Below are 62,560 nucleotides of genomic sequence, written 5' to 3'. Positions count from 1 at the left end.
ATTCACTCGCTGGAGGGCTTCAGACTCTGCACAGCAACAGCAAGGCAAATACAGATCAAAAACATTAGAATACCATAAATGGTGTGGGACAGACATATGCAGGCATGGTTGTGAGGAGAACTATCACTTTAAATGAAATTCTAACGTCTAAACAAATGTATAAATCCCTGAGTTCTTATATTTGGCCCAGATCATATTCCCTTTGCAGCTGGTGGAGTCAAATGCTTCAGAGACCTCTAACCTCCCCCTCAAATTTTACAATGTCAGCGAAAAATTAGATTCTTTCTTCTGAAACCTGACTCCTGAGAGCACTGATATCAATAGTCTTAAAAATAGGCCCATCAGCTGGGGTCATCAGAGATGTGTTTGTATTAGAATTGCTAAGCCAAGAGATTTTCATACCAAATCAGGCTCCAGTGCGTATCCCCAGCATAGGTGAGTTCATTTTTGAGAACCTCATGGACTTTATGTACACTGGAGAGACAGACAACTCTTTTCAACTCTTCAACACAAACATGAATCAGAATGATGGATATTTTCAAGCACCCTGTACCATCCCTCCCACTGAAAACAGCATTCAGTGTCATCTGACACAGGCATCTGAAATGTCAGCTCTTGAAAATGCTCTGTCAGCCTTGGGCTCTTCAAGCTGGAGAGGAGGCAGCCAGCAGATGTAAGATAAGGTCTGTAAAATCTAGATAGGACAATGAGATGGATGGTTGAACTTCCCTGTACCAGAAGTAGGGGCATCAGGTGAAGTTAGCTGGTGGCCAAACACAGAGGGAAAGGATCCTTCAAACCAGCCATTGTTATCTACTCAGATCATCACCACCAATGAGTGGCTACTGAAGGTTTCCATTCATTCAAAAATCTGTCACACAAATGCACGGGGGCAGAACCAGGCAGAGACTCCTGATCCTGCATACAACAAAGACATCAAGATAAGGATGAGCCTGAGCCAGGGGCACCTGAGGAATGGGGAAGTGTTCAGGGAAAGCCTCAGCACATCTGCCTGTCTCATCATTCCTGCGCTTTTCAGCCTCAGACCCCATCGAGGCTGAGCCACTGCCAGGACAGTGCTCTGGGCTGGCCATTGGGTCCTGGCATGTCTGTCACAAGAAGCCAACAGGCAGCAGACAGGCAGGGATGTCCCCCTTGCCAGGAGGCCATGGAGAGCCTGGAGGCCAGGTGCTGCTGCTCTGGAGCCAGGACAGCCCTCTGTTTGCACAGGCAGCAGAAACTATCACTGGGTAGGGCTGCCCACACAAGTATCTCCAGCACAGGGCAGGACTTACAGAGTATAGATTTGTCCTTTAATGTCAGAAACAAAGCAAAACTAACCTTGTTGGTCGCTGGGTCAAAGAAGAGCTCATTTTTAGTTTAATAAATATAGACAAAGCCTGGGCTTGTATCAAGGATCTACACTCTTATCACCTATTCTAATAGGATGCTTCCAAAGAAGGAAGTCTGCTGCTCCTGTAGGTTCCCAAACAGTGCATTTCCATAAGATCCTTATGTGTCTGCAATAGACCTGCAGGAAATGTACTGCTGTGAGTAGGGAATAATGAAAAATCTGAGTTATAGCTCATAATACATCATCTAACTAACCCCCTTCCAGAAAGCTTGGGAGGAAAGATCAGAGCTGAGTAGACTGCTCACTATTTACCACTATCAGAGACTGATTCAAATCCAATTACATATTATTGGACTTGGAATTGTTGTAACTCCAAAGCTGCTTCCTCATGGAAGAGCCAGAAAGCTTTAGGAAAATACCCACATGTGCAAACCTAAAGCCTGGCAAAGTCTGACAGTAAAGTTGTGTGAGTGAGGGATGCTGAGGAGTGCCTGAAGCAGAACAGTGTTCCAGGAAAGGGCAGAGGAAACAGAGAATCTCACAGAATCCCCACTTGGCCACATTCACCAGCCCATGAGTGCAGCTGCCCAGCCAGGCTCTTAAACTATTGGTGTCATGCCCTCATGGCCACTATAGAGTGGGAAGACAACTCTGTCAGCATCATGGGAAGATCACTCCTTCCTGGTGCCTGGGCCCCCTCAGTGATGGTGAGTGTGTGGAGCTGGGTAACAGGAATCACGTGTGATTTGTGATCCTGCTCGATATTGCAATTGCTCTGCCGTGTTTGCATTGTGACTCCAGCACATTGCTGTATCACCGTGCTGAATCAAAGTCACATGCAACATCAAACATCTTCAAATAAGTAAATTTAATATTAAACATTAAAAACCCTTCACATATGGAATATCCAAAAGGACCAAACCTGGTCCCTGTCATAATTTCCTAGGAGGTGCTCACCTATGAAGTTGTTGTGGGACGTAGGTGAGAGTGTGCTGCTTCTCACAGCAGATAGAAAGGAATTAGGCTCTGGTATGACTTACTTTTACAGAAGAGCTAATGACATTGCTGAATCTGTATGGGAGGCCAATCCTCTGGAAACTTAAGTCAGCAGGGAAGAGTGAAAAAGAACTAAAAAGAACTTGATGAAAGCCAAGAATTCCAAAGTGCTGTACTCCAAAGGATGCCATGACAAATGCTGGTCACATCGTTCATTTTGTTTATCTTCAAGAGACCTTAAAGCAGCTGAGAAAGGTCACAGCCCCTTTTTAAACTGCATTCGGATTGGCAAATCTTAATAATTTCATCCTGCTCCCACTTCCTAATATACTACCTTGCTTGTACAAGAGGTAGGGAAGGCAGTTAAGTAAATTGTCCAATTGTCCTAGCACACCTAGTTAGATAGTTATTTTTGTCTTTGAAAAAGAACATGCTCTTTCCAATTAGCCTGCAAAGAAGGATTTTCACAGTAACTCAAGATGAAATCATGGCCTCAAGTGAGAAGGTGTGAACAAGTTGCAGATTTGCAGGAGGATGGGGGCGGGCAGGGAGGGCGAGATAGACAATGCAGGTTTTTTTTGCGGATCTCAATAAGAAAGGTCCAGCAAAAACTGGCTTAATAAAACAGCCAGTTGAATAGTGTTGTGAATGGTATTCTCCGGTTTAGTACTCCCTCTAAAACCATGTGCTGTTCCCCCTGTCCCTCCCCTGCAGCGCACTGGAGAGGGGAACTGGAGGCACAAAAGGCAAAGATCAGAGACTGAGATAAGGACAATTTGCTGGAAATAGCAGTGAGATAAGAAAATGAACAGTAACAGCAATGATACTAATGACAGAGGGTACAAGAAAAGATATGATTCACACAGAAAACAACCCCTGACAATATCGGATGGCTCCCTAGGCCCTGGCCACCTTCCCTCTACTGGAAGGGACCCCTTCTGTTTAGAAGAGACTCCCTTCCCCCCCCCAGCAATGATGTGAGGTGGTATAGAATAACCAGATTCTGAGTAAATATCTTCAGATGCTGAGAACCCCAGCTCCAGATGGGCCCAGGATGGATTTTCCCAAGGTGCACCACACAGATCCAATTGGTTTCCTCTTTTAAAGTCATTCATGCTACTGCAATTATCTTTAAAAACATGATTCTATTCATAAAGGATGTGCACATCAGAGATTCTTTTTGCACTTTTAGATACAGGCAAGACTATGCAGGTGATGCATAACCATTACAGAGAGGGAGATGCCTGCAGGGATGATGTGGCTGAGTGTGCCCTGCAGCTAAGAGATTTGTGAGGCAGAGCACAGCCCTAAGGTGATGCTGGATGGGCAGCACAGCTCAGCTTGGGCCTGGGCAGATTCAGGTTAACTGTGATGCAGATCACTGATTTCTCCACATACAGTGGTCTCCTGGTCAGGATTGAGACATTCTACCCCTTGATACAGACAGAATTTACCTTTCTCATAGATATTTTAAGGTAGAGCTTGTTAATAACGTATGGAATTCTTAAGTCCACAGTGGAAGGACCAAAAGAGTAGGTATTTCCAACTCCTTGAATACATTTGTCTTACACAAGGCTCCAAAGACAAATAGTGTCTAATAAGAGTCATATGACCCATGACCCCAAATCAAATCCCTGGCACAGATCTAAGGCGAAAGTCTCACTGAAAATTAATTGTAACTGACGACTATGAAAATCAACAAATTCACACATCTTTGCAGCAGTTTGGCATAAATCAGTTTTGTAATGTGATAAAACCAACACTATTATAGAACTATTATACCCCTAAACCTAATATTAATGTGAAGGAAAGTGTGTAAGAACACAAAAAAATCCAGAAACAGCAAATCCAGCTCTGGAAAGCAGCCAGTGAGCCAGGACATCCAAAAAAAGGCATGGGAAAGATATATCCCAAGTGTCCCTAGTAAAATACATCAGTACATGGGATGTATGGTCATGTCTCCAAAGCTGCAGAAGGACCCATCCAGCCTACAACATCCATTATCCCAGTTTCTAATCCCATTTCTAATTCCAGATCTAATTCTTAGATCTCTCCAGAAGAGTAAAATGCCCACCAACATTTCCCACCTCTTGCTGTACCCTCATTATTTGATTTTGTGGTATATTACCCAAACTTCTGAATTTACTTGCCAGACTATTATTCAGTGGATGCAAAATCTTAATGGAAACTTATTTCATATACACTGAACGACAAGAAGGTCACTGGGAGTCCTCAGCAGAAGAAACAATACCTGATGAAGCTTTATGTGATGAAATTATCATTTTAGTGAATAGGACAAGAGCAGTGTCTGTTGTTGAGTGATTCACCTTAGTGAATCTCTTGGTTCTTTTGATCCTGTGTTCCATCTTGTCAAATAAGAAGGAGTGGGAGAAGGTGCTCCAGGCACTGGGGCAGAGACTTCCTTGCAGCCTGTGGAGAGGACCACTGTAGAGAAGACACCCACATGCAGCTCAAGGATGCAACACTGGAGGAGGTAGAAATTTCCTGGAGGAATTGCAGCCCGTGGAGAGCCCATCTTGGAGTAAGGGAAAAGTAAGAAGAGGAAGAAGCAACAGGGAGAAACTGTTATGGAATCACTTCTACTTCCCATTCCCTACCTGACTGGACTGCTCGGAGATGGAGACAGAGGAGTCAGGAATGAAGAAGTGGAGTCTGGGAAGTCTTGGGGAAAGGGTGTTGTTTTAATTTTTGTTTCACAAACTGTGTTTATTTTAATTGGCAAAAATTAAATAAATTTTCCTCGAATGGAGTCTGTTTTGCACATGACAGGAACTGGTAGGCAGCCTCCCTGTCTTCATCTTGAGCCATGAGCATTTTCATCCTACTGTCTCCCTATCCCCTGTCAAGGAGGGGACCCCAAGGTCAACACCCCATCATAATGACCTTTCTCTGTGGTATGCTGTGACAAGGGGCAAGAGGCACAAACTGAAACATTGGAAATCTCATTTAAATATTATAAAAAATAAGTTAGCAGTGAGGGTATTCAAGCACTGGAACAGATTGCTGAGATAGCAAAACCTGGTACAAAGTCCGTATTCCTACTTTCTTCACCATAACCTGTAGTTGCAACTGTGAGAAAGTTTAAGTTAGGAACTTCTTGCCCAATAATTGCCATAAATTCAGTTATGGCTTGCCTGTTTAATGATTTTATTATTACAAGAGGAAAACCACTTAAATAAGATTTTAATAAAACAGAGCATGATAAACCAAAATGTTAACCATAAAATTGATAAACCATGTAATTTTTCCAATCTGTGAGTTTCACTCCTCTAGATCCAAGGTGAATTAAACAACATTAGAAACAATGCAAAGTGCTGACTAGATTAAAAGTATTTTATTAATAACATATATTCTTTGCACTTTGAAATTGAATGAATTTTCAATTGTTGTTTTATTTTCTCCTTCACCTTGGGGTTATTTTCTTTAATTATTGCAACATAAGGAGAAAAAATAGAGAAGACAGTTTTTTATTTTTTTAATTAATTTCTTTTTTCTCTCTGTAGCTTTTAAAAAAATTAGGAAACACTCAGAAGTTACAGAACACTTAGTGAAGTGAAGGAAAATTTCTGCTGGAAGAGATTGCTTCTATGATTAAATAGATAAGGGGATGAGGGGGGAAAAGGAATGAAGTTCAGTAAGGATTTTGATGTTGTATACTCCAGAAATCTTTTTGAGAAGTATTTATTGGATAGCTGGACTATTAGGTTTGTTAAAGACTGAGTTCAAGGGATAGTGATGAATGTCTTGGCATTCAGTTAGCTGTCAGTACCCAGTGCAGCAGTTCAACACTCTGCCCCACATCGTTCAAACATTTTCATCAGCACCTTGGATAATGATGATTCCTTGATTCAAAGAGTGTCTTCTTGGTAAGTCGGAAAGACAGAAGTGAGCACAAGCCAGCAGTGCACTCTTATCATGAAGGAAACAAAGCATATATTGGGCTGCACAAGGAAGGGTGTGACCATCCGTTTGAAGGAAGTTACTATTTTCCCTTAATTCAAAGGGAAAGTAGTGTAGCAGTGGTAGGCTACCAAATTGGTCAGCACACATGGCCTACAAGGATTTTAGTGGGGCAAAGAGTCTGGGGAGGGGGTCAAGCCTGTAACTTCCTGGCAGGCCATCAAGAAAGTGAGGAAGACAAACTCTTGGTAGTGTTACATGATAAAGCACAAGGAGCAGCTTGGAAGCTTTGAGCTTCATATTGTTATTCAGTAAGTCGAGAGTGTACCATGAAAACAAATATTTGAGGGATGTGAAATTATTTCATTACTTGAAAACATGACTAGGGACCTGTGGCGATCCCATATCACCAACTCTTCTATGGTCTTATGAAGTTATTGTTCTTTTTCTACTGTAGACAGATAAATAAAACCTGCAAAGGAGAAAGATGAGTAGAAGACTGAGGTCAATAACTTGTCCAGTAGTGTGAAGTCCACCTCTACAGTCACGGGAGAGGTAGAACCCTCACTTCTCTGTATTTATGAATCTTTTTTGCATCCATGAGTGAAAAACTTTTATGCAATCCTTTCCAAAATTTGAGAATGGCAGAAAGTAGCTTAAGCACAAGTTGTCATATCCCATCCCAGTTAAAAACATTCTCTATAAAGTCTGAAGTTTAATGGGATCATAAGATGTCACAAAGACGGAAAAATATTCAGAAAATTCACAGAACATGAAGAGGCAAGGCAATGTATGAGAACTCAGAGCCCTAGAATGGCTTTTGGACCTGATGTTGCACTCACTGCAGGAAAATATATATATGAGGTGCTATTTCCTGAGCAAGGCAGGTAAAAACCAGGCACTGTAGGAAGTGGTCCTCTATTGTCAGGCTTCTAGGTTGGGAAGAAACAGAAAAACAAGTCATCTGTCATTCCTTCTTGAATCTGTTGCCTTCCCAGATGATTCTTGTTGCTCTAGGAGGTGAAACAAAATGCAAGATATCAAACTGACAGAGAGGATGATATACTACAAGTGTGGTCTTTGAACCAGTGTACTGGAATCCATGTCATCTTCTTTAATTGACATGTGCAGAGAACCCAGGAGGGAAGCTGAATTATAAAGAATCATTTTGCAGCTGCAACTAGGCACTTAAACACAGTAACAACTGTAAAAAAGGATATTGTATGGGAGGTTTCTTGTGGCTATATCACTTTTAGCAGGAAAGCTTTACGTTTCCACACAACTCAGAAGTCATTATGTCAACAGTAAGAGACAACTTTACCAAAAAACTGCAGATTCATCTTGGAGTTAATTTCATGTGACACATAAAGAACAGTCAAGTTTATTCTTTGTTAAGGTATTATGTAATGCATTAGAAGAGGAGGGGGAAACTGTCTCCTTTCTTTCTCTCCCTTTACCCTGTTTTGTATGCCAGAGGATGATGTTTTCTTCAGTGACAGTTCTACAAATACACAATATTGTTTTTCAAACAGAAATTATAAGATCTCTACATTTATTTTTCAGAAAGACATTGGCAGTCTCTTAAAAGAATAATTGATATCAGATGTTTCAGTTAAACATGCAGTGTTATAAACATACAAATGTTCTTTATAGCAATGAGTTGAGAAGACTGGTCATCCTCTCTGACCTTTCTTACAGTGCTCCAACTTCCTGAAGTTTGAGGGAAAATATGAGTCTTCAGAATATGGCAGAGAGTCACACCTCGTCCCAGCTCCATAGAAGGACTCTGAATAGCAGATCCTACCTAATTCTTTGCAAAGGAAATGAAAAGCCTCCCAGGAGTTCTCTATACTTCTGTGGCATTTATGTTTGTGCTTGGGAAGGCTGGAGGAGGACAGCTTAGGATCCAAATCCCATCCTTGCATTTGGTAACTGCAGCCACTGTCCGAGGTTTCTAAAACAGCAGGAGGTTGGCAGGTTAAAACTGCCAATAAACCTAAAAGATGAAGAATGCAAAATGCATCCTTAGGAATTCCTGTTTGTGTGACCGCACTGAAATTTCTGCTGGACATACATCTGAGCAAACCAGCACAATCAAACATGGAGAATGGCAAAATAATACCTTTCAAATTGAATTTTAAATCACAGCCAATCAGCAATACTTCAGAAGGGGGTAAAATATGTAATTTAACATGAATCAAGGGGGAGAATGTGTCTTGTCTGATCTTTTGAAAGTACCCAGCAAAAAGCTAAGGAATTGTAAATAGGTGCAGTAACACAAGCATGATAGGGACATCCATAGAATTAGACTATACTAGATTGTTCCTATTCTTTATTCCCAGAATATTTCAGAAGAGGTTCCCTCCAAAGCTCTCATAATAGTAATCCTCACTACTGCTGAGTTCTGAGACACACAAATCTTATATGTCAAAGAGCAATTAACAGGAGAAGAGAAGCCAACGATTCCAAGATCCAGTGTCGTGCTCTATTTGCTGAACAGCACTTCCTCCTTCCTAGATTCCTAGTCATAATATTTATAGGAGATTTATTCACATAGCTAGGAAGACCTCAAATATTTCTAAATATATCCTCAAGCACAAATGGCAATCATGCACTCAGTCAGGTTTGCCAAACAATGCTTTGCCAAAAATTTTTTGACCTAAGAAAGAGGAGGAGGGAATTGAATGTGCAAACCAGAACCTATAAAAGTGCTGGTAGGACAAGCCTGTTCTGTCTCTGTGGAAGGATTAAAGGTAAGAATAGGGACAGTTGGGTGCTGGCAGAATCCCACAGCATTCCTGCTGCCTGTGGAACTGCTGTCCTCAAAGAACTGTCTGCCTCAATAGACATGTTCCTTCTCTGTTGAAGTCACTAGCATGTTTTTGCTCTGTGACTTGTTCTTGGGAGTCTGTGCAATGATAAGAAAGAAGTTGTCACTTCTGTTTTTCAGTATTGACCAGCTTCCAGGCTGAGAGTCAACTGGTGACACAAGAGGTAAGACTGATTTACTTACTCCATAGGAACAGACTCCAGGTTTGCTTTTTTTATGCATTTCTAAGGCCACTTCCCATACCCCTTTACATCTGTGCCCACTAAAGCAGTGCAATTCTACCTGAGCTGTGCTGTCTAAAAGAGCAAATTTCCTTTCATAACCATGTTGGACGCATTTGTTTGGTACTTGCTGGGAAATAATTGACCTCTTACACACAGACTCTTAAAAGAAGATTGTCTGTAAACAGAAGACCAGGAAAGAAAAAGTGAATAAACTGCACATGTATAGTTAAGATTGTGTCAAATCCCTCCAAATGTTTTTTATTAAGAAGTTTTCCTCTTTCAATACAAGTTCATATTAAAGGATGAGCTTGAACTGGAAAAGGCAGAACAATTCCACAAGACAAAACTGATTTCTCTACAGAGGAAAAAGGTTTGCATAGACAACTCAGACCTCTGCTTCTGCTTACTCCACATCTTTTTCCTCATGATACTTCACCTCTATAGTTAGCACAAATTTCATGGGCTAAAATGGGCAAGAGAGAAAGAATATAAGAGGGCTTTTATAGTTTTGATAAGATGACTTCTCTTGCTATCTCTTCTGCTCCTTCTTGGTATTTCTGCTACATCTTTGGTTAGCACTGAATCTGCCAATCAATCCAATTTTCTGTATAGCCTACTAAAACACTATGAGATCTAATGAACTGAACATGTAAACTGGAATAAGGGAAAAAAACTTAACCTCAGCTAAAGACACCTAACTTCTCTAAGATTAAAGTAAATTAAAAGACATCTAGGGTAAAAAGCAGGTAAAGCAGAAAGGAAGACCACAATAATAGGCAGAGAAGAACACTACAAAGCCTAAAGTCATTGCTAAAAACAAATTTCTCCCTTCACTCAGCACTGTCTCTCCACTTCAGTGACGTGCCTTGCTGCACGCAGTAAACCACAGCCATGTCTTCGGATTCTGAGATGGCCATCTTTGGGGAGGCGGCTCCTTACCTCCGAAAGTCAGAGAAGGAGAGAATTGCCGCCCAGAACAAACCTTTTGATGCCAAGACATCTGTCTTTGTGGTACATGCAAAGGAGTCCTATGTGAAGAGCACAGTCACAGGCAGGGAATCGGGCAAAGTCACTGTCAAGACTGAAGCGGGAGAGGTGGGTAAAATGCAAGATTTACAAAGAGCAGTTCATTCCCACTGGCTCTTAGCTGACATGCATGTACCTTTGTGCCTTCTGACAGACTCTGACTGTGAAGGAAGATCAAATCTTCTCCATGAACCCTCCCAAGTATGATAAAATCGAGGACATGGCCATGATGACCCACCTCCACGAACCCGCTGTGCTGTACAACCTCAAAGAGCGTTACGCAGCCTGGATGATCTACGTAAGTGGCAGCAGCAGCTTCCTTTGGGCAGCGGCAGGAAGTGCTGGGCCAGGCTCAGGGGAAGCCAACGTGCTGTGTCCCTTCCTTGCAGACCTACTCGGGTCTCTTCTGCGTCACCGTCAACCCCTACAAGTGGCTGCCGGTGTACAACCCGGAGGTGGTGTTGGCCTACCGAGGCAAGAAGCGCCAGGAGGCCCCTCCACACATCTTCTCCATCTCTGACAACGCCTATCAGTTCATGCTGACTGGTGAGTAGCTCTCATCATAAGCATCACATCAAAACTCTTCTGGTTTGTCTTGATAAAACTCTGACATCAAAAATGAAATAGGATTATATGTTGCTGCTAGTTTTGATTGCACCTTTTCCATTCCTTTCTTTCTCTGTGCTATTGAGGTCCAAAGTGTTACCCATGATCAGGATTCCTTTGTCATGGGTCTTTACTCTCCCTTTCTCTAAAAGACTGCTCTAAAAGCAGTCTGTGTAGCAGAAAATTAAAACAATTTACTGTACGCAGGAGAAGGAAAAGACCATAGAGTGGAACAGAGAAGCAGCATATGGCTCCTCAAGGGTCTTCAGTGGCAAAGCATTATAGAATCACAGAATGTTTTGTGCTGGAAGGGATCTTTGAAAATGTCATGGGCCTTCCCTATGACCTTTGAAGGGACATTTTCCAGTAGATTGGGTTGCTCAAAGCTCTGTCCAAGCTGACCTTGAACACTTTTAGTCATGGCATATTGGCTACATCTCCGGGCAACCTGTGGCTGTGACTCACCACCATCATCATAAAATCCACATTATTGAGCCCAAAACTGTTGCCCCTGACTTGGTAAAAAGTCCTTATCTGTCTTTCCATCACTCATTAACCATTTGGATATGGAGCCTTTGACTGTAACTCCTCCTTGCATGAAGCCTTCCAGCTAATTCCTTATCCATCTAGCAGTCCCCCCATCAAATCCATACCTCTCTAAGTTTGGGTCATAAGTGGTGTGAATATGTTTTGAGGTAAGAGTGCAAGTGCAAATTGCTTTGCAAGGAATTGAAGTGGAAAAAAAGACTGAGGAGTAAACAAAGAGGAAAATGCAGGTTTTTTCTTACCATAACTTACATTCATTTTCAGTATTTTTGTGTTCTTCATTTACAATGTCTGTTTCTGCCTCGTTCACAGATCGGGAGAACCAGTCCATCCTGATCACGTACGTACAGCCCCTGCGCGGGTCCCTGCGGGGCTGCCCGGTGCCAGGGGACCTCCTGCCTGACCACGCACCCTCTGCTTCTCTCTTGGCTCTGACAGCGGAGAATCCGGTGCCGGGAAGACTGTGAACACAAAGCGTGTCATCCAGTACTTTGCAACAATTGCAGCCAGTGGGGACAAGAAGAAGGAGGAGCAGACATCAGGCAAAATGCAGGTGAGGTCCCAGGGGTAGAAACCTGCAACTATCCAGTTTCCTGATGAGCTAGGTCATGACAAGAAGACTTCTGTTTTAGGGGACACTTGAGGATCAAATCATCAGTGCCAACCCACTGCTGGAGGCCTTTGGAAATGCCAAGACCGTGAGGAATGACAACTCCTCACGCTTTGTAAGTCATTACTTGGGACAACTGTCAACACCAGTTTGAATATCCCTGCTGTCTGGATTGGTAAAAGAGGTCTTGATTTACTTTCCTGCTGCTTTCAGGGTAAATTCATCAGAATCCACTTTGGTGCCACAGGCAAGCTGGCTTCTGCTGACATTGAAACATGTAAGACACCCTTCTGGCCTGATCCCCCTTCCCTCCAGCCTTCCCCACTTCTTGTGCTTGACTCTGTCCTACCATCCTTGCCAGATCTGCTGGAGAAGTCCAGAGTCACTTTCCAGCTCAAGGCGGAAAGAAGCTACCACATCTTTTATCAGATCATGTCCAACAAGAAGCCGGAGCTAATTGGTAGGAAGGAGCACTAACTCCTCCAGGCAGAGGTCATGGAACAACACTGAATTCCTTCCCATGCCAATTGCATTTAACCTATCTCGGCTTTGTCCTTCTTTTCAGAGATGTTACTGATCACCACCAACCCCTATGACTATCAGTACGTGAGTCAAGGTGAAATCACAGTTCCCAGCATTAACGACCAGGAAGAGCTGATGGCCACGGATGTAAGTAGCAGAAGTTTTCTTAGGTGAAGTTTCATTTCTCTGACCTTTAACAGCTGGGGTACTTACCTTAATGACTCATTTGTTAGAGCGCCATTGACATCCTGGGCTTCACTCCAGATGAGAAAACAGCCATCTACAAGCTGACAGGGGCTGTCATGCACTATGGGAACCTGAAGTTCAAGCAGAAGCAGCGTGAGGAGCAGGCAGAGCCTGATGGCACAGAAGGTACCAGCATAACCCATCCCAGAGCACAGAGGATACCGAACACTCACTAAGTTAAAGGCAGCATGTCAGGGTCAGAATCATTGACTCAGCCTGTGCATTTCCCCAGTGCCAGTATTGCAGAATAGCAGTGGGTCCTAGCCAGAGGACTTCTCTGGAGGAACACAACTCAGAATACTTTGAATAATTCAAATTGTAAGGTCCAGTGTTTCCCAAAGAATGCTGCCATTAACATGTGTCTCTTTTTTATCTTTATTAATGTTTTAATTTTTACTGGAATTACGCTTTAATATATTTTTTAAAGGAGCAGCATTGTCTACTGGTACCTTAACAACTGATTGTTTTGGTGTTTAGTTGCCGACAAGGCTGCCTACCTGATGGGTCTGAACTCAGCAGACCTGCTCAAGGCCCTCTGCTACCCCCGAGTCAAAGTGGGGAATGAATACGTGACCAAGGGCCAGACTGTGCAGCAGGTAACAAAACCTCCTGTTTTCTGGATAGGTTCTCTGCACTTTCTCTTTTGTCCTGCATGATAACTACACACTTTCTGTTTTACATTTCAGGTATACAATGCAGTGGGTGCCCTGGCAAAGGCTGTGTTTGAAAAGATGTTCCTGTGGATGGTTATTCGCATCAACCAACAGCTGGATACGAAGCAGCCCAGGCAGTACTTCATTGGTGTCCTGGACATTGCTGGCTTTGAGATCTTTGACGTAAGAAACCGGCGTTTATTAGCATGCTTGTTAAAGTCACACTGTTATGTGACAAAATACTTTAGAAGGAATGCTGCTGGGGTTTTTTTCTTTTTTTTTCTTTTTTTTTCTTTTTTTTTTTTTAATAAATGGTTTGATCCTTTATAGTGTATCTAATTCTGATTCCCACAGGGTTTAAACCAGAAATAGGTCTTTGTTTCGCACACATGCCAATGGAAATCCCTAAGTACAGATTTTTTGCTGAAGGCTTGGCACATGCTTTGAAATGAACATTTGTGAATGTTGGATATAGTTTTGTGCTCTGGACTCTCCTGTAACTGAAATAGCGCAGTCTAGTAGATAACAAAGCTGACAAAGTCTGAGTTATTAAAATTACCTAAGCTAGTCATAAATATGGAAAAGTTCAGGTTGACAAAAGAGACACACTGACAGAAGTTCCAAACTCCTGGATGAATAAAGAAGGAGTTGTTACAGATCCTCCTGTGTTTGGTACAAATAGCCAGCACCATTCTTTATCCCTAACTTACTTAATTTACATTAATAATAATAATCTTGATTTGTAATTGTGCAGTTCAACAGCCTGGAGCAGCTGTGCATCAACTTCACCAATGAGAAACTGCAACAGTTCTTCAACCACCACATGTTCGTGCTGGAGCAGGAGGAGTACAAGAAGGAGGGAATTGAATGGGAGTTCATTGACTTTGGCATGGACCTGGCTGCCTGCATTGAGCTCATTGAGAAGGTATTTCTATAATTCACAATGTCAGGTATTTTCAGAAATGCATTAATTTTGTATAGATTTATAAATGCAACTTGAAATGGTAAATACGATACTGCAAATACATTGGTTTGTATTATTTTAAAATTTGCTGAGCAGAAGAATCCCTGAGAGCAGTAATATTGTCTCAGGAAGTTATTTCATCTCTGAATCTTTCTGCCTTTTCACCTTGTCCTTCCTCCTTCCTTGTGCTTCTCCCAGCCCATGGGCATCTTCTCCATCCTGGAAGAGGAGTGCATGTTCCCCAAGGCAACTGACACCTCTTTCAAGAACAAGCTCTATGACCAGCACCTGGGCAAGTCCAACAACTTCCAGAAGCCCAAGCCTGCCAAAGGCAAGGCTGAGGCCCACTTCTCCCTGGTGCACTATGCTGGCACAGTGGACTACAACATCTCTGGCTGGCTGGACAAGAACAAGGACCCTCTGAATGAAACTGTTGTGGGGCTGTATCAGAAATCATCCTTGAAGACCCTAGCCTTACTCTTTGCCTCTGCTGGAGGAGAGGCAGGTCAGTTCTCTGAAACTCATATTTCCATGTTTACTTAAAGACTCTACTAGAGCCATGAATATCAGCTATTGTTCTTTTCTATGTTCCATTCTTATAATGACTGGTATATATGAAAAAACTTCGTCTTTACAAGCTGTAAAATCATCTTTTTTCTTCTTTTTTTTTTTGGTGTTCTTCAGAGGCTAGTGGTGGTGGTGGCAAGAAGGGAGGCAAGAAGAAGGGTTCTTCTTTCCAGACTGTCTCAGCTCTTTTCAGGGTGAGTACAGAAGTCATTCTCTCTACTTCTTTCCTGGGTTGTTGAGGTATTTTTGTTTGTTTTGAGTTGAAGATTGTAAAATCTCACTCTAGCTGCAACAAAGCCATTTAACTGCAGCTGTTAACGTTTTTCTGCATCAAGAATAATTCCTTGGTTATTCATAAAAGAGCTGACAGCAAGTTAGCTGAGGCCAGCTGAGGAAGATATATCTTGGTGTAACCTTTCTTCAAATGCTGGAAAAAGCACTTAGGTCAGTGCACCAAGGTAAAAACAGTACGAATATGGTTATTACAAAGAAACATATTTTACTCAAAATTATGCTTTTTTGTGCCATGAACAACTGGTTACCATACTCCATAGGTGTTCCGGCTGAGTGGATATATCCCTCAGTCTCATAAAAACACATTGCAAAATTTCATGATTTTCTCTCCTGATCAAGAGCAAAAGACAGAAGAAAACTCACATTGAGATGGCTATAGTTGGGAATCACAAATCTATTAATGTTTTCCAAGATTTTTCTCAAATCTGGAAGTGTAACTGTTTGTTAATTAAAAATCTTTACTTATGAACCCACAGGAGAACCTCAACAAGCTGATGACCAACCTGCGGAGCACTCACCCACATTTTGTGCGCTGTATCATCCCCAATGAATCTAAAACACCTGGTAAGAATGCCAAGCAGAGATAAAAAGTAGTGTGACGCAGCCATTATTCTCTCTGTTCTATCATGAATTATCAAATAATTGTCTTATTGCTTAGGTGCCATGGAGCATGAACTGGTGCTACACCAGCTGCGCTGTAACGGCGTGCTGGAAGGGATCAGGATTTGCAGGAAGGGATTCCCCAGCAGAATCCTCTATGCTGATTTCAAACAGAGGTCAGTTTCCTTTCTGTTTTCCATTCTGTCTTTCATGCAGACATTTTACATCTTAACTATTTTAACACTTGGGGACATTTTTAACACCGGCTCTTTATACCTGGAAGAAAAGGGAATGTTGGGGTGCATAATAAAAGGCAACATATACGGCTAGCAAAAGAAAAATTGGTGAGAAATGAAGAGTGTCAGGTGTCCTCACTGACTGCTGGAGCATCTGAGTATGGAGGCACAGCAGAGCTGCAGAAGCCAGTGATTACAATACCAATAAATGCAGTTTGGGATTGGTGCAGCAGGTTCTCAGGTAAAAATTACAAGCTAAGAGTTCCTTGGCCATTGCATGAGCTTCAAGTTTCAGGGGAAGAGGCTTTTCTCCTATACAGAGACTATAGGAGAGTGGCGATGTTCCTCTCAAGCAATTTTTTACAGCATAGTTTAAGTAAAAGGATTTGGGTTGAACAGACTGGAGATCAGTGTCCTCTTCATCATGACTGGTCCCCTAGAGACCAGAAGAGTTTCCTTAAATTTGTTAGCAGGTTAAGACTTCATCAGAAGGCTATCTCTAAACAGGGGATGAAATTCCAACTTCCTCCACCTAATTCTGCTGCAAACGTTGCTCTTGGTTTCAGTAAACAGAATAATCTCATGACTTGACATTGTCTTCATTCCTATTTCCTCTAATTCCACAGGTACAAGGTGCTTAATGCCAGTGCCATCCCTGAGGGACAGTTCATTGATAGCAAGAAGGCTTCTGAGAAGCTCCTTGGGTCAATCGATGTGGACCACACCCAGTACAAATTTGGACACACCAAGGTACAAACTTCTCCATTCACTGAGTCCCTGGGCTTTGCTCTACCTGACAGTGATGTGCTGCAACATTCCCTCTCTCAAGGTGTTCTTCAAAGCTGGGCTGCTGGGACTTCTGGAGGAGATGAGGGATGAGAAGCTGGCACAGCTCATCACCCGCACCCAGGCCAGGTGCAGGGGTTACCTGATGAGGGTGGAGTACCGGAGAATGGTGGAGAGGAGGTACAAATTCCTCTTCTTCAGTTAAAGTCACTCTGCTCATGGGAAAGTGTTGACAACTTGTCAGATTGTGAATATTCATTGTATGTTTTAATTATGCCTCAGGGAATCCATCTTCTGCATCCAGTACAATGTTCGTGCATTCATGAATGTCAAACACTGGCCATGGATGAAGCTGTTCTTCAAGATCAAGCCCTTGCTGAAGAGTGCAGAGTCTGAGAAGGAAATGGCCAACATGAAGGGGGAGTTTGAGAAAACCAAGGAAGAGCTTGCAAAGTCTGAGGCAAAGCGGAAGGAGCTGGAGGAGAAAATGGCATCTCTAATGCAGGAAAAAAATGACCTGCAGCTCCAAGTGCAGGCTGTGAGTATCATTAGTGTATTTCTTCCAGCTGCTCTTACAGCACATAACTCTCATGTTACACAATAAATTGTCTGAGAAAATATTTTAATATGAATAATGGAAGGCATAATTCAGACCACTCAGTGTCAACATTATAACATGAGGTTCGAGCTTGGGAATGAGTTTTGAAGCATGTATGCCCATAGGTCTCTTTCTCCATGCTCACAATATAGCATCCAGTGTAGTCACTGGAGATTTAATATTTACAGTTAACTGAGTCTGTAGAACAATTCATTCAACAACTTACTCTGGTTTCAATCAGTTGCCCAAATAAAAATCCTCTATGCCATTTTTTATGACACATGTTATGTCACCTGTCTTTCTGTAACCACTATTCCGGCAAAAAACAAAACCCTCTGCATTCTGTCACAGCCCTATATGTGCCTCCTAAATCCATTGGGAGATCAAAGGACTGGTTAATATTTAAACATTACCTTGTATCTTTAGATATTTGCTTCACAGATTCAGAATAAAGTCCAGTTCAAACTGAAACCTCTAATGGCACCTAGATTATATACAATTTATCTGGCCCAAAGAAATTTAATTCAAAGTCAATCTTGCCAAGAAAATCTTGTACAAAGATAAAGAAAAAAAAAATCTACCCAGGCATATACAGAACTTAACTTTCAGAGAAAGTAATCAAAACTCTTGAGAATAAAAGTATTACTGGATATTATCATCTTATCTATAAAAAAAACAAGAGGGAATACTTGATGAGAGTAAAAAATATTACATAGAATAAAAAGCTACTCTGATTTAAAAGAGGCTGTGAAAAAAAAATCGCTTCCTAAAAGAAAACAAAATAGAATAACTGCATGTTTCTTTTCCTCAGTGGGAAATACAATTTCTCTATTCAGCTTTTGCGAGCAGTTGTGATTAGCAAACAAAACTACGTTTCTCTAATAGGAAGCTGATGCCTTGGCTGATGCTGAGGAAAGGTGTGACCAGCTCATCAAAACCAAAATCCAGCTGGAAGCCAAAATTAAGGAGGTGACTGAAAGGGCTGAGGATGAAGAGGAAATTAATGCTGAGCTGACAGCCAAGAAGAGGAAACTGGAAGATGAATGTTCAGAGCTGAAGAAAGATATTGATGACCTTGAGCTAACACTGGCCAAGGTGGAGAAGGAAAAACACGCCACTGAAAACAAGGTATGAGGTAGAACCTGTCACTCGCACTCCAGAAAAGAGCCCTGTGCTATTACAGGACTCCTATATCTACTTCCTTTATTTACACTTCCTCCCTTCTTCTCAAAGGTGAAAAACCTGACTGAGGAGATGGCAGCCCTGGACGAGACCATCGCCAAGCTGACAAAAGAGAAGAAAGCCCTCCAAGAGGCCCATCAGCAAACCCTGGATGACCTGCAGGCAGAAGAAGACAAAGTCAATACACTGACCAAGGCCAAGACCAAGCTGGAGCAGCAAGTGGACGATGTAAGCACACAGACATAGAGCAGGAACAGCACAGGTATGGAGTCCGACCTGGCTGGGAGAGCACTGATGGTCTTGTTGTGTTTAGCTGGAAGGGTCCCTGGAGCAAGAGAAGAAGCTGCGCATGGACCTGGAGAGAGCTAAGAGGAAACTGGAAGGAGACCTGAAGCTGGCCCAGGACAGCATCATGGATTTGGAGAATGATAAGCAGCAGCTGGAGGAGAAACTGAAGAAGTAAGTGTGGCTGTGGGACACCTGAGTGCTGGGCTGGAGCACTTGTGTTTTTTCTTTGAGCTCTAACACGGTTCACTTTGCCCAAAGGAAAGACTTTGAAATCAGCCAGATCCAGAGCAAAACTGAGGATGAACAAGCCCTGGGCATGCAACTTCAGAAGAAGATCAAGGAGCTGCAGGCAAGTCTCTGTTCCTTCCCCTCCCTTGCTCAGGCTCAGCTCAGGCAGGAGGAGGGCACGGGTGTGAAGGGTCCCTGCTGTTCTCCAGGCCCGTATTGAGGAGCTGGAGGAGGAGATTGAGGCAGAGCGAACCTCTCGCGCTAAAGCAGAGAAGCATCGGGCTGACCTGTCGAGGGAGCTGGAGGAGATCAGCGAGCGCCTGGAAGAAGCAGGAGGGGCGACAGCAGCTCAGATCGATATGAACAAGAAGCGTGAGGCAGAATTCCAGAAGATGCGCCGTGACCTGGAAGAGGCCACGCTGCAGCACGAAGCCACGGCTGCCGCCCTGCGCAAGAAGCACGCGGACAGCACCGCGGAGCTGGGGGAGCAGATCGACAACCTGCAACGCGTGAAGCAGAAGCTGGAGAAGGAGAAGAGTGAGCTGAAGATGGAGATTGATGACTTGGCCAGCAACATGGAGTCTGTCTCCAAGGCCAAGGTATGCAGATGCAGGAGAACATGCTCACAGGGCCGAGGTGTGACACAAAAGCTGCCTCTTCCAGACACATTCCCACAATCAAAATCCCCACTGTGACGATCAGGCAGAGTGCAGACCATCATCTCTTCTCCCTTCCTGTGTCTGTTCTCTAGGCCAACCTGGAGAAGATGTGCCGCACACTGGAAGATCAGCTGAGTGAGATTAAAACAAAGGAGGAGCAGAATCAGCGCATGATCAACGACCTCAATACGCAAAGAGCTCGCCTGCAGACAGAGTCAGGTGAGACACACACATCTACACATGCAGATCAAAAATGTCTCAGAGTTAATGCAAAAATCATTCTTCTGGGTACATGGTCTGTCCAACACACTTTGTGTCACATCTACTGTCAAGTCCTTGAAATGGGTTCATAAATTTCATCATGGACTGAGAACTATCTGGTTTTACATCTCCAAATGTTTGCAGTATCACCATCAATGGCATTAAAACTGTTGTGAATCTGCAAATTTTCTCAGGTGAATATTCACGCCAGGTGGAGGAGAAGGATGCTTTGATTTCTCAGCTGTCAAGGGGCAAACAGGCTTTCACCCAACAGATTGAGGAACTCAAGAGGCATTTAGAGGAAGAGATAAAGGTGAGAAGGCTTTTTCCTAAATATTTGAAATCACTTAATCAACAAGATGAATGGCAGAAAAATAACCACTTATATAACGGAGTGCAAGTTTTGCCACCGTAACATTGCTTCTCTTTCCATGCAGTCTATCCATTAATTCTTTGCAGATTGACAGATCTTTCTCATCACAGGTCTTTGTAAGATCTTCTCATGAAGGAGATTTCCCAGGATGTTTCCATTCATTTTCATACTGCTGTTTTTTCCTAAGGCCAAGAACGCCCTGGCCCACGCCCTGCAGTCCGCTCGCCACGACTGTGACTTGCTCCGGGAACAATATGAGGAGGAGCAGGAGGCCAAGGGGGAGCTGCAGCGCGCCATGTCCAAGGCCAACAGCGAAGTGGCCCAGTGGAGAACCAAATACGAGACGGACGCGATTCAGCGCACGGAGGAGCTCGAGGAGGCCAAGTATGTAGAGAACAGGAAGGGTGGCAGAGACTAAGAATGGAAATTTGAGGAGAACCCTGTGACATTGTCAGGAAGAAGTCAGTGTCCTCCTTTGGGTGGGGTCATAAAGACACAAAATATGACAGAAAGCAGGTACGCATTGGGGAATAGCGGAAAGGTCCAGAAGAGCAGAGAGATGCGAGCAGAGAGGGAACTGCAGGTGGAATGCTCCGGAATTCAGACATGGAAATAGATTGGCTGTCTGGGAGGTCTTGCACTTCTCTGTGAATGGGGGTCACACACTACCAAAAGGCTAAGTTTGCTCTTCTGAAAAACATGCTGCTTCACAGCACATGCTCCCATTTGCTTACTTATGCTTACCACTTTACAGGAAGAAGCTGGCACAACGCCTTCAGGATGCAGAGGAACATGTTGAGGCTGTCAATGCCAAATGTGCCTCCCTGGAAAAGACAAAGCAGAGGCTGCAGAATGAAGTGGAGGACCTGATGATTGACGTGGAGAGATCCAATGCTGCCTGCGCTGCTCTGGATAAGAAGCAGAAGAACTTTGACAAGGTCTTTTGGCCTCCAGCACCAGGACTCCTGGCCAGAGCATTCCCCCATCACTGCCACATCCCTACTCACACTTGGTTTCTCTTCAGATCCTGGCAGAATGGAAGCAGAAGTATGAGGAAACGCAGGCTGAGCTGGAGGCCTCGCAGAAGGAGTCGCGCTCTCTCAGCACGGAGCTGTTCAAGATGAAGAATGCCTATGAGGAGTCCTTGGACCACCTGGAAACAATGAAGCGGGAGAACAAGAACCTGCAGCGTAAGTCCCTGGCCCTCTGCTCCTCACTGGGCTTTCTCACTAGCTTGTCTATCTGCCACACTTAACAGGTCTGGGCCTGCAGGGATAAGAACGTGCCTGGCACCTTCATGCGCCAGAGCCTTTCGCCATTCAGCTCTGTGTCTGACCATGCCGCTTTTCACCCTTCCTTGCAGAGGAGATTTCCGACCTCACGGAGCAGATTGCTGAGGGAGGAAAGGCAATTCATGAGCTGGAGAAAGTCAAGAAGCAGGTTGAGCAGGAGAAATCTGAAATCCAGGCAGCTCTGGAGGAGGCTGAGGTATGTTGACCATAATCAGTGGTGTCTGCAGTAAATAAATGAGGAAATAGGCCTCAAAAGGCCTGGGGTCCCCTGTATTCTGGCTGGGGAGTGCAGAGAGCTGAGATCTCTGGAAATATTCTGTCATTCTCTAGAATGCAAGGAGAGGGTTTATCAATGTTATCAATGTTTGTGTCCACTTGGCCAGGCCTCCCTGGAACATGAGGAGGGGAAGATCCTGCGCCTGCAGCTGGAGCTCAACCAAGTGAAGTCTGAGATCGACAGGAAGATAGCAGAGAAAGATGAGGAGATTGAACAGATGAAGAGAAACCACCTCAGAATTGTGGACTCCATGCAGAGCACGCTGGATGCTGAGATCAGGAGCAGGAATGAAGCCCTGAGGCTGAAGAAGAAGATGGAGGGAGACCTGAATGAAATGGAGATCCAGCTGAGCCATGCCAACCGCATGGCTGCAGAGGCACAAAGGAACCTGAGAAATACACAGGGAGTGCTCAAGGTATGGCACAATAAAGATGTGCTGATTTCTGACGCAGCTAAAATTTTTCCTGTGTTTTAATTCTTTCAGTTCTATATTGATTGGAAAATAGGAAGTAGGAAAATAGAAAATGCACTCCTCCCAGTCTGTCTTATCTCTCTTTCCAGGACACTCAGATCCATCTGGATGATGCTCTCAGGGCACAGGATGACCTGAAGGAGCAGGTGGCCATGGTGGAGCGCAGGGCAAACCTGCTGCAGGCTGAAGTTGAGGAGCTGCGGGCAGCCCTGGAGCAGACGGAGCGGTCGAGGAAATTGGCTGAGCAGGAGCTTCTGGATGCCACTGAACGTGCACAGCTCCTCCATACCCAGGTAAGTCTATAATCATCCTTAGTATTTATACTATTGCTCCATTCATGTAAATGAAGACTGGCTGAACTGTAACAGTATTCTGTTAAATGTAGTGGCTTTCACAGTAAATAAGAAGTAATAGGTGATAGATAATATTAAGACTGTCTTTTCAGATGTAGATAAAATATGAATTTCACTAGACTACAGTACAGATACCTCAATATTAATAAATTCAAAGAAGTGCATGAGGTTCTTACTCTTCTACTTGAGTTCAACACCTTTCACATTTCCATTTGAGACTTAAAGGCAAATGTAGGCTGACCATGAACAAAACAGGACCACACTAACTCTGTCACGAATGTAATTTAACAACGTGATTATAAGTATTCTATAGAACTATCTCAATGTTTTATGCTCACAAGATGGTAAGGAAAGGATTTTTTTTTCATTTTTCTGTCTAAATTCCTTCTTTGTTTGCTGAAAAACTGAGAAAAGACTTCATGGATTATGCTTGTGAAATACCAAAACACATCATACCTGAGAAATTAACAGCTACCATAGTAGTTCTCTTAAAATCTGATGGCACAATCTATATTAAAAAAAACACTTATGCTGTACTTGATATGATACTACAAGCTAACAAAAACACAATCATGTTTATCCATTTCAACAGAACACCAGCTTGATCAACACCAAGAAGAAGCTGGAAACAGACATTGCCCAAATCCAGGGTGAAATGGAGGATACCATCCAGGAAGCCCGCAATGCTGAGGAGAAGGCCAAGAAGGCCATCACAGATGTGAGTTGGACATTCCTGGCATTGCTGATGGTGAATGTCCTGTCCCCCAAATATCTGCAGCCCCAAAATGGCTTTGCCCCTTTGCTCTGATCAGGCGGCCATGATGGCAGAAGAGCTGAAGAAGGAGCAGGACACCAGTGCCCACCTGGAGAGGATGAAGAAGAACCTGGACCAGACGGTGAAGGACCTGCAGCACCGTCTGGAAGAGGCCGAGCAGCTGGCACTGAAGGGAGGGAAGAAGCAGATCCAGAAGCTGGAGGCCAGGGTGTGTAGGGCTGGGGCTGGGGGTGAGTGAGGCTGTCCTTGGAGAGACATTGGCAGGGAAGCTGCAGGGATGGGCTTGTCCTTGCAGGTGCGGGAGCTGGAAGGGGAGGTTGATGCTGAGCAGAAGCGCAGCGCTGAAGCCGTGAAGGGCGTGCGCAAGTACGAGCGGAGGGTGAAGGAACTGACCTACCAGGTAAGGCAGGAGCTCTCCTGCTCTGGCAGGGTTTGCTCACAGCAAGCCACATTTTGCACACACCATCCCCAAGGTCGATTGTTAATCCTGTGTGATGTAGGACCAAGAATTGACTCTCTTTCCCCTTTGCCAACCACTTTAGTCTGAGGAAGACAGGAAGAATGTCCTCAGGCTGCAGGATCTGGTGGACAAGCTGCAAATGAAAGTGAAATCCTACAAGAGACAAGCTGAGGAGGCTGTAAGTACCAGTTTGTTCAAACCAGACTTTCTTCTGGTGGAGGTAGAATTCTGTATTGATGTTTTCCTTTGTACAGCTTTTTGAAACCTCAACTGTTTTGATGCAACATGGTGATATTTTGATACAGTGGGGAATGTGAGAGTAAGACTTGCTGGGCTTGGGAGGAACTATACTTCCCCAACCCTATTTGTTTTGCTGTAGCTCATTTCTACTCTGTTTCTTCCTTTATACCTTGCCCTGGATGTCAGAAGCCGCTGTCAGTCTGTGTATTCAGGACTATGACATGAACTCTGCCTAGACCATGCTGTGTATAATGTCTTTTTGACATTCCAATATTCTTTTCTCTTTTGACACACATAACATCCTGAACACCTTCTCATCTTGGTTTTGAATCTGTTCTGCTAGCCTAGTTGTGGCATTTGAATTTTTGTCTGCCCAGTTTTCAGGCAGTAAATGTCCACACACTGCCTTTTGTGTTCACAACTCCCTCTCCCCACACAGGAGGAGCTGTCCAATGTCAACCTGTCCAAGTTCCGCAAGATCCAGCACGAGCTGGAGGAAGCCGAGGAGCGGGCTGACATTGCAGAGTCCCAGGTCAACAAGCTCCGAGTGAAGAGCCGGGAGATTCATAAGAAGATAGGAGAGGAAGAGTGAGGATCCCAAGGCTAAAAAGTGACATGAGGCATGCATAAAATGTAAACCTCTGTGTTGCTTTCTTCAGTAATTATCGTTTATGTCTAGCTAATAAAGAGAGTAGAGATCTTTGCATCTGACCAGTGACTAGCATGCTTTATTTATATATTTATTTATTCTAGCATTCATTACTTTTGAAGTACCTGGACAGAGTTCATCTTCACATTTAAAAGTATATCAAACAGCAAAGCATTTTTACATTTGAATTTTAAAAATGCATGAAGAACGGTAACAATTATATGGATTTATTATTCCTCTTGCAATGAGAAGTATGCATTCCTTTGATGGCCTAAGACTTAATTCTTCCAATTTTTTTGGTCAGTTCTTAGGGAAAAAAAGGAATAAAATAATAGGAATAAAGATTCTTGAAGCATTTAGCGTATACACACACACACACATATATATATGTAAATATATATATATAATTACACATATATAATTTTTATTAATTGAAAAATGTTACTTATTTGGTTAAGATTAAAAGTATGGGAAACTCAAATTTCATTTCAAGCATTGACAAGCAGTCAAACCAACATGGTGAGGAAGTGGCATGAAGAGATATTCTCACTCCCTTTCTCTGAGGTAAGTTTGTTTCATGCACAGCCCAAAATTATATCCATTCACATGTAGGATGAGTGAGAAGAATCCACGTTCAAAAGACTATGGAAGAAAGAATAGCTAAGACTGAGAAATCTATTTATCATTTCAATCAAACCTTCCACTGCCTTCTTAGGTTCAACCCTTCTGCTCTGTGCACAACCTGACCCTCCGGTCTGTTTATTGTCATTCTCAACATACTGGGCCTGTTCATTTTCCTAAGAACAGATTATTAGCCCACAATATTGTATTTTGCATTAAGCTGAACTAGACATTCAACATTTACATGTTGATTGGAAATGTGATGGTAAAGTACAACATTAGCTGGATACGGTCATCTAATTACACATCACACTTTACAGATGGGTAAGCAAATTAGATGGTTTGGGAATATATTCAATGTGTCTAAGGGCCTGGTAAATTAGCAGCAAAGATGGATAGGTTCTCCTGTTACTGATAAACTTGTTTTTGCCAAGACACAGAGTGGAATACTGACTTGGTTGGTATTTTGTGTAAAGCTTTAGCAGTTCTCTCAAACTTGCTGTTCATTTAAAGCAAGTCCTAAACATCTTTAGCCATCCCACTAGAACTGCCAGTCCCTCGCTGACCTTCATATGTCCCTTTTGAATATCTTTTCTAATCCTTCAGCCAGTCTACAAGGGCTGTAAAAGCACTGCTTTAAAATGAAGACATTCTTAATAAAATATAAAAATAACATTTGAGCAGCAGAAGACAGCTGGATCTGGGAAGGGACACTGCTCCATCCATTTTAGAAATGATAGCTCAGGATCCATCATAGCTGAGCATCTCTGGATTTTTGGTGCTCCCTTGAACTCTGTATGAGCAGGACCTCTCTTCCCTGTGACTGGTGATGTTAAACACAGCCCAGCTGCATGGCCCATCACACAGTGCTTCTAAATGCCCTGCTTTTCTAAGGGCTCATCAGAGACCTCCATTAACACATCACTGGTTTTGTACCAGATCCATTTCAGAAAGGGTGGCAGGGTGAAAGAGGGAACTGCACTTGAGCTGAGCACGAAAAAGCTCTTTTCTGCTCTTCTAGCACATTGCATTTCTCCTCCATCCATAGGTTTTTTGCTGTGCCAGAACCCTTGTGTGGACAGATCCTGTCTGGAAATGGGGCACCATGACACTGCTGCCCACCACAAAGGCCACAATACATGTGGAAATGCTCCTGGAGCCAGCTTCAGGAGCTGCAGTAACCGAAGGGCCCCTCTGCCAACGAGGCAGAAGAAGGAGAACTTTGTTCTGCTAATGCTAACACATTTTTATTTCCCCATTTAGTTGCTTACCTACATCCAGCTCCTCTACTGCAAAAGCAGGGTGTGGGAGGGGAGCTGTGGGAGGAGAAAGCTGGTCAGACACAGCAGGAGAGCTGGGAGGCCTCCGCCAGGGCCTTGAGCCACCCTCTCCCGTGCCACTGGGCCCTGCCGCAGGCAGTACGGGAAGACACACCCGTAAATGCCAGCCGTGAGCTGGTTTTAAAGCTCTTTCCATGGTTTATCCATCTTCCTGGGAATTTCAACAGTTCTCTTTCTCTTCTCACTATCAGCCTCAGTCACCCCATGCTTTGCCCTGACGTCTCCCAGCCAGCACCTTGCTGAGCTCTGGCTGGGCGTCCTCGCCCGTGGCGCATCTGCCACAGGCCCAGGCAGGCTGAGGGCCCCGCCAGCGTCAGGGCTGCAGGGGCAGCAGGGCTGCTGGCCACACTGCTGGACACCCACACACGGTCCACACTGCAGCCCCTCCTCTAGGGTGTTCTGCTTGGATGTGGTGCCCATCCAGACTGGCTGCAACCTCTTTGTCCGGGCCCAAGGATGAGGGAGGGGAGAAGGGGGAGAGCCTGTCAGGCAATGAAGAAAAATATTGTGGCTTATTTAGTCCTTTCCTCTACTGGTGAAGCACTGATGATGGCAGATCGTAAAGTATCAGGGAATCAATAGAGACCCAGACAACTTCTAGAATATAGCTAAGATGGGAAATAATTTATTTTGTTCTCTGTATGCTTTTTTTTCCAGGAATGTATCCTAAGTTAGTCTTTGTGCCCTTTCAGGTTGCAGTATTTGTTTAGTGAACATCCACAATCAGTTGCAATTGCTTTCCAGCTGGTATTTATCAGGGATTACAGTTTATCATTGTTGGCTTCTTGGAAAGCTGCGTTGTTAGCTCAAACTGAACACACTGTAAAGGTAAAGTATGAAGAGGTTACAAGAAAAAGGAGAAATCTTTATTGGCATAGTTTTTGCCATTATGCTCAAAAAGCAAAATTTGCCCTTAAATATTTTCCTTTTGAAGAAGCCACTGCCTTTTAACAGGCCTGAGAGTGGGCTGAAGAGGCTGCTCAGGGTTCCCTCTTCACTGCAGCCTTGCTGGAAGGATTTATAGATTCCTTTGCTCAGACAACTGCTGTCTCCCCTTTCTCAAGCAGCAATACAGCAATTTTAGCTTCAGTAACTGTTGCCAGTGTGAGCACGCTCAGAACGAATGAAGAGGCAAAATCAGCAGGAACTGGACACAAGGAAAGACAAATTTCAGTGAAGGATAGAGGTTCAGTACTGGGTTTGGGTTTGTTATATGTGTGGGGGAGCTTCAGTTCCAAACTCAAATATCTACTTTTAGTCATCTTCATGCCCAAATGAATCTGTAGTGAGTGAGCTGAATGTCTGAGCTGCCATTGTAGACAACACTACTAGAGTCAAGCATATGTTTCAGCTCAGTCTAAGGCAGACAACTACATTGGGACAACTGAGCCATTTTCTAGTTCCTGTGGGCTCAAGCTCCCACACTGGTAGGATATCGACTGGGAATGCAAAGGTGAATAAAGGAAAGGAAAAATAGAAGTGAAATCAGATCAAGCAGTATGTTACAGGTTGTGGAAGTTTTCAATTTCATGTAATTTTGAAAAATCCCTTGAAAAACTACTTCCTTTTGAGCCTTCAAACCTTTTTGGATTATTCTTTATCTGTTTGAAAAAACCTTGAAAATCAAGGCTTTTAGGTGGCTATCAGCTTTATGCCAGCATTATGTATGACTTTGGGAAAACCATGAGTTTTTCTTTCCTTTTTTTCTTTGCAGCCAGTTTTAATCCAGGTCAAAAACTGCATGCACCAGCAAAATAAGAGCACATATAGAGTTCTTGAAATACCTGAAACTAACCCTGAGTTCTCACACAATATAATTGCATTAAAGACATGAAATGCTGCTTTATATTCTGATGAGGGTTTAGCTGTTATGGCTTAAGCATAGGCCTCAGTTTTATCTTCAGCGGGAATTTACTCCAAACATGAAATTGATGTCTGTCAATCTCCTTCCCACACCCAGGATTACAGTGCCATCACAGAGATGCAGTCAGCTGAGAGAAGAGGAGGAAGGAATTACCTCACTTTCTTATCCAGACCTCTGAGTAGGAGATGCTAAGAGAGAGAGGAGCACAACTGGTGCTGTAATTTGGAAAGCAGTACGCTGTGGGTCCAGGTGAAGCTGCTGAGATGTGACACTTCAGATTTCCTTGTTTGTGTTAGGAACTGTAGTTTGGAAAGTGAAGACCAATGCATGAAAAAAATACCAAAAAACCCAAAAGCACAAACAAAAAAACCCAACAAACCAACCAACCAAAAACACCACACTGAAAAAAACGCCAACCCAAAACCAACCAACCAAAAGCCCCAACAAATCCAGGTTTGTTGCAGGGGGAGAAAATTGCTTCTCAGTAAAGCAAATGGTTCCACTGCTCTCTTTACCGCTCTGATCCATGTGAATATAGAACATGTGTCCTCTCCTTAATCTGGGCGGGGAATATCCCAGAGATCAGAACAGTAGATTGGCTTTTTACACAAATTATCATGAGGTTCAGATCCCTCTAAAAATAGTTGCCTATCTTCCAGAGCAGCATAGGGTATGACTGATTCTATTTCAGAGGATGTAAATTTATTAAATCTTTTCTTACACACTTATCCTGCAAAAGTAATGCTGAATGACTACTGTATGTTGAGATGGCACCTATCTCTCCTGACTCCAATGGGATGTATGTCTTAAGTTCAGTACAACTCTTCCATAACCTTGTTCATATGATCTTTGAAACCCTTCAGCTCCAAAACCAAGAATTTAATTCCTGTGCTTTTTGTCTGGGACTTAACTCAATGACCTCAGGTTCCGAAGCTTTTATCTTCAGGCTAAACTTCTTCTTCTCTTTTATTGCTCCTTATGTGCATGGTGACTTGCTGTTATCCCACTGGAATCACATCCCTATTTACTTCACAGAATCACAGAATCAACTAGCTTGGAAAAGACCTTTGAGATCATTGAGTCCAACCTGGTCCAACACCACCTTGTCAACCAGACCATGGCACTGAGTGCCACATCCAGTCTTTTCTTAAACACCTCCAGGGACTCCTCTTCTTTATTCACATATCCTTCCTTATCACTACATTCAGACTCGTTCTTCCTCCCCTCAGTTGCTTTGGCTTTAGTCTGTTCTAGAACTTGATCATTCTTATCATCCCCTGATTCTCACTTCTGCAACTTCTGTTCATTTTCAGATGCTTCCTCCTGCATTGGGATTTTCTTCCTCTAGCAATAACCCTGCTTCTCAGTAGGACCCCTCCTGCTTTTCCACACTGAGGACTCTGAGTGCTTGCAGCAGGCAGGAGCATTTGCCTTCTCTCCATCCCTACATGTTTCCTATGAGACACACTGGCTGTTACTCTTCACTTTTTCTGTGCGAGTCAGCATCTGATGGATTACAGAACCAGTGTAGCCCCTTTCATCTCCTTTAACACACCCTCCCACTTCCCCCCCTTCTCATGCTTTCTTGTCAAATTATTTATAGGACATTGATTCACAGACCTGTTATGTCTAATTATATCCATTCACTTCTAATATGAATCCCAATTCTGCTAGGAGTTAAGATTGCCAAAAATGTTTTGACCTAAGAAAGAGGAGGTGGTGGCTACATATGCAGATCAGATCCTATAAAAGTACACTGGGATCTGTGTGTCTTGTCCTTTCTCAGAAATCTCTAAGGTAAGAGTTTCAGGGCTTGGGACTAGGGAGGTGGGGAATGAAGGGAAACTGGCCCTGCATTCCACAAGTTCCAGTGCATTCCTATGGATGCTCATATTCATTCAATGGGGGTCTGCCAGTGTCAGCTGGGATTTTCAGTCTGCTTTCAAACCAACCATATGTTTTCAGTGTATAAATGTTGTCTGGGGTGCAGCAGTAAGAAGTAAGTTACTAATTCTGGGTTTTTAATACTGTCTGTCTTCCAATCTGCAACTCTTTGTCTCACAGAAGGTAAGATCTTGATTTATTCACTTTTTAGGGAAAGGTAGAGCTACTCTAAGGCAGGGCTTCTATGCAGGTCTGCTGGAAATCCTGGTATTCATTATGTTTATCTCCATTGTATAAATACGGTACTAGAATTGGGCTGGATTGCCAATATTTTTGTCACAAGATTCTTTAAGAATGTGATCTTAAAAGTACTGATCGCTGCAGCATTGCCCAGGAATCTCCAGCAGAGACCAGTTCCTGGAGAAACTGTCTTAAGGAAAAAAAGCCAAAATGTCAGAAAGTACTTTCCAATTATTTGGGGTGGTTTTTTGCATTTATCTCAAACACCCAGGGTCACTGGCACTGACTGTGAAGCAACAGGAAAAGAAATATATATTTAAATAATGTTAATATGTTCTTTTTTTCACATGGAAGCTTGAGGAATGTACTTAGAATTTTGTGTATCAAAATATCAAACTGCTAAAAGCAAGCAATCTGAGTTTCCTTACCGGTTTGTTTCTGCCTCTGAAAATATTGCATAATTGTGAGAAAATTATTTAAGCAAACATTTGTAATCATAGGGAACTGAATAAAGGATGATACCTGCTTGGATAACTGGAAAAAGAGAGATGGAACTGCAACTAAATTCAGTTTTAAATATTTACACCCAGGAAAATAAACTCTTCACATTTACTTTCTACATTAATTTATGTTAATTTTGTCAGATATTATCACTAGGACATATCCCTCAAAATTATAAAATGTCAACAAGCAATCATGTAAGGAATGTAACCAGCATGCTTTGAATCAGTGAAGGAGAGTTAGCATAGCATTGATTTCAGGAAAAGTCAAACAAAACAATCAAAAGAAAATAGTTTAGTACTTTAAAAAGTCAATCTACTGACACATTACATACATATATTAATGTATACTAACCTACTATATATATTATACTTTTTAATAGTATCATAAGGATATATTGTGATAACAGCATCCAGTGTCTATAAAATAACACAATATACAATATAGGTGTAATGTACATAACATAAACTAATATACTATAATACATAATAACATAATATATGCTGACATAGTATATAGTAAGATATATAATATGGCAAGGTTATTCCTCCTAGGAATAGTTAGTATTATTCCTGTTAGGAATCTTGTAAGAAACTGTGAGATAATATAAGCAATGTTAAAATTGCTCGTGAAAAACTGGGACCATTTTTCAACCTCATGTGTTTATTTTGTGGAATTGTTCTTATTTGAGTTATAACATATTAATCAAGTGGAAAAACATGTCATTAAAGACAAAACCAGTCAGGAAATTGCATCCATTCATTTGAATTGATATCACCAATTTAAGTCGTGAAGTCTGTCTTTGCCTAGGAAGGCAAAGAATTTTTTTTGTTGTAAAAAATAGTCTTCCTAATTTCTAATCTAAACTATTTCAATCGTGAGCCATTCCCCTTTGTTCTGTTGCTCCAGGCCCTTGTCTAAAGTTCTCCTTCAAGTCTCTTGGAACTCCTTTAGGTAATGAAAGGTTGCTAGAAGGTCTTGTTGGAGTCTTCTCCAGGCTGAACTACCCCAGCTCTCCCAGCCTATTTCCAGAGCAGAGGGGCTCAATCCCTTGAAGCATCTTCATGGCCTCCTTTGGACTCACTCCAACAGCTCCATGTCCTTCCTGTGCTGAAGCCCCAAATACAAAAAGACAGAAAGCATTCTTCTGTGAATGCAATCGTCCAGTAGGACTAAAGATCTGACCACAAAAAAAAAAAAAAAAAAAAAAAAAAAAAAAAAAAAAAAAAGAAAAAAAAGCAGAACAGAACTATGAAGAAGGGGAAAAAAAGGCAATTCAGTTGATACCTAAGCAAGAGCTATCTAATGTGCTATAGGAGTGTTTCTTCCATCACGCAGTATTTTAATATCTCCTCAACCCTCACAGGTACTTGCTACATTACGTGTAGTAAGAAGCAGCCATGTCTACAGACGCTGAGATGGCCGTCTTTGGGGAGGCGGCTCCTTACCTCCGAAAGTCAGAGAAGGAGAGAATTGAGGCCCAGAACAAACCTTTTGATGCCAAGACCTCTGTCTTTGTGGTACATGCAAAGGAGTCCTATGTGAAGAGCACAATCCAGAGCAGGGAATCGGGCAAAGTCACTGTCAAAACTGAAGGGGGAGAGGTGGGTAAAATGCAAGATTTAAAAACAGCAGTTCATTCCCAGTGGCTCTGAGCTGACATGCATGTACCTTCATGCCTTTTGACAGACTCTGACTGTGAAGGATGATCAAATCTTCTCCATGAACCCTCCCAAGTACGATAAAATCGAGGACATGGCCATGATGACCCACCTCCACGAACCCGCTGTGCTGTACAACCTCAAAGAGCGTTACGCAGCCTGGATGATCTACGTAAGTGGCAGCAGCAGCTTCCTTTGGGCAGCGGCAGGAAGTGCTGGGCCAGGCTCAGGGGAAGCCAACGTGCTGTGTCCCTTCCTTGCAGACCTACTCGGGTCTCTTCTGCGTCACCGTCAACCCCTACAAGTGGCTGCCGGTGTACAACCCGGAGGTGGTGTTGGCCTACCGAGGCAAGAAGCGCCAGGAGGCCCCTCCACACATCTTCTCCATCTCTGACAACGCCTATCAGTTCATGCTGACTGGTGAGTAGCTCTCATCATAAGCATCATATCAAAACTCTTCTGGTTTGTCTTGATAAAACTCTGACATCAAAAATGAAATAGGATTATATGTTGCTGCTAGTTTTGATTGCACCTTTTCCATTCCTTTCTTTCTCTGTGCTATTGAGGTCCAAAGTGTTACCCATGATCAGGATTCCTTTGTCATGGGTCTTTACTCTCCCTTTCTCTAAAAGACTGCTCTAAAAGCAGTCTGTGTAGCAGAAAATTAAAACAATTTACTGTACGCAGGAGAAGGAAAAGACCATAGAGTGGAACAGAGAAGCAGCATATGGCTCCTCAAGGGTCTTCAGTGGCAAAGCATTATAGAATCACAGAATGTTTTGTGCTGAAAGGGATCTTTGAAAATGTCATGGGCCTTCCCTATGACCTTTGAAGGGACATTTTCCAGTAGATTGGGTTGCTCAAAGCTCTGTCCAAGCTGACCTTGAACACTTTTAGTCGTGGCATATTGGCTACATCTCTGGGCAACCTGTGTCTATGGATCACAGCCATCATCATAAAATCTATGTTTTTGAGCCCAAAACTGTTGCCCCTGACTTGGTAAAAAGTCCTTATCTGTCTTTCCACCACTCATTAACCATTTGGATATGGAGCCTTTGACTGTAACTCCTCCTTGCATGCAGCCTTCCAGCTAATTCCTTATCCATCTAGCAGTCCCCCCATCAAATCCATACCTCTCTAAGTTTGGGTCATAAGTGGTGTGAATATGTTTTGAGGTAAGAGTGCAAGTGCAAATTGCTTTGCAAGGAATTGAAGTGGAAAAAAAGACTGAGGAGTAAACAAAGAGGAAAATGCAGGTTTTTTCTTACCATAACTTACATTCATTTTCAGTATTTTTGTGTTCTTCATTTACAATGTCTGTTTGTTTCTGCCTCGTTCACAGATCGGGAGAACCAGTCCATCCTGATCACGTACGTACAGCCCCTGCGCGGGTCCCTGCGGGGCTGCCCGGTGCCAGGGGACCTCCTGCCTGACCACGCACCCTCTGCTTCTCTCTTGGCTCTGGCAGCGGAGAATCCGGTGCCGGGAAGACTGTGAACACAAAGCGTGTCATCCAGTACTTTGCAACAATTGCAGCCAGTGGGGACAAGAAGAAGGAGGAGCAGACATCAGGCAAAATGCAGGTGAGGTCCCACGGGTAGTAACCTGCAACTATCCAGTTTCCTGATGAGCTAGGTCATGACAAGAAGACTTCTGTTTTAGGGGACACTTGAGGATCAAATCATCAGTGCCAACCCACTGCTGGAGGCCTTTGGAAATGCCAAGACCGTGAGGAATGACAACTCCTCACGCTTTGTAAGTCATTACTTGGGACAACTGTCAACACCAATTTGAATATCCCTGCTGTCTGGATTGGTAAAAGAGGTCTTGATTTACTTTCCTGCTGCTTTCAGGGTAAATTCATCAGAATCCACTTTGGTGCCACAGGCAAGCTGGCTTCTGCTGACATTGAAACATGTAAGACACTCTTCTGGCCTGATCCCCCTTCCCTCCAGCCTTCCCCACTTCTTGTGCTTGACTCTGTCCTACCATCCTTGCCAGATCTGCTGGAGAAGTCCAGAGTCACTTTCCAGCTCAAGGCGGAAAGAAGCTACCACATCTTTTATCAGATCATGTCCAACAAGAAGCCAGAGCTAATTGGTAGGAAGGAGCACTAACTCCTCCAGGCAGAGGTCATGGAACAACACTGAATTCCTTCCCATGCCAATTGCATTTGACCTATCTCGGCTTTGTCCTTCTTTTCAGAGATGTTACTGATCACCACCAACCCCTATGACTATCAGTACGTGAGTCAAGGTGAAATCACAGTTCCCAGCATTAACGACCAGGAAGAGCTGATGGCCACGGATGTAAGTAGCAGAAGCTTTCTTAGGTGAAGTTTCATTTCTCTGACCTTTAACAGCTGGGGTACTTACCTTAATGACTCATTTGTTAGAGCGCCATTGACATCCTGGGCTTCACTCCAGATGAGAAAACAGCCATCTACAAGCTGACAGGGGCTGTCATGCACTATGGGAACCTGAAGTTCAAGCAGAAGCAGCGTGAGGAGCAGGCAGAGCCTGATGGCACAGAAGGTACCAGCATAACCCATCCCAGAGCACAGAGGACACCGAACACTCACTAAGTTAAAGGCAGCATGTCAGGGTCAGAATCATTGACTCAGCCTGTGCATTTCCCCAGTGCCAGTATTGCAGAATAGCAGTGGGTCCTAGCCAGAGGACTTCTCTGGAGGAACACAACTCAGTGGAACCTGCGGATTATTTTGAACAATGCAAAAAATTATGTCCAGTGTCTCCTAAAGCATGCTTCTGTGGACTGTCAGAGTAGGAGGCAGGCAGAAGTAAAGTAAGCTTTGCTGCTGTCTTGAATGGAAGCTTCTCAGACCTGACACAGAACCAGGAGCAACTCTCAAGTACTAATGAATAATGATATAGTTGTAGTGGAGTGACCTACATATAACCACAGTGTGTGTGTGTATATATATATATATATATGTATGTACATATCTACAAAACTGAAATTTTCTTCCTGTTTCATCTTTCTAGTTATAAATCTGCCTTAAATGCCTAGTTGGAAATAACATATAAAATAAAAGCAGCTCAAAATTAGCATCTCTGTATATATATCTTATATAATGAGGTTTGGCCGCCTCACATTGAAGAACTCTGTAAATAGTACTGGTGCTTGCTATCAGCTTCATTATGAGACGGGACAGGCAGCAAATTGGAAGGTGATGACAGAGTATATGCAGTGCTGTGGTGCTTGTGTTTGTTAACCCAGCTGCAGATAAAATGAGAGCTGGGAAAGACTTAATGTGTTTGATATTTATCCTTAGAGACAATATATGAAAGTTGTACAAGATATCTTATTCATACTTTTGGCATTTTACCTCACTAATCTACCTCTCTCTCCCTCTCCAATGACAGTAGAGTTTCACTGACTACAATTTTCACTACAGTGTATTTCACCAACCACTTTCCTATTCTGTTTATTCAGAAATTGTGACTCTTTGATCTGCCATTTTCATGGCCCTTGCTCCTTTTGTCTGTCTAGTCTCTTGCATGTTCACTGTAAAGGTATTGAAATAATATTTACCTTTATTAATCATATAGATTAAATCAGAAAAAATTAGCAAGTCAAGAAAAACTACAATATTTTAAAGAATGTGGTAAGATATACGTGGCTTCTGCAGAAATAATTCTGAATTACTGCAAGATCCTTTCACTGGAGAGCTAATATCTGATCCTTCTCTTTGCTTGTTTCCTCAGTTGCTGACAAGGCTGCCTACCTGATGGGTCTGAACTCAGCAGACCTGCTCAAGGCCCTCTGCTACCCCCGAGTCAAGGTGGGGAATGAATATGTGACCAAGGGCCAGACTGTGCAGCAGGTAAGAGACAAGTGATAATAGAAAAAAAATGACTTGAATTAAAACTTTTGAACTTCCTCTTTTGCTGCAGATGGTAGATGTCCTTTAACCTTTTCTTAGGTATACAATTCCGTGGGTGCCCTGGCTAAGTCTGTGTTTGAGAAGATGTTCCTGTGGATGGTTGTTCGCATCAACCAACAGCTGGATACGAAGCAGCCCAGGCAGTACTTCATTGGTGTCCTGGACATTGCTGGCTTTGAGATCTTTGATGTAAGAGGAGGAACTCCATAAATGTTTCCTGGAAGAGGCATTAAGAAACTGGAAAAATTTGGGGGTTGGGGTTTGCTCTATTTCAATTATGGGTTATTTTCATTTATTGCATAATCCTGCCTTTTACTCTAAGAATGGTACCCTTCTGGTTCTCATAGCATGTAGTATGGCACAGGGCTGCAGATATTTGTAGATGGTTGTTGTTGCATGCAGAAGTGAAAATTGCATTGAAAACTGATAAATAATATCAGAGAGAGACTTTGAGGAAGTAAAATGTGCCTTTTTAGAGTAAGATTTTGTTAATGCTGAAGCCAGATTTTCTCTGAATGCTTGGGAATAGACATGCAGTGTACACAGATTCAAACAAATAAAAAGCTGGACTTGGACTAAGCTCTGCAAATCTTTTCAGAGCTCAGAAATATGTTGAAACACTGCCAGGGCCCAAAAGGGTAGATACATTAGAGGATGAAATATGCCAGTCACCTGTCCAGTTCCAGCACTAGAAGTTCAAGATTCCGATCATGCAGACCCTAATGGGATAAGAATTAAGCCTATTGGAAGATGGAAAGTGTTCCTGGAACTGAAATTCACAAGTGAGTAAATCTTTGCTTTCTGCAGTTCAACAGCCTGGAGCAGCTGTGCATCAACTTCACCAATGAGAAACTGCAACAGTTCTTCAACCACCACATGTTCGTGCTGGAGCAGGAGGAGTACAAGAAGGAGGGAATTGAATGGGAGTTCATTGACTTTGGCATGGACCTGGCTGCCTGCATTGAGCTCATTGAGAAGGTATTTCTATAATTCACAATGTCAGGTATTTTCAGAAATGCATTAATTTTGTATCTATAAATGCAACTTGAAATGGTAACTATGATACTGCAAATACATTGGTTTGTATTATTTTACAATTTGCTGAGCAGAACAATCCCTGAGAGCAGTAATGTTGTCTCAGGAAGTTATTTCATCTCTGAATCTTTCTGCCTTTTCACCTTGTCCTTCCTCCTTCCTTGTGCTTCTCCCAGCCCATGGGCATCTTCTCCATCCTGGAAGAGGAGTGCATGTTCCCCAAGGCAACTGACACCTCTTTCAAGAACAAGCTCTATGACCAGCACCTGGGCAAGTCCAACAACTTCCAGAAGCCCAAGCCTGCCAAAGGCAAGGCTGAGGCCCACTTCTCCCTGGTGCACTATGCTGGCACAGTGGACTACAACATCACTGGCTGGCTGGAGAAGAACAAGGACCCTCTGAATGAAACTGTTGTGGGGCTGTATCAGAAGTCATCCTTGAAGACCCTGGCCTTACTCTTTGCCTCTGCTGGTGGGGCAGAAGCAGGTGATTTCTTTGAAATCAGTTCTACTATAATTTACAGAAAAAGAAATTAGAATCTTGTAATAATAATTTGCAATAATATTTACATTTCTAAAATTGAAAACCCCAAACTTCATATCTTTTTGGATCTCAGTCTAATAAAGGATATTACAACTCCCTAGAGACCTTAGTAGATCTGTAGGTTTTAGAATGAGGCAGCTGTTCTACAGCATTAAACCAGAATTCTCTAGCTGAGAAACCAGATTTCTGAAATCTGGGCCATTCCCAAATACTTCAGGAAATACAATCAAAAGTATCAACATGCTGCTAAATTTATGCTTACCCTTGGATGTAAGGATACATAAACACTGCGTTTGGTGTATTCACTAGCTATTAATTTAGTTCCTCAAATATCTTTCTATGCAAAATGTTACATTTTATTTCCTGACAGCACTTTCTAAATTTCAGCTTGATGTCACTAGATTTCCTACTACTGTCGTCTGAAAAATTCAAGTATCTTTTTGTAACTTTAGCCACTGTATGCATTTACAAATTTTGATAATATTTTTATTTTTGCTAGATTTTTAAAGATGAACACACAAGGTTTTTAAGATTCTGTGTGCTTTTGTTGTTCACTTCTTTATAAAAAATGTATTACTTTTTAGAGAGCAGTGGTGGCGGTGGCAAGAAGGGCGCCAAGAAGAAGGGTTCTTCTTTCCAGACTGTCTCAGCTCTCTTCCGGGTACTGTAGAATAATCATTCTAAACTTACCACATTAGGAAAAGAAAAACAGAAATTCAGTTCTGAAAAGCTTTAGATTGATCTAATATATCTTTGTGTTCAGAAAGGATAAAATAATTTGCTTCTAGTAAAGAGGAATTCTTACTGAATCTTGGGAAGTATACTTTCAGAACTGCCCAAAAGTTCTTTAAAAAAAATTTACTGACTGGTTTTATTTTAGTGTTTTTATCTCCACCTAGTATTGAGATTGTATAAGTGACACTTTTAAACCCAAGGCTTTGTTCTTGCTCCTAAGGAAAATTTAAACAAGCTGATGGCTAACTTGAGAAGCACTCACCCCCATTTTGTGCGGTGCCTTATTCCTAATGAAACGAAAACACCTGGTAAGTTGTTAAAGTTCAGATGTGTGATATATCTGATCTTCTCTGTGCAGTAAAATGAAATACTATTTCATTCTGTGATTTATTAGGTGCCATGGAGCACGAGCTGGTGCTGCATCAGCTGCGCTGTAACGGCGTGCTGGAAGGGATCAGGATTTGCAGGAAAGGGTTCCCCAGCAGAATCCTCTATGCAGACTTTAAACAGAGGTCAGATCACGTCATCACCCTCCACCATACCTACAAATGCTGAATAATTTGCATTTCCTAGTTGTTTTAAATACTGTGGGAGTGACGTAAGAGGTTCACTGTACATACCTTTAGGTATACGGAGTCAATTGTCCAAGTTAGTCATCCAGTTTCTTTCTATAGCTATTGAGAAAAAAAAGACATTTTAAAAGAGCTATTATTTATTCCTGTTCTTTATTCATATTCTGGTATGAGGTAAAGTATTTTTTAACCATACAGAAATGAAATTGACTACTTTAGGCACCTGGAGAACAAAGCAAGATGACTTTCACCTGTCAGCACAGACATGAATAAAGATACTAAAGGACATTCTAGACTAACTTGTTGGAAAACTAAATACAATGAAAGTATCTTGCTTCTTGTTCTGTATCAGCTGGAAAATACTCAGATAGTATGTACTGCCACTATTTAGGGCTGAGATTTGCTTCTCCTTGCCACATATTTTGTTCTTGTACATAAAGTTCTCATTTAGAAATAAGGCATTTAGATAACATGGCATGTGAAATATGTCAGCAGTTACCCACGGAAATCAGTACCTATTCCATGTCAAAAATCTTTGGACTAAGAGAAATGCACAGTTTTCCCTAGAAACATATTTACCCATGAAAGCATGATTTCTATTCAAGGAAGAGTTCAGATTTGTTCACTTGTCTTCCATTCTTGATCCCCCTCCAGAAAATCTTAACAATGGCGTTGGCTGATACAGGTTTGATTGAGATTCCAGGAGTTTGACCTTCTCCATATTCTATTTCCTTCCACAGGTACAAGGTGCTTAATGCCAGTGCCATCCCCGAGGGACAGTTCATCGATAGCAAGAAGGCTTCTGAGAAGCTCCTTGGGTCAATCGATGTGGACCACACCCAGTACAAATTTGGACACACCAAGGTACAAACTTCTCCATTCACTGAGTCCCTGGGCTTTGCTCTACCTGACAGTGATGTGCTGCAACATTCCCTCTCTCAAGGTGTTCTTCAAAGCTGGGCTGCTGGGACTCCTGGAGGAGATGAGGGATGAGAAGCTGGCACAGCTCATCACCCGCACCCAGGCCATGTGCCGGGGTTACCTGATGAGGGTGGAGTTCAAGAAAATGATGGAGAGGAGGTACAAATTTACTTGGCCTGCTGGGCCAATCCTTGTCAAATACTAATGGGGTGAACAAAACTGAAAAGAAGCTGCTTTACAAAAAATCTCATTTATTTCTCATTAATTCAGTTTGCCAATATGGAAGTATATCCTGAAAATAGATGAAGCAGTATAAAATCCCAATTTAGGGAAACAAATAAATTTTTTTAACACTGTGTACTAATTTTTGCTGAATTCATTAAATGGTTACATTTTATATATGTATCCAGAGACTCAATATCTAGTTTACACTAATTAATTTAGGTGACTGCTAAAATAAAAAGAAACACATATTTCTATCACAAGAGAAGTATCCTCTTCCCCTTGATAACTTTCATAAAAGAAATCAAGTCAACTTATGGAAGTGCTCCTTTCATTGGCCATGGAAGTGAGCCAAACACCTGGACTCCAAAACTATCCATACAGGTTGATACTCTATATAGCACTGGAAGGTTTTAGTCAGAAATAAATATATTATATATAAAATGCAATCTAAATATTATTAAAAATATATATATAATAATACATGATAAATATCTTCTACATAGAGATATACAGAACTATATATATACATTTATACTACGTATAGATACCTCGTATATATATATACACAACTAAAAAGTATTATTGTAGAATTTCGTGTTATACATATTAATATTTACTGTTTAATAGGTTTTATAGACTTTAAAATACGTACCAAAATATGTCTTGTTATTACCTTTCAGGGAGTCCATCTTCTGCATCCAGTACAATGTCCGTTCATTCATGAATGTCAAACACTGGCCATGGATGAAGCTGTTCTTCAAGATCAAGCCCTTGCTGAAGAGTGCAGAGTCTGAGAAGGAAATGGCCAACATGAAACAAGAGTTTGAGAAAACCAAGGAAGAGCTTGCAAAGTCTGAGGCAAAGCGGAAGGAGCTGGAGGAGAAAATGGTGAAACTTGTGCAGGAGAAAAATGACCTGCAGCTCCAAGTGCAGGCTGTGAGTACTGCTAAAGATTTTGACTTGCAATATCCTATATAAAATCATCCAAAATGTCTCAGTAAAGACATATTATCCCAAAGTAGTGCTAGAAACATGCTTGTGGAACAGTGACCTTATCACAAAATTTTGCCAAAGCTAAACATCTAATTCATGCTCAGAAAAACTCTAGTGAAGAGTTGAACAGGAATTTCTCAGAAGAATGTTTGAGGGTTTAACATTCAGGTTTTAAAACACTATATCCTAAAAAATGTGCCTACGTGGCTCTCTGTAGAAGACCTCTATGCCAAAGATCTATTATTATTTCCAGTCCACAAAAATGCAATAGAAGTATAGTTATCAAAAGATACAATGAACAACGACACTATCGTCAAATTAACGTTAAAGTTGAATGAAAATTAAAGACTTTAAGAATGTGTGGTGATGTTTTCCTTCATTTTAGGGGATGGAGGCAGCCTAAAACAGATAATCTTATATTATTAGGTTTTACCAACAAAGTAGATTGCAAAGCATCTTTGACAATATTATGTTGTTCCTTGAAAATCAGTAAGAAAAATTAAATAATTGAAAACTGTTTTGTTTAAATGAATCATGTAGGAAGCTGATGGTTTGGCTGATGCTGAGGAAAGGTGTGACCAGCTCATCAAAACCAAAATCCAGCTGGAAGCCAAAATTAAGGAGCTGACAGAGAGAGCGGAAGAAGAAGAAGAGATGAATGCTGAGCTGACAGCCAAGAAGAGGAAACTGGAGGATGAATGTTCAGAGCTGAAGAAAGATATTGATGACCTTGAGCTAACACTGGCCAAGGTGGAGAAGGAAAAACACGCCACTGAAAACAAGGTATGAGGTAGAACCTGTCACTCGCACTCCAGAAAAGAGCCCTGTGCTATTACAGGACTCCTATATCTACTTCCTTTATTTACACTTCCTCCCTTCTTCTCAAAGGTGAAAAACCTGACTGAGGAGATGGCAGCCCTGGACGAGACCATCGCCAAGCTGACAAAAGAGAAGAAAGCCCTCCAAGAGGCCCATCAGCAAACCCTGGATGACCTGCAGGCAGAAGAAGACAAAGTCAATACACTGACCAAGGCCAAGACCAAGCTGGAGCAGCAAGTGGACGATGTAAGCACACAGACATAGAGCAGGAACAGCACAGGTATGGAGTCCGACCTGGCTGGGAGAGCATTGATGGTCTTGTTGTGTTTAGCTGGAAGGGTCCCTGGAGCAAGAGAAGAAGCTGCGCATGGACCTGGAGAGAGCTAAGAGGAAACTGGAAGGAGACCTGAAGCTGGCCCAGGACAGCATCATGGATTTGGAGAATGATAAGCAGCAGCTGGAGGAGAAACTGAAGAAGTAAGTGTGGCTGTGGGACACCTGAGTGCTGGGCTGGAGCACTTGTGTTTTTTCTTTGAGCTCTAACACGGTTCACTTTGCCCAAAGGAAAGACTTTGAAATCAGCCAGATCCAGAGCAAAACTGAGGATGAACAAGCCCTGGGCATGCAACTTCAGAAGAAGATCAAGGAGCTGCAGGCAAGTCTCTGTTCCTTCCCCTCCCTTGCTCAGGCTCAGCTCAGGCAGGAGGAGGGCACGGGTGTGAAGGGTCCCTGCTGTTCTCCAGGCCCGTATTGAGGAGCTGGAGGAGGAGATTGAGGCAGAGCGAACCTCTCGCGCTAAAGCAGAGAAGCATCGGGCTGACCTGTCGAGGGAGCTGGAGGAGATCAGCGAGCGCCTGGAAGAAGCAGGAGGGGCGACAGCAGCTCAGATTGAGATGAACAAGAAGCGTGAGGCAGAATTCCAGAAGATGCGCCGTGACCTGGAAGAGGCCACGCTGCAGCACGAAGCCACGGCTGCCGCCCTGCGCAAGAAGCACGCGGACAGCACCGCGGAGCTGGGGGAGCAGATCGACAACCTGCAACGCGTGAAGCAGAAGCTGGAGAAGGAGAAGAGTGAGCTGAAGATGGAGATTGATGACTTGGCCAGCAACATGGAGTCTGTCTCCAAAGCCAAGGTACACATTTCTGCTCATTAATTCAAACATAACCAAGGAGTTATATTTTAACATAGAAATTTTAGTTAGTCATATTTTAGAATAAATGATTGCACATTGTAACTTGTATTTTTGTTTAAAAAGTTCAGTATTATTTTAATAATTTTTGTATCCTTTGCATGAGAGCTAAAAAAATTTCAACTGTAACACCTAACCTAAGGAACTCTGGGGAACTCATTGCTTCGTTCAGAATATTATAAAATGAGAGGCACTGACCCTATTGCTTTTTAGTTCTTTCTAAAACAGAAATGACTCCTAGAATAGAAATTGACCTTTTCTTTTTATTCCTATTTTTCTTTTCCTTCCTTTAATACTTCTGTGATAAAATCTCTAAGAGACAAACAGAATTTTAAATTATTTCTTCATTTTACAGTGTCCCATCATTCTTGTTATCTATTGAAAATATTTTAGTGTACATTAATAAATTATAGAGTCATGGAATGGTTTGAGTTTGAAGGAACCTTAGAGATCATCTCATTTCATCCCCCCCACATTGGGCAAGGAATATAAAAATGCTGGAACTGGGAACACAAACTTCCTAGTAATATGTATCAGTTAACTGAGAAATTTTGGCTTCTGAATCATTCTTTTTTCCTTCATAAGATTTCATATTCTCACAAATTATGAGTTGAGCCACCAATCATCTTTCCTTCTGTTCTTCATGCAAACAGGCAAATCTGGAGAAGATGTGTCGCTCCCTAGAAGATCAGCTCAGTGAGATTAAGACAAAGGAGGAGGAACAGCAGCGCATAATTAATGACCTTAGTACTCAGAGAGCTCGGCTACAAACAGAATCTGGTAAGACATTTGTGTTTTTAAGAGAATACTGTATATTACCTGGGTCCTTTAAAAAAAGGGTAAAAATTCACCTGGGGTCTTGGAGGATTGAACATGAACTAAGTTGAACCTGAGCCAAAAATGTGTCTTTGAGATGAAGATGGCAAACAGGACCCTGAGAGAATCGTGAATTGCATTAGGAGAAGCATTGCCAATGGGTTAGCAGAGAGTCATCATTCCCCCTACTCAGCACTCATGAGGCCACGCCTGGATTGCTTGGCCTTGTTAAACCTCCTGAGATTCCCACGGGCTATAATCCCTCTGGATGGCACTGCAGTTCTCATTCTGTAAACTCAAGGCTTAATGCAAACACAGAGTAAGGCTATTTGGATTTTACATGACAGGTCAGTTCTAGCCTTGGAGATAAATGTGGGTAGGTATCAGTGATTAGGAATCCATGAAAGAAGTAAAATTTTGTTCAATGCAAAATATTTTATGTGGGCATTTATTATCAAGATTAACACTTCTACATAAGCCATAACAAGGTTTTTTTACTCATCTGAATTCTCCCAGGTGAATATTCACGCCAGGTAGATGAGAAAGATGCTCTAATTTCTCAGCTGTCAAGAGGCAAACAGGCTTTTACCCAACAGATTGAGGAACTCAAAAGGCACCTAGAGGAAGAGATAAAGGTAAGAAGGCTCTACAAATTCTGAGTTGTCCATTGCATTGGATTCCTTCTGTTTAGGAGGAGCTTCAGATACATATGAAATTACAGAATCAACAAGACGAAAGGGAGGAAAAAACCACTTAGGTAATACAGTGCAAGCCTTCCCATACCAGTTTTAGTGCCCCTTCCCTGCAGTCTATATATTAATTGTTTTGCAGATTCCCAGACCTTCCATTTTCATTCAGTAGTTTTCCATTACTCAGAGCAGAATCAGTGCCCATCAGCACTTCAGTCAGGGCATTTCCAAGGATATTCCCATTCGTGGTCACATTGCTATTGTTCTCAAGGCCAAGAACGCCCTGGCCCACGCCCTGCAGTCCGCTCGCCACGACTGTGACTTGCTCCGGGAACAATATGAGGAGGAGCAGGAGGCCAAGGGGGAGCTGCAGCGCGCCCTGTCCAAGGCCAACAGCGAAGTGGCCCAGTGGAGAACCAAATACGAGACGGACGCGATTCAGCGCACGGAGGAGCTCGAGGAGGCCAAGTACGTGGGAAGCAGGATGGCAAATGACGGGAGAAACTAGTCAGGGGAAATTGGAATCTCTGAGAGTGGGCTAACACAAGAATGGGATGAAGGCAAGGATGTACTGTCTTTGTAAATAAAGGGAAGAGAGGGAGGGAGAGAAAGAGTGTAGATTGGAAGAGAAAACATAGGCTTTAGGGCTAGAAATGCTAAGACAGGCCTAATACTCTGTAAGTGGTAAGACACAGAAGTGATAGATCTTGCTGTCTGCATGCAGTCGTGGACAATAAACAACGGTGTGGAAAGCATTTGGATCAAAACCTCCAAAATAACCAACTCATCACAGTATAGAACTGATGCCCTTCCAAGCCCTAACGTGGCACTGTGCTTCTCTCCTCCCAGGAAGAAACTGGCACAGCGCCTGCAGGATGCAGAGGAACATGTTGAGGCTGTCAATGCCAAATGTGCCTCCCTGGAAAAGACAAAGCAGAGGCTGCAGAATGAAGTGGAGGACCTGATGATTGACGTGGAGAGATCCAATGCTGCCTGCGCTGCTCTGGATAAGAAGCAGAAGAACTTTGACAAGGTCTTTTGGCCTCCAGCACCAGGACTCCTGGCCAGAGCATTCCCCCATGACTGCCACATCCCTACTCACACTTGGTTTCTCTTCAGATCCTGGCAGAATGGAAGCAGAAGTATGAGGAAACGCAGGCTGAGCTGGAGGCCTCGCAGAAGGAGTCGCGCTCTCTCAGCACGGAGCTGTTCAAGATGAAGAATGCCTATGAGGAGTCCTTGGACCACCTGGAAACAATGAAGCGGGAGAACAAGAACCTGCAGCGTAAGTCCCTGGCCCTCTGCTCCTCACTGGGCTTTCTCACTATCAGCCATGACCACCATTGTTCATGGGTCTGTGCCTGCAGGTCTGCAAAGATGCCTGTCACCTTGGTGGGACAGGGCCCTTGCCATTCTGCTCTGTGCCTGACCATGCCAATGATCCTTGTTTCCACAGAGGAGATTTCCGACCTCACGGAGCAGATTGCTGAGCAAGGAAAGGCGATTCATGAGCTGGAGAAAATCAAGAAGCAGGCTGAGCAGGAGAAATCTGAAATCCAGGCAGCTCTGGAAGAAGCTGAGGTACACAGCATTGTTTATTGCTCTCTTAAGTGTCTAGGATCGCTATCTTGTTTACCTCGTTCCCAGACAAAAGAGGAGAAGAGGTCTTTGAAAAGTAGAGATATTATCTAAACATAGCACTCTTTTTTACTCAGAGCTTCAGGTTCAACATTTGTCACATGAAAAGTATTCTTATTTTTTCTTGTGCAGGCCTCCCTGGAACATGAGGAGGGGAAGATCCTGCGCCTGCAGCTTGAGCTCAACCAAGTGAAGTCTGAGATCGACAGGAAGATAGCAGAGAAAGATGAGGAGATTGAACAGATGAAGAGAAACCACCTCAGAATTGTGGAGTCCATGCAGAGCACCCTGGATGCTGAGATCAGGAGCAGGAATGAAGCCCTGAGGCTGAAAAAGAAGATGGAGGGAGACCTGAATGAAATAGAAATCCAGCTGAGCCATGCCAACCGCCAGGCTGCAGAGGCACAGAAGAACCTGAGAAATACACAGGGAGTGCTCAAGGTCTGTTGAACAGAAATTGCCTACAGAGAAATATCTTAGTTGATACTTTCAGTCCACAACAGCTCTAAATATACTTATGATTTCTTTCAATGGCTCTCCAGGACACTCAGATCCATCTGGATGATGCTCTCAGGACTCAGGATGACCTGAAGGAGCAGGTGGCCATGGTGGAGCGCAGGGCAAACCTGCTGCAGGCTGAAATTGAGGAGCTGCGGGCAGCCCTGGAGCAGACGGAGCGGTCGAGGAAAGTGGCTGAGCAGGAATTAATGGACGCCAGTGAGCGTGTGCAGCTCCTCCATACCCAGGTGAGAAATGGCACTCTCAGTAACTGGGAGAACACTTTTCTGCTTTATTCCAGTCACCACTGGAGGCTCAACTAGGAGGAAGGCAGTCCTTCTTTCTGAAGTATTCATCATGGTACTAAAAGAGATCTTTGCTGAAAAAATGTGTGCACTGGTTGTTTTCCCATGTTGCATACAATGACACCCATGCTTCTGCCTTACTTGCATCCTCAGACACTTTATTCACATGGACATGCCAGGTTCTCTGAGCAGTCAGGGAATGGAACTCTGAGACCACAGCAACATTCATTCCTTGTCAGCTGAAATACAGCACTGAGGAATCCTCATGTACTTTTTTACTAGCAAGAAAGTGTGGATGAACTCCTGGCTCTGATTTAGCATTTATCAAGCAGAGTTTGACACGAGCTATGTGTCATAACAGCCATTGAGCAGTCAGGTGCTGAAATCTGTGGAAAGTGTGCAGTTTCAAGTGATGAAACGATTCTGGAAGGGATTCATCCCACCTACATTCAAAATTTTTCCTCTTTTCAGTTGTTGAGAGTGGATTACTCTTCCCTAATGCTGAAGAGGAGGCATTTCATTGACTTCCCTAACTCTGTTTTTGTTGCTTTCCGTGGATGAGATGTGGTACACATTATATTTCTGAGCACTTTTTCATATTAATAAAATTAATTGTTGGGGGAAAAAAAGCCAAAACAAAATGGTTTTTCCCCAGTGATAAGAAATTTTACTAGAAAAATCTCTGGTATTGATTTTTCACAAAATTGTGTCTTAAATTATTGAAAATCCTGTAATGTTCTTGATTTCGAATAATGAACTTACAAAAACTTCTGACGCTGCTCAACAGAACACCAGCTTGATCAACACCAAGAAGAAGCTGGAAACAGACATTGCCCAAATCCAGGGTGAAATGGAGGATACCATCCAGGAAGCCCGCAATGCTGAGGAGAAGGCCAAGAAGGCCATCACAGATGTGAGTTGGGCATTCCTGGCATTGCTGATGGTGAATGTCCTGTCCCCCAAATATCTGCAGCCCCAAAATGGCTTTGCCCCTTTGCTCTGATCAGGCGGCCATGATGGCAGAAGAGCTGAAGAAGGAGCAGGACACCAGTGCCCACCTGGAGAGGATGAAGAAGAACCTGGACCAGACGGTGAAGGACCTGCAGCACCGTCTGGATGAGGCCGAGCAGCTGGCACTGAAGGGAGGGAAGAAGCAGATCCAGAAGCTGGAGGCCAGGGTGTGTAGGGCTGGGGCTGGGGGTGAGTGAGGCTGTCCTTGGAGAGACATTGGCAGGGAAGCTGCAGGGATGGGCTTGTCCTTGCAGGTGCGGGAGCTGGAAGGGGAGGTTGATGCTGAGCAGAAGCGCAGCGCTGAAGCCGTGAAGGGCGTGCGCAAGTACGAGCGGAGGGTGAAGGAACTGACCTACCAGGTAAGGCAGGAAGCTTCTTTGTGTTGATAGATTCTTATTCCCAGAACCCAAAATAAGGCCCTGAGGGATTTCTCTCTGTCCTGAGTCACACATAGAAAAAGGAGAATAATGAAAGCACCAGAAGATGACTTTGTTTCTGGTCATGTTAGGAAGATCCAGCTTATCACTTCTGTCTGACTGGTCAGCAATGTCAATTAGAAATGTTACTCTCTATTTCATGCAGAGGAGGGTAAAAGAGATGCTTCTCTATCTTGTTGTTCTCTTTAGTCTGAGGAAGACAGGAAAAATGTTCTCAGGCTGCAGGATCTGGTGGACAAGCTGCAAACTAAGGTGAAAGCTTACAAGAGACAAGCTGAGGAGGCTGTGAGTATCACTGTGTTCAGACAGTCTTTATCAAGGTGGAAGTGGAATTCTGTGTTGATGTTTTACCCTTTGTAGCTCTGTTTGAATGCAGGTCAGCATCGTGGTAGTAGGTCTCTGCTTCCTTTCACTTGCTTTATTTAATATTTTCACCTAGCAGAAGAAAAAAAATTGTAATATATAATTTTAAAGCAGTAAATAACTGAAAGATGATTTAATAGCAATAACTGTAATTATCTATAATTATTCAAAAATTCCAAAGTGCACTAGCACTTCATATCCAGAGCTGGACTTTTGGTATGTCTTACTGACCATTTAAATGTTTAGCTTGGATTCCCCCTAGAAATATTAGAGATAATTACATACTAATTCATAGTCTTAGGGGCTAATAATTTTTTTAATTATTCAAAGTGAAAATGCCGCAGCATGTACAGGGCAGTGTTGCAGTAGAATTGTTTTAAAACCTATTTTATGTTTCTTCCTACCCCCAGGAGGAGCTGTCCAACGTCAACCTGTCCAAGTTCCGCAAGATCCAGCACGAGCTGGAGGAAGCCGAGGAGCGGGCTGACATTGCAGAGTCCCAGGTCAACAAGCTCCGAGTGAAGAGCCGGGAAATGGGCAAGAAGGCAGAAAGTGAAGAGTAAATGCCTCTCGTGCTGTAAAGTGAGAGAATTGCACAAAATGTGACGTTCTATCACTTTTATTTTGTAATCACTGCTTTGTCTGTAATTAATCTATAGATGAGTAATGCCTACATAATAAAAATTGTAGAGCTTGTGCCATGTAAATAATGAGAAGTTCAGTGTTGCATTTTAATAATTATCCTGAATTCTTCTAGGTTTTACATTTTTCCTTGCTTACTTAAACTTACTTATTCAGTTAAAAATCTTGCTTCAGGTATTTTCAAAGTGTTTCAGCCACTTTTAAAGTGGTCTAATCAGACATCCTCCTTTGTTCTCACCAGGAAATCTCATCTAATATTTCCTTAGCTGAGAAAATCATTATTTCTCTGAAAAAATAATGTAATTATCCCTTATAACTGTTGCTTTAGGAATACAATAGATATTATCTCAAATGTTCTGCCCAAAGAATAAGAACTTATTACACCTTCCTTTCTAATCCTGCTTAATCTTTGATTATGATTTTAATTCTTGTGTCTTCTTTGCAAGAAGATCTTAGTTCAAATTAAACTTCTTCAATCATTCAAGCCACTTTGGAACATAATTTAGAGGACATTTAAACCTAAAATGAGATCCACTTTCAACTGTTGTTCATGAAAGTGATGTGCAAACCAACATTCCCAGGGCAGCATAGCCAGCAACATCATATAGTCAGTCAGCCATTGTCTATATTCTGTTTGCAAAACTATCCTGAATTTTCTAAACTGCTCAGGCAGACACTGACCTCCTGTGATGTCTCCAGCATAATCTGGATAACTTTGCCCAACATGGCCTCACTGAAAATGTGGGTTTTCATTCTTTGTGGATATCAGCAAACATCGGAGAAATCCGTGATCTCCTCTTAAAAACCACATTGATCGTTCAGTGTCGTTTCAAGCAAATGCACCCCAGGTGATCTATTAACAAGAACCTGGATTACTCTCATCTCCTGGGATGGGCTGTAACATCAGAGACACCTTCTACTAGACCAGGTTGCTCCAAGCCCCATCCAACCTGGCCTCAAACAGTTCCAGGGACGGGACAGCCACAGCTTTTCTGGGCAACCTGTACCAGGGCCTCAGCACCCTCACAGGGAAGAGCTTCTTCCTAATATCTGATCTAAACCTACTCCCTTTCAGTGTGAAGCCATTCCCCCTTGCCCTATCACTCCAGTCCTTTGTAAAAAGTGCCTCTCCAGCTCTTCTGGAGCCTCTTTAGGCACTGAAAGGGGCTCTGAGGTCACTCTGGAGCCTTCTCTTCTCGAGGTGAACACCCCGAGCTCTCCCAGCCTGGCTCCAGAGCAGAGGGGCTCCAGCCCTTGGAGAATCTCCATGCCTCTTCTGGACTGGCTCCAGTATCTCCACATCCTTCCTGTGCTGGGCCCCAGGGCTGGGGCAGCTCTACAGGTGGGGTCTCACCTGAATGGGGCAGAATCCCCCCTCCCCTCCCCTGCTGCCCACGCTGGGGGATCAGCCCAGCACGCAGGGGGTCTCTGGGTTCCAGCACACACTGCCAGGGAATGTTGGGTTTCTTGTCAACCAACACCCCCAAGTCCTTCCCCTCAGGGCTGCTGTTGATTCATTCCTCACCCAGCCTGTAGATGTGCCTGGGCAGGCAGTTTATGCATACATACAGATCTGAGTGTCTATATATACATACACATACATAGATACCTATTTATATATGCATACATACACTCACTCATATAATTTCCAAAGCTATTTTTTTGAGCAGCGATCCAGTTATGTGAAAATTTGCATTATTCTTTCATCATTGATATATAATCAAGGTCAAAAGTAGTCACTCTTTTTAGCATTCAATTTCAAGGCTTTGATAACTACTTTGCAGCTTTACAGGACAGCTTGCCCTGATTGGATTCCTAGTTGAGTGTCATGACATCTCCAAGAATGTTCCCAGAGTCACATGTCAGACACCTGGAGAAAAGATGTCTGTGGGATTGATTGCCACCTGTGAAAAGGGTTGCTACTGAGTTCCTTCTGGAGAAAGAAAAACTTGACAAATCAGCATGCAACTTTAGTACCACACAGATAATCCTGTTTTAATGCATGCCTCCTTGCTCAGACACCCTCTTATCTGCCAAGCAACTGTTCCGGTTTTGGGGTCCCACTTCCTACTTTTTTATGATGGTTTTTTTCCTGACTCTGAGTCAAGAAGATAATCTTTTTCTTTCAGGGAGTGTGTGAACTTCTAAGCAGAGCACAGCTGTGCAATTCCCCCACAGGGTGTACACACATGTTCTGTGTAAATGTCTAGCTGGGAACACACCTGCAGTCTTGGCGCTGGTTGGACCTGAGGGCGTGGAGCTGCAGCAATCATGTCACTCTCAGGTTAACTGATCCAGCACGTTATATTGTCCCCCAAAATCCTGAGCTTGCTGAACTGCTGTTACAAAAGTAACCAGGAGTTCCTTCAAAATTATTTATTTGGAAAGACAGGGAAGGTAGCTAAAAAGAACTGGTGCAGGATCTTGCCTGCTAAATGTGGAAGAAAAGGACAGTATGGAGTTTTCTGCTTGTTTTGAAAACTAGAGAAGTACAGCGCATTTCACAAACGTCTCCCTTTCCCATACCCATCCTCCCGGATATTTTCATAGCAAGGAAAGAAGCCGTCCTTGCAGCACCTGGCTGCAGCTTGGCTCCACAGAGATGCCTCAGAGAGCAGCTCTGGACTGGATGACGGTTCAGGCAGTGGTGAGCAGCCATGGACAGAGCAGAGCCCTGATACGAGCCCAGTGACCCAGCTCTGCCCCTGGCTGCTGGCAAGACTGCAGGTGAAAGGTGAGGCTGCTGTGGGCACTCAGAAGGCAAAAGGGAGAAGCAACCTCGCTGTGACAGAAGTTCACTTCTCCACACTGCATTTACTGCCTGCTTTGAAACAGCTCAAGCAAAGCACAGTGTTGATGTCCTAGATATAGAATATATTTTACAAAAAGCAGAGGAGTCCTTAGCACCAGGCAAGGTCTCTGATGCCCTGGTAATCCCTCCTCAGTACACAACGAGGGCTGTTTCATAACCTGCTAGCAGGCTCTGCGCAGGAGGACAGCAAGGGTAGAGGGGACATTACTGAGTAGGGCTGTGAGGTTCATCAGGGGCAAAGAGGATCCCTGGCCTTTGAGGGCAGTACAGGAGCGCTGTGCTGGGCCCCAATGCGATATATACGTAAATAGAGCTGCTGGACTGAGCTTCTCTCCAAGCTGCTCCTGGGATTTGCTTCAGATCAAGCCACTTTGGACACTCAGATACCATCCCCAGGGACACTTATACTCCTGCAGCAGGATTATCAGCCTGTCCTTGCCCAGGATCACTTCTCAAAACTAGCTTATATAACATCACAGACACGGACTTAGCTTCTTTAAGAAAGGTGATAAACCTTCTCACATGGCTTATAGATATTGAGACACGACCAGCTGGTTCTCCCAACTATCCACATACCTGTGATTCTCCACTAAGTTTGTGGAATAGCACTTCCCTTTACAAATGCTGTTTTTCTCAATATGGTTAATTATCACTGTGTTCTCAAACTCTAATCCTTATTAACTTCTACTTTTTCTTAGTATTTGCACTAAATTTACTGGGCAACCATTCCCTGAAACACTTTTCAAAAATTAGCATTCTACTGGACAATTTCCAGACCTCCAAAAGCAAGGCAGCTTTAGTAAGAGCTCACACACTACAGCCAGTAGTCTAGATGTTACATCTCCATGCTCCTGTGGAAACCTTGGGCAAGTACCCTCTGGTCTTGGCCACTTGTAACTGACTACTTGTGCTGTCTATTTGGCAACAGGCAGAATGTACAATCCTCATCATTTAATTAGCTGGAAATTTCTGGCAGGGAAGTCAAGCAATTTATATCTCAACACAGGTTTTTTCTACTGCTAGATAACATCCCAAATTTGCAGTATGATTTGCTCTTGTGCAAGGAGACAGTACAGGTGTGAGATCAGCTGTAAATGGGAGCAAACAATATGTGTTATTTCAACTGCTTCTGCCTCTACTTCTGTTTTTGCTATCAGAATGGCTTGGATTAAGAAAAAAAAATAAGTTTTTGCTGTCTTCACAATGGCAAGGTACAAATAATGGCCTGGTAATTAATTGTTTTCAGTTTGGTTGCCTCCAAAAGGGCATAAGGAAGAAGAAGATCTGTCGCTTAAGGTGAAATAGCCCCACAGTCCACAGGGTAATAAATAGTTCTTGTCAGTAACTTGCACAGAATATGGATTGCTGCCAACTTTGCAACTGCTGGAATAACCTGCAGATATGGTCATGCCACTGGTTTATGATGGGGGAAGAAAAAAATATAAATTTAGGATAGACATCCCCCTTCCCCTAAAATATACAGTATATATCATTGACTATTTTGCAGTGTTCAGTAGCTAGCTGAAAGTTATCTTCAGTGCCCATGTTCCAGTATTACAGCAGAAACTTTTCTAGGCTGGGGGTAAGTGACAGCTGTGAAAAAAAAGCTTGCAAATATATTTTTAGAAAGGAATCCCTCAAAGATTTTCATTAATTATATTTGGCCCTGGTGAAGTGTCAAACTCATGTTTAGTGATGCAGAAAATCAGCATGAAATATCAAACACTTTTGACAAGTTTTGGCTATGTTTCTGTTCTCTTTACATAAATTATCTTTGTACTTTCATTAGAAAAGAGTATTGTTTAAAGACAGGCTCAAAAGATCAAAGTACACGTTTTCAAATCTCAACTCATTTGTTTCTATTAAATGGAGGAGCATTTGCTGAGATCAAAAATGTGTTTGAAGGTACATCTCTCTATGTATATGCAGCTTTTCTGGCAACACTGATCATTTGAGCCTAAAAGCCATGCTGTCTAACGTGAGAAGAGCTATGTAGGAATTCTTGCTTTGTCCGTGGAACAGGAGACTGAACACCAAAAAGCTTTCAATAAAACAGGACACCACCAAATGAAACTGTGGGGTTACCATGGCAGTGACAGTTATGCACCTTGGGAATGGCGTCTCCTTTCCTCCTTTTCTCCAAAACCAGTCCCCTACAACTTTGCAAACACATAATTTAAATCACAGGGAACAGGCTTTATCCCATGAATGAACACAAATGATGTGTGTGATAGGGTATCTTTGTGGCTTTCAGAGAGCTGCATGAACAGTGAAGGATACAGTCCAAACTTACAGAATTGCTAATGCATATAAATGATCTTAAATCATCTTTGCATCAGATGTAATGGAAGGCTCCTACATGGAGGCTAAATCCATAAAAAGTTACATTTTTAGAAGCTTTTTGAGTTGATGTGGGACAACAAGAAGGTAGTTGCCCCTCTTCCCTTTTCAGTGTGCTGTAATAAGACCAACACAGTAACACAGTTAAGATGGAGTGATAAAAGGTCTGAAAGGTGACGATATCAGGAACAAATATGTATCTGCCTGAAGGCCCAGGGAAAGGGGGTTGGGTATGAAACATGAGAACAGCCATACTTGTTTAGACAAAAACATCCATCTGTCCTCAAAGTGTCAGATAGTTGCAGATACAGCAGCTTGTCTGTCAGTGGTTTGGGGACCTAGTATGGAAACCTTGCTTCTCTGACCACTTGTACTGGGAAAATTCTCTCTTCATGAGCCTCCACTGGAAAAGCTACTGGGTAACTGTCCTAGGATCAAAGCTATTTAATGCTAGGAACAGGTGTGGTGTGTACCCTGAGTCTTGCCAGAAGCACAGGATAGAGAAAATAATCACTCAGCCATCCACAAAGCGCAAAGAATTCATTAGATAACCAAATGAACAAATTTGTCAGGTTGGGCTTAGCATGCTTGTCTAACCTTTCAGCTCCCAAGACAGGCTGACATTTATGTATCATATAGTTTGACAAAGCCAGAATTGTGAGAACTCCTGAAGATGTTTGTGATTGACCAACATTTGCAAATAGGAGAATTTATAGAATTCCAGGAATAACAATTTACAGAAAGCATGAAGATTAATCTGCTGGTACAACATGTCTCCACTATTCTAAATTGATGGAAGGAATGACATCTTATTATCTGTATTCCAGAAGCATAATAAATAGTGTACAGAGGTATAGGACTGATTTACAGACATCTGGGGTTTTCTGAGAGAGACATTGTCAGACATTGTTACCTGAGAAAAAAAGGGAATGGATATATGTCAAAACAACCACCAAAAAAAGACATTCTGCTTAAAGGCTCTTTGTATTTGCTGGCAGCAATCATGAATCTGTGACTGCCATCACCTGTAAGAGTAATTTATAGATCATAGAATATTCTGAGTTGAAAGGGACCCTCAAGGATCATCAAGTCCAACCCTTAAGTGAATGGCCCATACAGGGATTGAATCCACAACCTTGGTGTTACCAGCACTGTGCTCTGACCAGCTGAGATCATCTCAGGGTCTGGCTGGGGGAGACATGCAGTCTGTAGGTGGTTTGCTGGTATCCCTGAAACTCACCATCTGCACCACCTCCAGTCTATTGTTTCTTATGAGCCCAGGTTTCTCTGAATAACTTATGAATTCCCAGACATGCTCAAAAATTATCCTTATTGCTTCTCCTTCATTCTAGAGGACCTCCTTTGGGGAAACCATTCTCACTGACCCTTGGGGTCAGATGCCCTGCATAGGTGCCATCCATCCTACCTTCTGGCAGTGAATTACATCTTCTTTCACCTGCTTTGAACCATCATCCTGGTACTTGCATTTGCCATTCTCACATGAAAGAGACATTGAATAAGTGTATGGCACTCGGGATTTTTCAGATAATAGAGTTGTTTTATTTTCTCCACTGAATCTTCTTCAAACTGGAGAATCAAAGTCCACTCAGTCATTCCTCAGGAGGAGGTTATTCCATACCAGTCATTTCCTTCTGCATGCCTTCTCTTAAGGAACTTATTCTAACAATCTGGCAATCAGACACTCTATTGCAAAAGCTTCCCTGATAATAATTTTCAATAAGCCTTGGAATATTGGGGAACACCCAGAGGGTGGCTAGTAATTTAAAATTCTATAAATAATATACATATTTGCAACACTTATAACAGTGTTGCAAGTAATAGACTTATCATATAGATATTGATTTGGTGCAAACACTGGAATACTTGATATGCCAAACTAAATCCAGTAATTTGCACTACATTTAAGGCAGCTTAAACTGTGTTGATATTTATGAGTTTATATCCTTCCTTACTAAAAGCAATAATACTAATAGCACTCAGATCTGCTACTGATTTCATTTGTCTGTGTTTTGGTGAGCTAGAACACCACAAGACCAGAGCAGTACATACTACAGATTAATATTTTCTGAATTGACAGATGTCAAAATACTTCTTAATATGTAGGGTCACCAGTGGGTGGGTGTGCCATTGTAAAGGATTAGTTCTTCCCTACATACTGCTTTACTGGTTTTTACCCAGGAGAAAATGTAAAATCACTTTAACTACAAAAGAATTAGATGAGTCAAATATAGAAAAACAGCCTCTGACAAAGAGTAGTCATGGTTCCAGTGTACTTATGCTTAAGCTAAAGATGCACATAATTTAAATGCAAATATAAGTGCTCATAGCAAATAATGAAGAACACAGTCTGTAATACAGATGTGGGGGACCCAAACCAGGTCTTGAGATTGTTTAAATGTAAAAAGTGTCTGCAATTCTGCTGCTGCAACCAGCTCAGCTAATTTAAATGTTTGATAGACAGCAATTGGCCAAAGAAAAATACAATAATAATATTATCTCCACATCTGAGTGGTGTCATTGTCTTTTCAGAGAGTGTCTGTGCTCACACTTAGCTCAGACTGGAAAAGACTGTCAGTGACTCCCATTAAAAAAAAAAAGTAATAGAAGCATTGAAAAACATTCTAGAAAGGACTCAAAAAAGGAGAGGAAAGGCCTAAACAGGGTGCCTCTCAATGCTACAGGAATCCATTTTCTACAGGATAATCCAATTCAGATGCCTTTGCTTCCTAGTGTAACTAAATCACAAGCACCCCGAACAGAATCCAAAACAAACAGCCATGAGAGCTGTGTAAATGCACCAAGGATGTTACCCAACATGAAGCAATGACAACAATGCATCTGACAATCCATCTCTTCCCACAGAGGAAACTGGGTCATTCCACAAAAAGGTGGTTAGATTTCAGTTTAAATAATTTCCTGACAAATGTTTCTTCTGCCTTAAAATAAAGAAAAATGAGGTAATGATGACAGATCTACTTTGCCACCTCATCTCCTGTACAAAATTATCTTGTGGTAAAGAGTATTTTCCCAAGCTGTGAGAGACCTGCAATCAATTCTTACTGTTACTTGGGGAATGCAGATCCCAGGCTCCCTTTCCTGTAATTATATGGCTCTCAGCAAGCTCACAGCATAGGCCCACATGGGAACAGATGAACATTCTCAACATTCCTGCTGAAATTCTAATCTCTGAGGGGGGGGGGAAATAAAAAAGGAAAAAAAGGTAGTCTCTGGGATGACTTTGCAACCTACTGTTCAGGAAATCTATCTGTTCAGCTGTGTATGTTAAACCTTATTCAAAGACCTCCTTGGATATTTTATAGCAAGCAGCTACTGATTGAATGGCATAAGTGGACATCTCTGTGGCAGTGGTTCTACAGAGCTGTGGTCATCTCTGGCTTTCTCATATTTGTTCTAACTCAGAACATTTTGAATTTTTTTTCCCCTCTTATCAGAGGAGCTTCAAGAAAATGGAAGGAAAGATTAACTCTTTGCTTTCCTCACTGTAATGATCTTTTAATTAAAGGTGCAGACTAAACTAATAATAATAAACATGAAATAATGCCCATGAGGAAAAATTAATCCCAGGCAGATTTTTACACACAGAAATGGTGTCTAAGTTGGCCATCACTATTCAGAAGAGATCATGAAGATAAAATAGCTAGTCCCCTGAAAACACTAAGCCAAGCAGTGCTTGTGTGGGGAGATTCCTCAGTTCCTGACAGTGGGATTTCCTCCTCTACACTCATGACTTCTTGGGAAGCACATCCTGAGTCAAAAGCCATCACTGTGTCAAACTAGTGCCTCTTTTTGAATTTCTCCACCTGCCCACTCCTAACCCAGGGAGCTGGTATACAGCTGGGCTCCAGTAAATGCTTGTCAAAAACCTCAGCTTTCCAAAACTGCTGCATCTCTGTGATGGCCCATGTGACACTGGAACACACAGCCACCTCTTCCAGCCACTCCAGCCCAGTAAAGCTGCCTGGCCACTGGTGCCCGGGGAGCCAATGACTCTGCCCAGGCTGAGGGGCACAGATGTCACTTTGGGGTGTTCAACCAGTAGCAAAGTTGAGCACGTGTCCCAGAGACACACAGAGACACACAGGACACTGACACGAGTGGTCACAGAGCTGCTACAGCAGCCACGCAGATGCCATCAAGAGGACCTGCATCACACCAGCACGGACAGATCCCCTCCTCCTCAGGGACAGGCAGAAACAGGAGTCACCAGCAGTCACACAGACCTGCTCACCAGGCTCCCAAACACATGTGCAGCTCCCTTGGGTCCAGCACAGCTCCTCTGTCCCCCTCAGACCCAGCCCTCCGACTCACGTCACAGTTTCCTCTTTGCCTACTGGTCCAGCTTGATTCTCACACACACAGAGCTCTCACACTCATCCCACAGGTGCTCCTGGGCACACCATCACAGCCCCTTTGCCTGCCCAACATGCCAGAGGTTTGTTTCTTCTTGTCATCTCTGTATTTGTTTTGCCAGACCTGTGTCTCTCTGTATATATTGTTTAGTGTTTCCCTTTTTACCTTAGTTTCCCAACACACACGGTTCCTGATTTGATAAGCTTACTAGAATATATATTTTTACACTTTCAAATGCCTTCACCAAGCAGTGTGACTGACCAGGTTTGGTTCACACCACCTCCTCCCTTACCATTCGTCAGACAGGTTTGTGTTCCAGCATGTTCTCAGTTAGGGCTTCCTCCCTTTCTTACTGTCCCTTGCAGTGTCAAAAGCAGCCCTTAAACAGCTAATCTTAAAGGAGCAGACACTCTCCTTCCACATGCCTTTACAGAGCAACTTAGAGTTATTCTGGTTTGACACCCAGCCTGTCCCATGACAGTGGAGTGGCACAAAAGTCAGGCACCTTTCTGCAGGCTGAGACCTTGAGCATGCCTTGCAAACCTACAGCTCAGGAATGCAAGTTCCTCCTGTGGTCCATAAGCTGGCAGTTGTCTCACTCTGCTCCAAGACTGAGGCTTCAGGCTTGCCAGTGCCTCACACAATGGTATAAAATTTTTTGCCTCAATAAATCTTTCTTCTTATCTAGCAGCATGTGTAGATAAACAGGGAGGATAGGAGGGCATCCATTAATATTATTTCCTTTAAGAGATAATTGTGCACAATTAGAAAAGTCCCATCCTGCTGACTAAGGCAAACCCTTGCAGTGCAGAGCCAGGTGTTGCCTTATTTGGCTTTATCAGAGCTGTCTTTGGGTTCCTCCATCCTCCATCCTGGCACAGATCAATGTGAAAAGGACAGGTCAGTGCAGCTGACTCCATACAACCTTAAACCAATCCTGTCTCTGAGTAATTAGCAGAGAGATCAGAGCTACAACACGTTTACAACTAAAGAGTAAATTATTATTGACCAAAAATAGAGCCCTCGAGTGCTGTGTGGGCAGGAGGTAACGTATAAAGAGCCGCAGCCCAAGGCAACTTTATTATTTGTTACCTCAGCATCTCACGGTAAGTGCCATCCTCTCGCTTCCTACTCTGACCATGACATCTCCACAGCTCCCCAAAAAGGTGGAGTAAAAAGGGGCGTTTTCTTCTCATTTCCCACCTCTGACACTCCAGCTCATGCTTTACATGCAAAGTCCAGGTTCTACAACCCAAACCACTCCAATGTGGTGCACAAGCAGAAGCAGAGGAGTCATAGCAGGCCAGTCCTTGGAAGGGCCTTCTACCAACTTTGCTCCCTCCAAGTCCTATGAAAGGCACAAGAAGACTCTGAAGGCCGTTGAATTTGACTAGGAGTATATATGTAAAGTAGCTAATTTTTTCCTTGACATTAGATTTGTTTCAAGCAACTCACAGGAATGTGGGGAGGAGCACAAGACACTGTGGAGTTTTGCTCTAGGTCAGGAGCTGTAAGGCACTGTGTGCAGTTCAGCTGTCTGGAGAGACTACACAGGGTGTGGGAATGTTTGATATGGCATATGCTGAAGACAATGGACTGGTTTTGATGTAACTCTCTCTGTCCTTTCTTTAACTATTTCACACAGGTTCTGAAAACAGATATCCTCGTGGGCTCTCTGAAGGTAGGGGTGTAACAAATAACACATACCTTTGCTAATTGATCCTGAGCAATAAGTAAAGCTCACCCAGACAATGGCAAGGGCAGGTGCAAAAGACAGTGATGCAGAACCAGCATCACTGGAAAGGATATATCGTATTTTAATCAACATGACCAATAGTCAGAGCTCTTGGAGGAATACTCCATGTACCAGGAAAGAAAATTACAGATGCTCAAATTTAGTCAAGAGGGCATGATAGACAGAGACAGTAATGGCTCTTTTTGTGGTGTAACCTCGAATTCTGGGATTTATAGATGATTAAAATTCATCCCCTGCCATCTGCACAGCTGCTAGAAGCCTGAGGTTGTGTTTGGAGAGGAGGCTCAAAGTAATAGTCAAGTGTTAGTTTCCTCTGGGGTAAAGTCTAGAAAATTATTTACTGACTGTGGTTTATCATACAGGCACTGAAACCCAAACAGAGTTCAGAATGATCTTGTCTCCTGCCTGATAGGCAGATCTGTTTTTGTCCAAAGAGCAACCTTGTGTGCTTCACTCCCTTCTAGGTTTTCTGGGGAAGGTTAGTGACTTAGTGACTGGGAGCATGCAGCAGAGCACAGAAGGAACCTTCCACACATGTGCCTTCTATCCTAAAGCCAAAAGCTGCTCACTGAAACTGGAGCTGAAAGGGATGGAAGTACAGGTTATGGTCCTAGAGAATGCCACCTTCTCTGCTCAGGAATGTGTAGAGATCTAAATTTTATACTATTTCCTATCAAAGACTTTAAGTAGTTTAACAGACTGTGCCCTTTGAGGAATTTTCT

General features: G+C 42.9%; 2 protein-coding genes across 4 annotated transcripts; both read left to right on the top strand.

Annotated features, from left to right (window-relative positions):
• The first annotated feature begins 10,216 nt into the window (after window positions 1-10,216).
• On the top strand, window positions 10,217-25,031 carry LOC138120169 (myosin-1B-like). 2 transcript variants are annotated; one of them, XM_069032638.1, is made up of 38 exons: window positions 10,217-10,420; window positions 10,506-10,649; window positions 10,741-10,897; window positions 11,816-11,843; window positions 11,942-12,056; window positions 12,136-12,228; window positions 12,327-12,390; window positions 12,475-12,573; window positions 12,679-12,782; window positions 12,869-13,007; window positions 13,359-13,477; window positions 13,568-13,717; window positions 14,289-14,459; window positions 14,697-15,003; window positions 15,183-15,259; window positions 15,836-15,923; window positions 16,018-16,135; window positions 16,822-16,945; window positions 17,025-17,161; window positions 17,264-17,519; window positions 18,465-18,707; window positions 18,813-18,989; window positions 19,075-19,220; window positions 19,308-19,398; window positions 19,487-19,876; window positions 20,029-20,155; window positions 20,392-20,510; window positions 20,758-20,954; window positions 21,325-21,508; window positions 21,595-21,760; window positions 21,934-22,058; window positions 22,246-22,554; window positions 22,701-22,904; window positions 23,557-23,682; window positions 23,777-23,947; window positions 24,035-24,139; window positions 24,282-24,377; window positions 24,879-25,031. In XM_069032638.1, exons 1-38 carry the CDS (start codon window positions 10,217-10,219, stop codon window positions 25,029-25,031), a joined length of 5,823 nt encoding a protein of 1,940 aa, XP_068888739.1. The 2 variants fall into 2 exon arrangements, with proteins under 2 accessions (XP_068888739.1, XP_068888740.1); XM_069032639.1 differs by having other exon boundaries at window positions 14,697-15,007; window positions 15,190-15,259.
• Window positions 25,032-32,938: 7,907 nt separating this feature from the next.
• On the top strand, window positions 32,939-50,459 carry LOC138120170 (myosin-1B). Of its 2 annotated transcripts, none has more exons than XM_069032641.1 (38): window positions 32,939-33,142; window positions 33,228-33,371; window positions 33,463-33,619; window positions 34,542-34,569; window positions 34,668-34,782; window positions 34,862-34,954; window positions 35,053-35,116; window positions 35,201-35,299; window positions 35,405-35,508; window positions 35,595-35,733; window positions 36,928-37,046; window positions 37,146-37,295; window positions 37,914-38,084; window positions 38,318-38,627; window positions 39,269-39,345; window positions 39,640-39,727; window positions 39,814-39,931; window positions 40,732-40,855; window positions 40,935-41,071; window positions 41,818-42,073; window positions 42,671-42,913; window positions 43,019-43,195; window positions 43,281-43,426; window positions 43,514-43,604; window positions 43,693-44,082; window positions 44,793-44,919; window positions 45,472-45,590; window positions 45,916-46,112; window positions 46,494-46,677; window positions 46,764-46,929; window positions 47,101-47,225; window positions 47,415-47,723; window positions 47,825-48,028; window positions 48,873-48,998; window positions 49,093-49,263; window positions 49,351-49,455; window positions 49,723-49,818; window positions 50,307-50,459. In XM_069032641.1, exons 1-38 carry the CDS (start codon window positions 32,939-32,941, stop codon window positions 50,457-50,459), a joined length of 5,826 nt encoding a protein of 1,941 aa, XP_068888742.1. The 2 variants fall into 2 exon arrangements, with proteins under 2 accessions (XP_068888742.1, XP_068888741.1); XM_069032640.1 differs by having other exon boundaries at window positions 38,318-38,645.
• Window positions 50,460-62,560: the final 12,101 nt, after the last annotated feature.

This window comes from Aphelocoma coerulescens, chromosome 18, assembly GCF_041296385.1.
Source record: "Aphelocoma coerulescens isolate FSJ_1873_10779 chromosome 18, UR_Acoe_1.0, whole genome shotgun sequence".
Taxonomy (NCBI): domain Eukaryota; kingdom Metazoa; phylum Chordata; class Aves; order Passeriformes; family Corvidae; genus Aphelocoma; species Aphelocoma coerulescens.
This window is presented reverse-complemented; position numbering and strand designations above follow the sequence as displayed.

Bases quoted from the DNA above. Each gene is read 5' to 3' on its own strand.
- LOC138120170 (XM_069032640.1), top strand. From the start codon at position 32,939: ATGTCTACAGACGCTGAGATGGCCGTCTTTGGGGAGGCGGCTCCTTAC. The intron at 33,143-33,227 runs GTGGGTAAAATG...GCCTTTTGACAG, and splicing joins TCAAAACTGAAGGGGGAGAG to ACTCTGACTGTGAAGGATGA. The intron at 47,226-47,414 runs GTACACAGCATT...TTTCTTGTGCAG, and splicing joins CAGCTCTGGAAGAAGCTGAG to GCCTCCCTGGAACATGAGGA.
- LOC138120169 (XM_069032638.1), top strand. From the start codon at position 10,217: ATGTCTTCGGATTCTGAGATGGCCATCTTTGGGGAGGCGGCTCCTTAC. The intron at 10,898-11,815 runs GTGAGTAGCTCT...CCTCGTTCACAG, and splicing joins CTATCAGTTCATGCTGACTG to ATCGGGAGAACCAGTCCATC. The intron at 13,718-14,288 runs GTAAGAAACCGG...GTAATTGTGCAG, and splicing joins CTGGCTTTGAGATCTTTGAC to TTCAACAGCCTGGAGCAGCT.